The sequence below is a fragment of the Phytophthora sojae genome (genome assembly GCF_000149755.1).
Source record: "Phytophthora sojae unplaced genomic scaffold PHYSOscaffold_4, whole genome shotgun sequence".
NCBI classification, from domain to species: Eukaryota; Oomycota; class Peronosporomycetes; order Peronosporales; family Peronosporaceae; genus Phytophthora; species Phytophthora sojae.
Genome location: NW_009258118.1, coordinates 6389142 through 6444936, shown reverse-complemented (window position 1 = coordinate 6444936; position 55795 = coordinate 6389142). Strand labels below are relative to the sequence as shown.

General features: G+C 53.3%; 10 protein-coding genes and 1 pseudogene across 11 annotated transcripts; 4 read left to right on the top strand and 7 right to left on the bottom strand.

Moving 5' to 3' along the window:
* Nucleotides 1-5066: 5066 nt before the first annotated feature.
* Nucleotides 5067-5467, bottom strand: PHYSODRAFT_332399 (hypothetical protein; the record flags this gene model as incomplete). Its single annotated transcript, XM_009529416.1, has 2 exons — nucleotides 5067-5141; nucleotides 5222-5467. The coding sequence occupies 2 exons, from the start codon at nucleotides 5465-5467 to the stop codon at nucleotides 5067-5069; spliced, it is 321 nt and encodes a 106-aa protein (XP_009527711.1).
* Nucleotides 5468-10707: 5240 nt separating this feature from the next.
* PHYSODRAFT_419838 (hypothetical protein) lies at nucleotides 10708-10869 on the top strand (the record flags this gene model as incomplete). The annotated part of the gene is made up of 1 exon (XM_009529415.1): nucleotides 10708-10869. A coding segment is annotated over one exon (162 nt), but the record flags the coding sequence as incomplete, so codon positions are not given.
* Nucleotides 10870-19371: 8502 nt separating this feature from the next.
* PHYSODRAFT_499162 (hypothetical protein) lies at nucleotides 19372-20067 on the bottom strand (the record flags this gene model as incomplete). Its single annotated transcript, XM_009529414.1, has 1 exon — nucleotides 19372-20067. One exon carries the CDS (start codon nucleotides 20065-20067, stop codon nucleotides 19372-19374), a length of 696 nt encoding a protein of 231 aa, XP_009527709.1.
* Nucleotides 20068-26669: 6602 nt separating this feature from the next.
* PHYSODRAFT_332394 (hypothetical protein) lies at nucleotides 26670-28074 on the bottom strand (the record flags this gene model as incomplete). Its single annotated transcript, XM_009529413.1, has 4 exons — nucleotides 26670-27329; nucleotides 27393-27528; nucleotides 27604-27887; nucleotides 28027-28074. The coding sequence occupies 4 exons, from the start codon at nucleotides 28072-28074 to the stop codon at nucleotides 26670-26672; spliced, it is 1128 nt and encodes a 375-aa protein (XP_009527708.1).
* Nucleotides 28075-29598: 1524 nt separating this feature from the next.
* On the top strand, nucleotides 29599-33808 carry PHYSODRAFT_360673 (hypothetical protein; the record flags this gene model as incomplete). The annotated part of the gene is made up of 4 exons (XM_009529412.1): nucleotides 29599-29670; nucleotides 29986-30104; nucleotides 30183-32427; nucleotides 32501-33808. The coding sequence occupies 4 exons, from the start codon at nucleotides 29599-29601 to the stop codon at nucleotides 33806-33808; spliced, it is 3744 nt and encodes a 1247-aa protein (XP_009527707.1).
* Nucleotides 33809-35804: 1996 nt separating this feature from the next.
* On the top strand, nucleotides 35805-36317 carry PHYSODRAFT_497920 (hypothetical protein; the record flags this gene model as incomplete). The annotated part of the gene is made up of 1 exon (XM_009529411.1): nucleotides 35805-36317. One exon carries the CDS (start codon nucleotides 35805-35807, stop codon nucleotides 36315-36317), a length of 513 nt encoding a protein of 170 aa, XP_009527706.1.
* Nucleotides 36318-37239: 922 nt separating this feature from the next.
* Nucleotides 37240-37926, top strand: PHYSODRAFT_497977 (hypothetical protein; the record flags this gene model as incomplete). The annotated part of the gene is made up of 1 exon (XM_009529410.1): nucleotides 37240-37926. The coding sequence occupies one exon, from the start codon at nucleotides 37240-37242 to the stop codon at nucleotides 37924-37926; it is 687 nt and encodes a 228-aa protein (XP_009527705.1).
* A 4331-nt stretch (nucleotides 37927-42257) lies between these two features.
* PHYSODRAFT_332390 (hypothetical protein) lies at nucleotides 42258-43073 on the bottom strand (the record flags this gene model as incomplete). The annotated part of the gene is made up of 1 exon (XM_009529409.1): nucleotides 42258-43073. The coding sequence occupies one exon, from the start codon at nucleotides 43071-43073 to the stop codon at nucleotides 42258-42260; it is 816 nt and encodes a 271-aa protein (XP_009527704.1).
* A 247-nt stretch (nucleotides 43074-43320) lies between these two features.
* Nucleotides 43321-43393, bottom strand: PHYSODRAFT_t801 (annotated as a pseudogene). The gene has a single exon. The product of its transcript is annotated as a tRNA-OTHER (tRNA).
* Nucleotides 43394-44181: 788 nt separating this feature from the next.
* Nucleotides 44182-44397, bottom strand: PHYSODRAFT_450177 (hypothetical protein; the record flags this gene model as incomplete). The annotated part of the gene is made up of 1 exon (XM_009529408.1): nucleotides 44182-44397. A coding segment is annotated over one exon (216 nt), but the record flags the coding sequence as incomplete, so codon positions are not given.
* Nucleotides 44398-44468: 71 nt separating this feature from the next.
* Nucleotides 44469-44771, bottom strand: PHYSODRAFT_332388 (hypothetical protein; the record flags this gene model as incomplete). Its single annotated transcript, XM_009529407.1, has 1 exon — nucleotides 44469-44771. The coding sequence occupies one exon, from the start codon at nucleotides 44769-44771 to the stop codon at nucleotides 44469-44471; it is 303 nt and encodes a 100-aa protein (XP_009527702.1).
* Between the last annotated feature and the right edge of the window lie 11024 nt (nucleotides 44772-55795).

The following is a 55795-nucleotide window of genomic DNA, read 5'->3' as shown; positions in this document are numbered from 1 at the left end:
AGTGATGATCAGTGTTCGCGAAGGTCTCGTGACACTTCCGGATGAAGAGGCGATCATGATGCGTGGATGGACTCCAGAGGATCGCCTGGGTGTCGACATGCCCGTGGAAACCACAGGTAGTTGGTACCTGGCCCCTGGGGAATCCAAGGTGGTGAAGATTTCGTATGGACCGAAGAACCCACAGCGTGAAGTTGTGTGGGCAGGACGAGGTGACCGCTGGGTAACGCACCTGATTTACGCTGCGAGATCCTGGCCGGTCGCTGTGAAGGTGGTCAACATATCGGACAAGGACGTCTGGATTCACAACAGAACGCCGGTCGCCCGAATCGTGGAGTATGGCTTCTTCCCACATGCCGGACGCTTTGTGCGCCCTGGTTCTTTTGCGTACCGGTAGTGGCAGACTCTTATTCTGGAGAATGTTCAGTCGCGTGAGGGCAGACTTCGGGCGGAACGCCTGGCTGCGCTGGAGCCATCCTGTGTCGAGACCCCAGAGTATCAGTGGCCTACGATGATTCTGCCGCGACCTGCAAAGAGCCCCGGCATGGCACTGCTTGCCTCGATTCTCAGGAAACCGAAGCCTCGTCGCGTGCGCTTCGCTGAAGACGCTGCAACTCAGACTGAAGGAGTGCCTCCTGAAGACCCTCCTGAACTCCGAGATGTTGCTGTTGATACGAGTGACTTGGGTGACGTTCTGAAGGAGGCGGTGACCGATGTTGCCTCGCAGACTGTCGGAACCCCAGAGGGCATGAGTCCTGAAGGTGATACGGCCGCTGAAACCCTGAGTTTACAAGTTGAAGTTGGCAGTGATTCTTAGGGTCAGTGGTGCGACGAAGGTGATTCTCTGGGATTCGATGTGGATGACGACGATTCTCAGGGTGCTGTTGAAGATTACTGGGATATCCTGATCTCAGAGATGCCGGGAACTCCGTTGGAGAAGCTGAAGCAGGAATATGAGCGCTGCATGCGGCTTTCGACAGAGGACCTCGACTACGAGCCTGCGGTCTATATACGTGAAGGAAGTGAGTTGCTCTCTCAGTTGCGTGACCAGTTGGTTATGCTTCCTGAGATGCGTGACTTGACCCCTGAGTGCAAGATCGAGGAGGCAGATGTTGGAGTCCCTGGGAAAACGGCGCCCGAGATGGAAGACCAAGTGAGGCGAATTCTGGAATATCATCGGAAGATCTTCTTGGGAGACGGCAATGCAGCTCCCCCACCTGCCCGTGGAGTGGTTTATGACCTGGATGTAGGCGACGCTAAACCTGTTGCCCAGCGTCCAAGGTCCATTGCACCACACCTGTGGACTAAGGTGTATGAACTTCTGAAGAAGCTTCTGGAGAACGGGCTGATCGAGACTTCTACGTCCCCCTGGGCATCTCCAATCGTGATCGTCCTCAAGAAGAATGGCGTCGACATCCGGATGTGCATCGACTATCGCGTGGTGAATGGCTTCATCAAGCTCTCACACTATCCGCTGCCGCTTATTGATGATCTTTTGATTGGCTTTGAGTCGGCGATGTGATTTATGAGCTTGGACATGGCGAGTGGTTTCTGGGCTATCAAGATGTCCGAGAGAGCCAAGTTGATCTCTGCGTTCGTCGGTCCCTATGGGCACTACCAGTGGGTCAGGATGCAGTTTGGCCTCAAGAACGCGCCGCTGATCTACCAGGCAGTTCTCAATAACTGTCTGTGGGGATTTCTGTGGCTTTCCCCTGAGGAAGAAGCTGATGTCGACCAAGATGTCTTGGACTTTTTGGGGTTGAACTCTGGGGAACCCAGAGTTTCAGGTGAAAATGCACCGCGACTTTCAGTGTTGACGGATGAGATGACTGTTTTCAGCGTAACATCCCGGCTCCCTCTCAGATGGGCCCTGTCCTGGGTCGAAGCTCGTATATCGACGACATCGCCCACGGTGCGCCTACTTGGGAGCAGCTGTGCCAGGATCTGAACGCGTTGCTCTTCCGACTACGTTACTGGAATATCTCTTTGAGTCTTCCCAAGAGCGAATTCGGGAAGTTGTCCATTCCGTACCTCTCTCACGAGATTAGTGCTGAGGGCATCCGAGTGACCCCTAAAATCGCGAAGGGGGTCCAAGACTTGCCGTTCCCGACGACACTGAAAGGCGTCCAGCGTTTCATGGGGAGTCTGAATTACTACAACAAGTTCATTGAAGATCTACCCCTGATCGCGGCCGTCCTGTACTAGCTGACTGAGGAACAAGTAAAATCCAGGAGAGACCTGTCGAGAGCCTAGGAAGCCTTTGAAATCCTGAAGCGCAAGATCGTATCGACTCCGTTGCTCAGACATCCAGATCGTTCAAGGCCCGTCGTGATTATTCCCCACGCGAACCCGTGGCAGCATCCGCTGTGTTGGGCCAGGAGTACGACGGGATTGTGCACCCGGTTCGATTCACAGGTCGCGTCTTGAATGACGCTGAGCTGCGGTATCACATTGCGGAAAAGGAGGTGATTGCTATCCTGAGAGTCCTGGAGGTGTTTCGCACTTTGGTTGAAGGCAGCCCTAAGATCGTCGTCTACACGCGATATTCTGTGTTGAAGTGGTTGCTAACCTCGCAGTCGGCAGACGGTCGAACGGTGAAGTGGGGTCTGAAGTTGTCCCACTGGAACCTGGAGATACGCAGAGTTCAACGGGATGAAGACGGCTTGGCTGCAATTCTGGTTGCGGGTATTACCCCCAGAGAACACTTGGATGAGATCGCTGAAAACCTGATCCCAGCTAAGGGGCGTGTTAAACCTCCAGTGCCTATCAGTATGGAAATGCTGGAAGCGGATGTATTCTGAGTTTCGATGGCGCCGCTAAGACTTCCACGCGACAAGGGAGCTGCGGCTGATGTCCCCGGGTGGGAAATCCTGGATGCCCAGGGATTCACCCTGGAGGACGTGACTGTGAACGACGCTGAGTATCATGGACTTCTGAAGGGCCTCACTCTGGCGATTGAGCGTGGAATTCAGGACATCGTTGTAGTTGGGGACTCCAGGATTGCCATCCAGCAAGCCCAGGGTCTCATCAACTGCAATCAGCCCAATCTCCAGAGGAAGCTGGCCGAGTATGAAGTGCTGAAGACGAAGTTCAAGTCTGTGCAGCTGGCGCATGTCAAGCGAGAGTTTAACCAGGCCGCAGACTACCTGACATCTAAGACCCTCGCGCTTGGTGAATCCTGGAAGGTGGAGGATGCTGACGAACGAACACATCTGCAGTTGGTGTACAAGATTCACGAGAAGTTGGTAAGACCGATGGTGTTATTGAACGTTGGAATTCAGGGGGGTGATTCTCAGGGTGTCGAAACTCTGGGTATCCCTGGACCTGAGCGCGCTCCGTTGCCTGTGGCGGCCAAAGTGTTTGCAGTAATGACTCGGGCGCGAACTCAGGAGATCGAAGCCCAAAGCGAACCCATGGGACCTCTGGAGTACCAGGCGGAACGCAGGCGACGCATCAAAGTGCACCAGGACAAAGATGATCACCTGCTGCAACTCAAGGATTTCCTGAAAGGAGACACGACGAAGCTGTTGCACGCTCAAACCAGGAAACTCGCGAAGGTCGCTGATGATTTCGTGTTGGATTCCAAAGAAGTCCTGTACCGCTTGAGTCGGTCTACCAGAGATCAACCCCGAGACATGGTTGACGAACTCAGACTCGTGGTGCCGAAAGCCCTGCGACCGGATATCCTGCATTACGCTCACAAAGATTTTCAGGGTGGGCACCAGGGCATCACGAGGACGTACGAGAAGCTGCGCTCTGAGTTCTACTGGTACGGCATGTACGCTGATGTGGAGTTTTCGTCAAAGAGTGTGTGGATTGCGCCAGCGGCAAGGGGCGCCCTCATAATCCAGCGCCTTCCCCTGGGAACATTGAACCGAGGCGCCCTTTTGAAGTTGTGTCTATGGATTTCGCGACACACTTGCCTAAGTCGGACCGTGGGAACACGTTCCTGCTGCTTTTTCAGGATGCGTTCTCAGGATTCGTCATGTAGTTCCACCACGGCGCAAGATGTCGCTGAAGTGTACGAAGAGCAGGTCTTCAGGAGATTCGGCGCGAGCTCGATGCTGAGGCACGACCAAGACCCAAGGTTCATGAGTGAGGTGTTCACGCGCTTCCGTAAACTTTTGGGTATCAAGCAGCGAGCCACTCTAGCGTATCGCCCCCAGGTGAACGGACAACAGGAGCGGTCGGTGCAGACTGTCGTGCGCAGCATTCGAGCGTACATTGCTGAGGCGGACCAGAGTGACTGGGACGACCATGCTGAGCGCCTGATGTTTGCCCTGAATACATCGTTCGATGCCACTCGCCTGGACACTCCGTTTCTTCTGGTGCACGGCTGGGACGCACACGGCACGGTGTCTGCAATGTTAGGACCCAGGCCCTCGAGTATCCAGGAGCGCACTGTGTACGAGTGGCGCTGGAAGCTACAGCGTGACTATAGTTATGCACAAGCCTGCGCTGAGGATCTTCAGAAGAAGGCCAAGCGCGCGCGCTCTGCCGAACAAACCAGGAAGTGGAGAGAGCTGTCCGAACGACTGAAGGCAGGATTCGCAGCCGGTGATGCTATGTGGCTCTATATACCCAAAGTGCCGCCCGGGCTGAGCCGCAAACTGGCTCACATATGGCATGGCCCCTTCAGAATTCAGGAAATCCATGACAACTTCCGCGTGAAACTCAGGGTCGAGAACACAGGATATCGCGTGAATCCCTGGGTAGACGTGAGCCGTTTGAAACCCAGAGCACTATTCCCGAAGCGGCCCACTGTGGAGATCGACGGGGACGAGGATGATGACTTTGATGCGGCGCTGTTGCCTGAAGACAGTTGGGAGCCGGACGCTGCGAACGATGAGTACGAAGTTGAGCGAATCCTGGATTTTGCGATAGACTAAACGGACTCGGACAGCGAGACGAATTCGTGAGTACCTTGTGAAGTGGAAGGGGTATGATGAGACCGAGTGGCTGCCTGTGTCGAAGCTCAACTGTGGTGCCCTGCTCTACGAATTCAATCAAGGCGCAAGAGCGCGGGCCCGTTTCCAGGCCATGCAGGCTGGAGATGATCACCCAGGAGTCTAGCACTCTGGGGTGACAATGACCCAGAGTGACACGTGATATTCAGGGGAAACTCTGGGTGACACTGTGAATCTCTGGGGGAAATCGACGGAATGTGTGAATATTGGAGACGGAAAACGTGAATGTGATTTGATTTGATTATGGAGAAGGAGACGCGCGTGGTCGCGCCCGTCTTGGTGCTGTCCGTCGAAGTGTCGCCGGACGCTGAGTTACCCGCCTGGCCGCTGCCGCCGCCTGCTGGTGCGGTGCTTGCAGGGGCGTCGCCGGTGCGCTGCTGTGTCGGAGGTGGCGTGCTGCCGGGGGGCGCCGTGCCTTGAGCTGGCGCCGTCTCTTGCTTGCCGTCCAAAGTCGCGCTCTCCGCCATCTTGACGATCTGCGAAATGGCGATGTGACCGCGCATTGCCCGTTGGAGTTTTTGCGTTTGAGAGGAGAACCTTGAAGATAGGTCCTGACCAACCGTTGGGGAGACAGGGTGTCGCCAAAGTGAGTGAAACCCTGGGGAGTTGGCAGAGTGCAACGGCCGTATCGAAGTCGACGGTGGATGGACCTGTGTGTTTTTGTAGCCTGGCCATGGTTCACCAGTTCGGAGCGATTTTCTCTTTGATGGACCCGGACCAGGAGGGGCGGTTGACATGAGGCGGTCCCCAGAAAATGCCGACGATGTGCCGTCACCTCTGTGACCTGGAGTTTGTATCGGATGCTGATTGGTGGATGACTGGGATACGGCGCGGCTGTACCCGTGTGACATGGATGGCGACTGTGGGAGAGAAGTGATTTCTCGGGATGAATCCAGCGTCTGACCGCAGATGGGCCCAACTGGCTGGAAGTGTGAATCCTGGGAGTGCACGCCCAGAATTTCAGAGAACACTCAGTCCAGCCGCGGACTTTCCCTTACGATGAGTGCCTAAAGTCTGGCGGAAAGTGTCTCTGGAGAATGAGTACGCCTCATCTTGCTGTGGCTCAGAGTGCCCCAGAGGATCAAATTACCCTGAGAATCAACCCACTACTACCATGATCATGAGCAGGAGGCCGCTAAACCCACTAAAAGTGTGGCTTTGAGGAGATACACACGAGTCTGCACTGCAGCAGATTTGTTACCTAGAGTGCCGCACGGAAACCTAGAATGCCGCACGATGACCCAGAGTTCACCTCCCTGAGTGCAGGTGACCCAGAGTTCCAAAGATGATTCTCTGGGTTTGGACCATAAATCCAGACTCTCTATACTGAACTTAAGTGTTTCCCGAGCCAACACCCAAGAATCCCCACAGTTCCCCAAGATTCCTCAGAATTCCCAGGATTTCAGAAGATGACCCTGAGTGTCACCTGGTTTTCAGGGACTCGAGTCAGTTCGAAGCCAGTCTGCAATCAAAGTGATGCGTGACCTTGAAGAACCGTTGTGGATGCACAGACTGGATACTTTCGAGGAGTCGAGAGGGAGTCCTGCACCATACTAAACCAAGTCGAAGGACCCACAATTGGCACTTTCGACGCCGTGCGACAATGGATTCGCAAGCCGATCGCAAGTTTGGACCGCTGATCCCAAGGTATACTCAAGACAATACATTTTGACCCCAAGCATAGTGAACAGAAGATATTTGCCCGAAGAAGAGAGAGAGAGAGAGAGAGAGAGAGAGAGAGAGAGAGAGAGAGAGAGAGAGAGAGAGAGAGAGAGAGAGAGAGAAGTTGCTGATAAAAACCAAACAGAGTTCCTTTTACCCTGTACTGCGCAAGTGACTTCGGCCAAGCCTGCCGACGGAAATCCGGAGGACCCGAGACTACGACCGCGGGACGCTAAGGGCACATCAACGGCGAAGGACAGCCGTCTGTGTGGGCTCCATCAAACTCAAGTCCAGTTAGGTGGTGACCAGCGACGGCCTTGAGCTTCGTGGGGTGATCCATCTATTCCATATCCTGGTTGGGCCACTTGCTGTGCTCGTGGTAGCCCATTTCATATTATTCCAGAGGGTATTCTGGGGTGCTAGGTAGTCACCTCCAGGATTTTGTATTGACTGCTTGTGTGAAGGGAAGGTAACTGATAGTGATTGTATTTTCCTCCTTTATTGGAGGTGGTGCGCGTTTGTGTGAGTCTCAGGGGAGCTAGGCCCCTGAATTTCAGACTCGAGTGAGCCTAGTGTGTGTGTGACCCACCGTCCAAGGGTCCAAAACAATAAGTGACGGCTAGTTGTAGTGTTTGTATACTCTGTATTTGTTGGTTTTATCGAGTTAGGAGGGCATTTGGGTAAGGTGTCTTCTGAGTTCCAAGTCCCAGAGTTGACTGAAAACCTGGACCCTGAATTCGTGATATTCTGGGTTTCAGGGGATCTGATTCTCTGGGTTTGCCTTTTGGTGTGGAGGTGCGTTCTGAAGTAGACGTGCGCTCCCGCACTTCTTCGAGGCTACATTTTCAACCGGTGGAGTGCCGTTCTGTCGAAGACAAACGAGCCGACAGGGATTACACAAGGTACCCACGCCAACCAAGAGGAGTGAGTTTCAGGGTTTAAAGTTTTGCGGCTGCGAATCTTTGGGTCTATCTTCTTGCTGTTGACTCTCAAGTCGATTCTCTGGGTCTACCCCTGGGGAACAGTCTTGGGCTGCGCTATACGAACCCCCCTGGGCGACAAAGGTTTCATTGGCCTCGCCTCACGACCTTCGACAACGGGTCGACGATGCGTCGAGCCGCAATGGCAGTGTCGAGTTCGACAAGCCAACCGAGGAGAGGTTCCCCTCCCTTTCAACGTAATTGCTCACACTGAGCTTCAGCGATTGCGCGCGTGGTGTCGTCCCCGACGACACCGTGGTAGACGAAGCAGCATCTCGCTGCTCCCTCATGATGAATCCCTGAGCAACACCATGTTGCTCTGTCGGCGATAGCGTACGCAGCATCGTAGCTACAGCCGCCTCACCAATGACTGTTGACAGTCGTTGGAGAGCTTCCCACTCCGGGTCCGACAGGTGGGGACAGTCAGCGCGTGCAACGTGAGTTGCAGGCGTAGTGGAGCTTTCCATGGACACCTCCGTATCCATGGGAAGGTTCTCAGCTCCGCGTTCGTGCGGTGACGAACGAACTCAGGTAGTCGGTCGTTGGACGGACTACAAAGTGCTACCAGGTGTAATGGGCCTACTTTGGCTCACTACTTTAGCTTACACGTGTCCGCGTGTATGTGAGGAAGCGTAGCTTAGTTTAACTTAAGAGTTAATTATACTCGGGCCTCCGAGTATAGATTAATCTAAATAAACGATCCAAATAATGTTTTTGGATTAAAATGAAAACTGCTATTTTGTTTTATGTTTCTGACTTCCTCTAAATGTAATATTCTAAGATTCTAAGATAGGAATCTGCCAACGGCTGGTTGGCAGAATTCCAATGCTATGCATGTCGCTCATTGGCTAAGAGATGCTGTTCTCAGCCAATAGGAATCCTAAGTCTCTATGGACCACCCGTCATGGTGGTCGTAAATGTATGTAGCATTTGGTGTGTCTACACCAAGGTCGAGAAAGTCTTTCGAACCTCTAACAGACGTCGTATCTATTAGAGTTACAAGTGACTGTAGCCACTTGTGCGTGTAACCCTGTTACACTAACCATAATCCATATAACCGGTCCTACAAACCGACCTGCATTTGCAGGACAATTTGTCTGGTGTAGGACGTATTGTGCTTTGCAACCAGTTTGCCCTCCTAATTTGTGCACTAGTTAGTGTTCGTACTTAGTTGGGGACGAAGTCTCCACTTACATTGAGTTGGTCCCTCAGGGGTAGGGGAGGCATCTGTACTGAGGACTCGCTTTAAAACGAACTCAAATTTTACTTGGGTTTAAGAGACATTTGTCATACTATACCAAGGGGTTCAATTTATACAATCCACAAGTTGCTATAGGTTGTCCTACTGTAGTCAGTAAAGTGGAGGTACAAAATTTTACATCAGTACCGGTTAAATACTGATTACCTTGAAATTACCGGTATGTCCAAATCAAGGTGCGGAGCTGCAAGCGCTCATTCAGCAAGATGTGGGGCAATGCAATGCAATGATTTACGTGTTCGCGTAGCCAAATTACACCTGCGCTAGTCTCAGTTTAAAGATGTGGGGTATGAACAGTTATTAATAAGTATAGTAGAGAATAACCAAGGAGCGACTGGTGTGCCGCATGTGCGGCGCGCCTAAGTCGCTTCCGGAAACAGTCTTCTACTACGCTTGAATTCAGATTGACTCCGGGTCATGGGGACGTCGTACCGTAGTGGTTGATCTAACCACTACGGCGCGTCGCCCCTATTAGCAGCTGTACAGATGCTCAGCTACAGTAAGAAGTGTAATTAGTGTGGGCCACGGTATTTGCGCCTTCACCATTCTCAAGACGTGTAATTAAATAGTGTGGGCCACGGTAATTATGCACCCACGGTATATTTGCGGTCACAGTATTTGCGCGCCACTGAGCGTATCAGCTCATTACATATGAACAATGAATAAGGCAACGTTCACCAACACCTCTATGCATCTCTATTCATCATAAAGGCACTACAGTTGTATCTCTTCTATCACTTGGTCGGAGCTCTCTCCATCATCCTGGTGTACCTCCGCCACATCCGTCTGTGTAGCTGGCTTGCCGTCGAACTCGTCACGATATTTGTCCATGATGACTTGAAGGTGCTGGGAGAGTTGAGACTCTTCCCATTTGCCGTTGAGCCCAAGCGATAACCCACACATCATCATAGCTTTTCGTGGGTAAAGAATCCCGTCATCGTCTTTTTTTAAGCTGACAGCCCGAACACAACGAGCCGCTAGCTCAAGAAAAAATGCTTGCCAGGATTTTTCACTTTTCCGGAAGCATCCGAAAAACTCCCCTCTGCTGCCAAACGTCTTTTTTCCTTGTCCCATTCATCAGTCCAAATGTCCTTGATGGCTTTAATGATAAAATAATCAGCTGGCTGGCATAAGTGTGTCGTATTTGCCGGCAAGAATTCAACTTCCATTTTCTTGGCCTCGAGAATACCTTCACATTCATCTACTTTGTGACCGCTTGCATTATCCATACAGACAACTTGTTTCTGATCGTGAGGATGGCGGCGGTTGCAGCCGTTGTTTTGCAGACACACACGGAACAAGCGCTGGTCCATCCAGCCTTTAGGTCCACACGCTCGGTACATCGTCCGGGACTTTTTGAATCGGATAGCTGCAGTTCTGATTCTGAAAGATCAGCATTGGCGGCTCAATCCGCGCACTTTTCCCCCACGGATCTTAACCCCTCCAGCCCGGAGTGTTGCATAATGCAGCATAATCTTTTTTGTTAAGCTGCATTATGCTACATAACGGCGGTTTTGACTTCAAATTTGTATAGGCTGTATTTTCCCTTGTCAATATGCATACAAACTTTAAGATAGACAATCTATGGAAATTGTGTGGTTTCTGTTACAAACCCAAACCTGATCAGTAAAATAGTCCGTCAATAACAAATAATGGTTCCTGATTTGCTGGGTGCTTAGCAGCTTTGGCAGGGAACGACCGTCCGCCAACCGCTGACGGGTCCGAATCCCCCTCATTCGAGATTTCGCGCGCCAAGGGCTCAAGCTGACACTGGACGATGGTGAAACCGCGAGGAAAGCTAGTGTGTGACTGCGACGTCACCTCCCGAGACCTATCATTAGGGTCCGTCTGGAGAGAATTGAAGGGGCGAGGATGGCCAAGCAAGCGACCTCCACGACGAAGCCTGGATGGCCGCTATCTCTACGTCCGGCCTGGTGGAGATCCGAACGGCACTGCTGGTGTGGACTTCTTTCTAAGCGAGGGCACCGTTCTGGAGTATTACGCCAACAGTAAGTTTTGACTGGTATTTTATTTATCGATTACACGCTAACACGATCTGTGTATTGACGCAGTACTGCAAACGCGCGCGCGAACGCCTCGTCCGTCGGACCCGGGGATGCTCAGCTGGAGCGGGCTGCCCGAGTCGTAGAGGAAACATACGGCCATCTCATCGAAGGCAGCCCAGCTCGTGGCCAAGCTGCTGCAGGTGCTAACCCAAGGGACCCTCCTCTTTCGGTGACACCTGCGCGCCAGGCTTCTTCCCTTCAACCTGCCAGTGGTCAAGTGCCACCAGGTGTACGAGCGCAAGGCCCACCTCATCCTGCTCGTGCCCGCGGACCAGCTGCGACTGGCGTTGCTCAAGCCCCACCTGCCGCTCTCCGTTCCCAATGGCGATCTGGTGCTGCGCATGCCCAGCTACCTTCAGCTGCGGATGGCCACGGCCCACCTCCTGCTGCACATGCCCAAGCCCAAACTCGTGTTGCACGTGTCCAAGTGCCGGCTATGACTCCGTGTGGCCAAGGCTTACCTCCTACTGTTTGTGCCCAAGAATCGTCTTCTACAGCGCGTGCAGGACTGAACCGTGAGCGTCGTGCATCACATCCTACGCGGTGCATGCTTGCTTGTACGGAGAGTCCCATGACAACGCCTCCGCGCCGTATCTCAACGTCTACCGCGCTCTGTACTACTTCTCCGCATGTTCGCGATGAGTCCGCCGACTCCAGTGACGATGCCACTGCGTCTGATGGAACACTGCAGCTCGACGGCGCATCGGTTCATTCTGCTGAAGCCGCAAGTGGTTCAGATATCGGTAAGCTGCATCCTAAGCTGCATCTTGTGCTGCATCTTATGTTGCATCTTATGCTGCATAGTACACTGCATCTTATGCGGTATCATTTAGGTTGCAAGCTATCGATAAACATACTAATGCATACGTGGTTACTACGGCATACTTTTGCGGCGAGTGCAGTCAACAGGGACCCATATTCCTGTGTATGAAGCCGCGCTGCATGATGCGCGGTGTCGCGATGACTTGCTGGGATGTTTGGCACGTGAGTGGATGCATGGCAAGCTCATTCCCGTAGACACAGGGAGAAGCATCCGGATGCGCCGACCCGCCGACGCAGTGGCTGAACCATCAACACCAGGGACGCCTGTTACGCCGCTAACACCTATCGGACCAGCTAGCAGCAGCAAGAGGCGTAAAACATACAGGTAGACCGTAAGTAGCTACGACGAGTGCAGCGGGGCTGCCGTAGCTTTGCGTCAGAGGAAGCTTAACAGACTCACAGAGGCTCAGCTTAAGATAGCCCGTTCTAATACCAGAACGTACGAGTCCGTACACCTAACGGACTCCAAGAGTCAACCCTTAACTCTTAACTGTGTGAATCTCAAACTGAATGTATTTCCCTTTATTGCGGCAAAGCCGCCTACGGTGTAATTGTATCAGGTTCACTATCTAGCATAGTGAACCCTAGTCATATGCATAATCAGTGGCTCCGAAGCCATGTACTGATTCTCCTACGGATTTAGGTTAGACAGTGTGTACCCACTTCGTAATCCGTCGGGTAACTCTCGTGTAACCCCGTTACACCCTCCCCCACCAAACCGTGGACACGGGTGTTCACGCTTAACGGTCAACCACCGGGTCTTGTTCCGTCAAGCCTCCTTCTCGAACGAGTCAATCCACATCGCGTGGACTTCTCTGAGAACTTCTCGGCGCAACGCCTAAAGCGCAGCTCGCAGCGCGCAAGCCCCAGCTCTCCTCGAGCACCAACCCGTCAGATCGTGGATCCTAGGGAACTCTTTGGTGAAGAGGGCGAGGTGGACGAGTCCATAGAGGGTTCTCCGAACCGAGGAGATGCGTCCCCGCTCCCCGAGTCGCGGCGACGCTTCGCCCACACCGTCGACACGCCGTGACGAAGGCTCGCCGGCCCCAGTTGGCTCTCCGAGCCGTCGCGATCAAGAGCGCCCCGCGCACACGTCTACTGTGCGCTCGCCGAGCCGTCCACCTGCAGAGCGCGCTGCGCCGTCGAGGGAGGAGCCGCGGTCACCGCTGCGAACTCCAAACCCGTTCCCTGAACGCTCTTCCGGCCTCTACGAGCTGCGCGCGCTCACTGAGCCACGGTATTCGCCACCTCGTGGTGAGGGCGTGCCCCTGGGCCCCGTCATTTCCAACCCTTTGGACGAAGCTCAGTCCGAGCAGGTTGCGGCGCAGATGGCTCCCACGCGCTCCCAGCGCCCCGAGCTGCGGCCTCTGCTGAACCCCAGCACTGTCGACTACAGCTTCCGGCCTCGCGACCCCGCCAAGGCTTGTCGCCAGGCGTTCCAGCAGTCTCTCGCGCTGCACACCATTGGGCCCAGGGCCCGTACTCCGGAGGAGCTCGCACTACGTACGTCTCTGCGAGAACGGCTCCTCACTCCACAGTCTACGACTGTCGCGGAGGATCGCGAGAGGCTGCGGCTGCAAGCCCAGCAGAAGTCCGTGCCCGCCATGCGGACGTACCCGGTGGTACTTAGCCCGTGGGAAGACTCAATTGAGTACGAAGCTCAGTTCGAGGCTTGGGCCGAGCACAGCCGAAAGCTCAGCTCCATGGACGCTCTCCGAGCCAGCTTCAGTGAAGTGGATGTTCGCATTGAACGCAAGCTCCGCTTCGATTTCGCGAAGGTCCGAGCCAAGCGCAGCCTCTCGGCACTCGCCCAGCCGCAGACCCAGTTTAGCGCTGCGCGCTTCGCTCCTTCAAGCACTCCAACCGCTCCTTCCCGCGAGGGAGTGAGCGCTGTTGCTCAGGGTCAGCCTCGGAGCAATGTGGCTGACCCAGCAGCTCCCCAGCTTATTGCCGGGAAGCGCGGGAAGGCCGGCGTGCCGGCCTTGAGCCCTCGGGGCGCTGGTGATCAAGCTGATCAAAAGCGTCCACGACGTCTGGGCAGTCTTGGCGGAGGGGCACCTCAAACTCCCATGAGTTCTCGGAGTGAGGGTACCCTCGCCATTTCACCAGATACTGGTTTTGACCCCGGCACCGCCGCTTCGCCAGGAGGCGCTCCACATGGTAATGTAGATTCCCATGCTCATCGAGCAGAGCCGGTGGAGGCCGCTGTGGGGCCCTTTGCGACTCAAAGTGAGCTCTTGGAGGTGCGGCAGCAGGCGGTCGCCTTCGGGATCATATCCATGACGTTGATTCGCGTATGGGTCGGACTGCCACCGAACTCGACGAGCTCGCCGAGCGGACGCGATGGATCGAGGTGCCTCGAGCGGTCTGGGACCGCCTTGGGGCCCTGGAGGACTGGGTGCGATACTATCGGGATCGCGATGAGCAGCGTGGCCGGGAGCTCGAGGAGCTACAGCGTCAGTAGGCTGTGCTTCAGGGTCAGCTCGACCTCCTGGCCCGCGTGCAGGCTCCGATTGCTGCGTCTCCTGCGCCTGCGGCTCTCGCTGTGCCCGCGGCACCTCCGGCGCCGATTCTTCCGCCTGTGCCTGCGGTGCCCACGTGGATGGCCGCGTCGACGCCTGCGACTGCGTCCTCGACGACCGCGGCTTCCGCGCCTGTGACCTCGTCACTCTCGGTGCCTCCATCTGTATCTGCATCGGGTCCTGGTACGGCTTGAGCAAGCCCACGTAGAAGACGGGGTGCGTCCGCATCTTCTTCGGAAGATTGAGCGTGTACGCAAGGCCCTTCTTGGCCACAACCTTGAAAGGTCCGATGAAGCGCGGGCGTAACTTCGTCTTGAAGACGGCTGACACTGCATGTGTAGGTAGGTTCTTAGCATTAAGCAACACCAGGTTCCCGACCTCATAACTTTCAACATTGCCTCTGCCCCTGGCATCTGCATGTTCCTTTTGCTTGTCTTGGCTCTCAGCCATTGCGTCACGCACATGTCGTAAGACACTCAGACGCGTCGACAACAAAACGTCAACCTGTTTACGAACAGTAGCCGGGCTGACATCGGCTAGCCGATCAGCTAAATCGGCTTCTCCTCCCCCACCAAGCCCGAGGCCACCACGTGGCGGCGTCAGCGGGACGCGGGGATGAGACAAGCTGTTCACGTAGAACGGCGTGTAGCCTGTCGAGGCGTGCACCGCGTTGTTCAACGCAAACTCAACGAGTGGCAGCATGGCGCTCCAGCGCTTCGGCGTCTCAGCGCAAATGCTGCGGAGCACGTCCTCGACGACGCGATTCACGCGCTCTGTCTGACCATCGGCCTGCGGATGGTCCGCCGTGGACATGTCCAGCTTGGTGCCAAGCACCGCAAAGACCGCGCTCCAGAAGTGGCCCGTGAAGCGGGGGTCTCGGTCCGAGACAATCGACTCAGGGAGTCCGTGTTGTCGAAACACTCGGTCCAAGAACAGCGTTGCTGTACCTTTACCATCGATGCTTGCAGCAGGGCACAGCCGATGGGAAAGTCCGAGGCGTCACAGACGACACTAAACGGACGAGCGGGGTCTGGCAAAGCCAGAATAGGCGCATGAAGGAGACTGTCCTTAATTGCCGCAAACGCATCTTGATGTTCGGTGTCCCAACACCACTTCGCATCCTTCTTCAGGAGATTGGAGAGTGGCCGAGCCATCTCAGCGTAGTTCTCGCTGTACTTGTGCAAGTAATTGGCCAAGCCAAGCCACTGCGAAGATTCTTCTGGTTCTTGGGAACCGGCCAGTCAACAATGGCCTTGACCTTGACCGGGTCGGCCCTCAGGCCACGCTTCCCGATGAAGCACCCGAAGAAGGGGATCTCTTCTGCTCCGAAGATGCATTTGTCAATGTTGGTGTACAACTTGTTTTGACGCATGCATTCGAGCACAGCACGCAGGTGCTCCACATGGTTCTCCATATCAGTCTTTCCGTGCTCCGCACGACTGTGGACAAAGATGTCATCGAAGTACGTTTGCGCGTACGCCCGATGGGGCCTGAAGAGCTGCGTCACAAGACGATTAAACGTCGCTGGCGTGTTCGAAATCCCTTGGGGCATCACCAACCACTCCCAGAGCATGCCGCTCGGAGTACTCACCGCAGTGAGAGGAATGTCGCTCGTCCTCATGAGCAATTAGTAATATCCATCGACCAAGTCGAGCGCACTGTACATCGTACATCCTGTCATGTTGTTCTGAAGGACATCCTTCCGAGGAATCGGCGTCTGCGCCGGAATGGTAGCGGCATTTAGCTTGTTGAAAGCATGCACGATACGCCACTTGCCATTCGGCTTTCTGACACAGAACGTCGGCGTAGAGTGTGGAGCCTTACTCTCACGCACCATGCCCGCCTCGTGCTTCGCACGGAAGAACGCGTCAATGACGTCACACTGCTCCTTCGGCAAGGGCCACTGCCTCGTCACGCAGTACTTCGTTCCCGAAACGAGATCGATTTCGTGTCGAACACCTCGATCCGGAGGTAGCCCCGAGGGCGGCTCCATCGAGACCACGTCCTGGTAATCCTTTACCACTTGATACAAGGGATCCGACGGGTCCTTCAGGATCGCCGATCGGCTCCGCGCATTCAGCGCCATCTTGGTGTCTTCCAGGACAGCTTCATCCAGAAGCGAGGACGAATTCAACTCTTCTTCGGGTCGTATGACCACTACCTCAGCCAAGTCTCCAGCCTTCAAGGCTTCGCCGAACTCGGCCAAGGACATCTCGTCCAGCTCCAGGAGAGCAGACAGTGAGGGCAAGTCGTCGAGGTTGATACCTCTGTCGACGTCGCCCGTCACTCCATTTACGAGTGTATAGAGCTGCTCGCTCTCGCGTGGAGCCTCACCGCTCAACACGCCCTTCTCGACTCGTGAGATCGCAGACGCCTTGCGTCTCGCAGCCAGCGCTTTGCGGCGCTGCCTCCTCTTCATGGACACCGTCCGCCCTGAAGAGCTCCGTGATTTCGCGTGCGTCTTGACGCCAGGTGTCACCACCTCGTTCAGCTCCGGGGGAACTCCAGTGTCTTTACCGACACTCAGCGAAGAGCTGCACGATCCGCAGCCTCCACTCAGTGGATTACGTGCCACTCCACGATCTTCATCCGGGCAAAGCCCCTTATTCTTCGGCATCATACCGACCGCGCCGTCGCTGGCACGCAGCAGGGCGTCGCCCTCAGACGCACACCCGCTCAGCGGAATTCGTGCCGCTCCACCTGCCGTCCGCGAGCCACGCTCGGAACGCTACACACAGTGTCCACCAACTCGGAAACTCCGATGTCCAGCACATTGACCGACTCGGTCCAGTGCTCGCGCCAGAAAGCTTCTGCTTCCTAGCAGAGGTGGGTTCATGACTAGCCAATGCTCCGCAAGGAGAGAAGTGCGTGGCAGCAAGGGTCTTCGACCTCCAATCGATCCAAGGCTCGTGGCGTTCCAGCCACGCCATACCAAGGATGAGATCATATCTCGAATCGAGGTCTAAGACCGGACAGCGTTTCACGCTATCAAAATCCAAAAACTTCACGCCCAGGTCCACAGGGACCTTAGGCCCGTCGCGAGACGAACAGTGACGATGTCACTCCCGCGCGCTACCAGCGCCTCAGCATAAAGCTGACTTCCGTCCATCGTAGAACGCCGGGCGTAGTTACCCGACGCTCCCGAATCGATCAAAATCGTCCATGGCTTGGTGAAGCCCTTCACCCAAGCTTGGACAACTAGCAAGCCCGGCTTGCATACACGTTCCGTGTTAGAGAGTACGGCTCTCTTCGGGGCTAAGTCCTGTCGACCTCCACCTCGCCGAGGCTCAATAGAACTTAGTTCTTCCCCAGTAGGCCGCCCCGCGCCTACTGGGAGTTCTCGTTTCCCCGAGACGAACCAGATCCCTGGCTCGAACTAGAGGAGCGGTTTGACGAAGCCTGGCGCTGATGGCGCAGCGGGCACCCAGCACGAAGGTGACGGGTGTCACCACAGATGAAGCATCTGCGGATACCGCGCCGCTGCTCAGCAGCACGAAGCTCGGTTTCTTCGTCTTCAGCGTAGCTGAGGTCCATGGGTTCCGGACCATTCGACGAGCTAGCGTAAGACGCATTCCACCCAAGTCTCGACGACTTAAAGTTGTGCTCCGCATTCAATGCGACGCTCACAACCTCTTCAAAAGAGCTCGGGTGGGTTCGGAACACCTCCGTCCTGGCAACGCCAGTGCGGAGGCCCTCCGTGAACACCGTGACGGTGACTGCCTCCGGCAACGGGTCAGCAGACATTCCTGCAATGAGAGTTCTCAGTTCTTGGACATAGTCCACCAACTCCTTCTTGCGCCGCCGAGCAGACAGGAAGCGTGAGCGCACGCCATACGCCTCGTTAGGCGGAGCGAACACTCGAGACAATTGCTGTTTCAGCTGGTCCCACGTCGGGAAGGCCACCTCGACCGACGTAGTGCCCACTCTCTCGCTCGCCCACCGAGCTTCGAGATAGCTAGTGCCACGCACTGCGACTCCGTCCGGAGTAGAGCTGAGCTCATAGCCATCTCAACCTCACGGGTCCAAAGCATCAAGCTTTCACCCTCTTTGCCTTCGAAGGTCGTCACGCTCAACATGAGCGGCTTGGGTCTTGTTCCCGCGTCGAATGACGAAGCGGGCGCTTGGGGCGCCGCGGCCGTCGCCATCCTCTGCTGGAGGTGCTCTAGGACAGCATTCTCGTAGCTTGAAAACGCCTCGAGACGCGCGTTCACCGCGTCGGGGCCTTGCTGCGCAAGTTGCGTCACGCCCTCCGGACCCAGCAAGGACATAAGCTTTTTAAGCGCATCCTGCTGGTTCGGGGGTAAGTGAGCGAACTGCTCCATTCTCCACAGAGGGTCAGTCTATACAGACTCAGGTGTCGGATTGACTACAAGTGCTACCAAGTGCAGCGGGGCTGCCGTAGCTTTGCGTCAGAGGAAGCTTAACAGACTCACAGAGGCTCAGCTTAAGATAGCCCGTTCAAATACCAGAACGTACGAGTCCGTACTCCAAGAGTCAACCCTTAACTCTTAACTGTGTGAATCTCAAACTGAATGTATTTCCCTTTATTGCGGCAAAGCCGCCTACGGTGTAATTGTATCAGGTTCACTATCTAGCATAGTGAACCCTAGTCATACGCATAATCAGTGGCTCTGAAGCCATGTACTGATTCTCCTACTGATTTAGGTTAGACAGTGTGTACCCACTTCGTAACCCGTGGGGTAACTCTCGTGTAACCCCGTTACAACGTGGGAGCAAATTCAATTGATTGCGATAGTAACTGGGGGTGACACCCCTACTTACTCTATAGATTTTTGTATGAGAGTTTTTTTGTGAGGATGGGGCTTTAGTGAGAGCCGACCTTGTCTCGTATCTGTACCGGGGTCTGTTTTTCTCACGTCAGACCACGCTGCATTATGCAGGTGTAGCCTGAATATTCAAGTTCGGATATGCAGCTTAGTGTATGTTTAGACTTGTCCATACACATTCTCGACCGGCTTTACCCAGCTGCTTTCATTTCCCACATCCCTTTGTATACAAACCTCAAGTAAAATAAAGTTGCATATGCAGCTTAAAAAAATTGAAAATGCTTCGGGCTGGAGGGGTTTAGTACAAGCGTCATGCCCTCCCCCCACTGACCATATCGTGGTACCGAATTGTTTTATCTCCACGGAACCCGAGGGTCTTTTTGTTATCCATGTTGATCACGAAGTGAGCTTCATCCATATTAAATATGGTATCTTCATTCAGTTCCCCATTATCAAATGCCCGCTTCAGCTTTCCGAGATGGGCCGCAACACTTCGCTCAATCGCCACTTCTTTCTCGGGGCTGCATTCCAATTTGCCACATTGTTTCCGAGATAAAATATCGAAACAAGAACAGAAATGCTGAATCCATCGAGAACATACACGATCTTTCAGCATTTCTCCCTTTTCACCAATCGTCGTAGCCCGAAATTGTCCTGAAGAAGTACTTAATATATGAATCGCAATTTGATGCAGCAGCCCCCTTGACAACTTCACTCCTGTCTTTCGAAGACGGCAAAACTCGCCCAGCATTTCGCTGTACAACCACTCCACCCACGGCGCCCGTTTGCGCCCTCTGCCAGACGCTGCCTTCAGTCTCATTCGTTTCTTGACGCCACACTGCACTTTGACCACTGACTTACGTTTCTTCGCAGTGTGCTGGGCCCGCTCCTTCCACCATCGGCTAGCCTTCTGTAGGTTTGCTTTCTGATTGCCGGGAACAATGCCAGGAAACTGAGCCACGGCTTTGGAGGGTAGTCTAGTTTGCCCTTTACCATGAAGTTTCATCATGAACATCACAACCCGAGTTTTGTCGGTGAGAGTTGCAACTGATTGCGGCGCCCGATGTCCTTGATAATGCTCTCTAGCATCGTCATTATTTCTGGTTCCGCTGGTAGACTCGGCTGCAGTGTCCGCGTCAGCGCGAGGGTCGAGCGTGTCGCTGGATTGGGGTGCGTTGCGGTTTGACACGGCTTCGGTCGTTCCGCCCTCCCGGACAGCTTGACGTACATCGTTAGGTTTGGCCTGGCGCTGGAGAGGTGGCTGTAGGAAAGCTGCGAGTTTGCACTGTTTTAGCCCTTTTGTCGCTTGTGCCAGTACTGGTCCACGCTTCAGCGGAGCAGCGGAGCCTGGGCACGCTTGGCACCGGATGTGGCCTCCTTGCTTCTCCTCCACAGGCACACCACAGAATGGGCGGTTTCTGTTTCCGCACAGGTCGCAAGTATGGGAAACACTGGTAGTGTCCCCTCCGCAGCCGCTGCATGTACTCGCCATTCGTACTTGTCCTTATGTCCTCTTTGTTCGGTTCCACAATGAGTGGACTGGCTCCTTTACAGAACGCGTACAATTAGTGTGGGTTGGTGGCGCCTCACGAGGGAGGCAAAAATAGTGTGGCCCATACTAATTACGCACTCACACTATTAGCGGACCCACACTAATTACACTTCTTACTGTAGTGGTAAATCATAGTAGCTTTGAATGCGACTTGCTCAAGTCGTGTTTCGAAGCAGTTTGGCTCGGAAATGGCACTTTCGGAAAGTGCCAAAAGGATGCTAATCCATGCTGGATGTGCTAAATCATGCAGGAGATGACATATGCGCACTACTTATTGTGCTTTGCAATGATTTTGCCGGCCATTTTAGACGCTAAATATGGCAAAGCCTGCTCCTAAATATGTGTGAAAGAAGATACACGACCTCCATAAATCCACCTCCTCATATATATATCGACTTGGGAGGGCCTGCCAGCAGCCATGCATTGGCCCAGTACACCACCGTCCATGATCCTCAGCACATCCAACCTCTTATGCATAATTGCCGTGTGACTAGGTTTTGTGGATGAAAGCCGACAGAATTGCAGCTGCACAGCCACAATTGCACTTTCAAAAGTGCAATTGTGGCGCTTTTAGCGTAATTCTAGGCCTCCACCCATTTATGCACCTCGATTTATCGTATATCTAGCACGTGGTCGCTATAAATACAGCAAATCTCGCCCCATATTGCCAAAATCATTGCAAAACACAATACCGTAGTGCAATAGGTAGTTCTGATTGACCATCCACGACTTACAGCAATTCGTACTCGAGTACGATTTATAGATAAGTCGTGCTCAATAAGTCGTACGAGTTACAGTCTGAAGTGCCAAAAAGTCTGCAAAGCACCATATTTTCTGACTGCATTCATTCCCCCCCCCCCGTGTTTTTTTCGTTGGGTCTTTTTTCCGGTGTCAGTAGCAAGAGCCGAACTCGGTCAAGTATCTGTATGTCAGTGGTCGAGTCAACGATGAGTGGGTTCAAGACAAGGCAGCGTAAGGTGGCTATACCTCCATGTTATAGGACACATAACATCCGCAAGGTATGACAGAGCGCTGGACTTTGCGTAAAAGCCCCGGTTCTCTTCGATTCGACTGCTGCATGAGAACGTTAATATTTCTGATCAGGCCATCATTGCAGCCAGATGCGAATGCGACTTTGTCTTTCATGCGCGCGGCATTGAGGAGCAAGTTAAAATCGTGAAGCTTTTTAGCAGCAGGGAAAGGTTAGCTCGAGCTCGTCCAACGCGTCTACGCGATGATAGCCGAACTTGGGGAAGTCGTGTAGTATTTACGGGATGATGATCGCATTTCTTCCGGTACTGTTAACGACGCGTTTGTAAATGCTGGTGGCGGTTCGAGTACCACAATCACAGCGGCGCGAATTCCGCGGAGAACATTTCCCCAGAAACAGTCTTGATAGTATTCAAGGAAGCCTACAATGGGGGAATATTAAGGAACTTGTCAAGCTCCTCTCCATAAGCCCCCTTCATAAAAAAAACACAAGACCCTCATCCGTTCAGCTAACCACGCACGACAGGATGTAGTCGAGCTTGTGCAAACTCGACAAGCTTATGAAGCTACCTGATGCATAAGGATCACGGTGGTAAAATCGAGATATTGCTACGGCAATATCCAGCCTGCTACTTAAGTATTAGACTATTGCGCATCAGTATCGGAGTCGTTTAATAGCTTCACGTGCATTTTATCCTATATGAAGCGATGCAACAAGCCGATCCGTTAAGTATTTTATGATAAGCAGCAATTGATGAACCCTGCACCAAGCACTAACTACGATCCTAAGCGTTGTAATTTGATTTAGACAATCAGTCTAATAGGGCATCGCTTCGTGATTAGTTAGTTTTCAGATAATTTTCTGGATGTAATTTTCATGTTCTCGTTCGGTTTGTGAAATTAGGTTAATTAATGAACCCCGCATTTGTCAAAGGAGATCCAACGATTAGTATCGGTGTTAGTTGATGCACACGAACATCTTGCCATCCATGCATGTAGTCGGCATGGGTAAATGATTCTGTCATGCCGTTCGTTTGTAAGCGTGGGGGTCCGTAATATTCGAGAGCGAGCGGACTTGAGATTATGCGGGCGAGGCTTGGTAGTCGAGTGTTGGTTAGGAAGGAAATCCGAAAGTGAATAAAAATGAGTTAGGCCAAACTAACTATCATATCCTAGTCTCCGATGCTTAAACATGAATCGTACCAACGCATACCTCCTACTTCGTCGTAGGAGAGGCGGGGGAGCAAAAAGTAAATGTTGCAGATCGTATCCAGAAAGGCAACTTCAACTTGCCTTTCTCTCAGCCAATCAGAAGTGTCAAATCTTGGGGCTCAGCCAATCAGATACCAGTATTCCACCACGTCTACCACAGTTGTCTACCATCGGCAACAACTTCACAGCAAGCACGTGCCTCGATACGGAGACACACAACTAGACTGCGAAGTGTACAATCGCAACTCCCCCACTCAATTCGCAGTCTACCCGAGCATCTCAGTGATCTTACTGCGCTCCAGCAGATAGCAAAGAGTCTGCGTTGAGAGTCCTTTGGTCAGGAAATCAGCGAGTTGGTTCTTGGACTCAACGTAGTCGAGCTCCACAACACCACTCGTGATCTTCTCGCGGATGAAGTGATAGCGGATGTCGATGTGCTTGGTGCGAGCCTGGTAGCCGACATTATTCGCCAACGCCATGGCACCGTGGTTGTCGTCGTAGATCACCGTAGGTCCATCTTGCTCCGCACCCAAATCCTTGAGTAGTAGTCGCATCCACACCACCTCCTCCACACATTCGCTGAGTGCAATGTACTTCGCCTCAGTCGAGCTCAGCGCGACCGTCTTCTGAAAAGTCGATCGCCAAACCACGGGAGCATCACACATCATCAGCATCATTCCGCTGACAGAGCGTCTGCCGTCGCGGTTACCAGCCCAGTCGGCGTCCGAATACGCGACGAGCTCCGTGCCAAGCAATTCATCGTAGACGATTCCGAGATTCTTGGTCTTCAACAGGTACCGTACCACACGGATACCAGCATCCCAGTGCTTCTCACCGGGGTTCTCCAGATAACGACTCAGCTTGGCCACTGCAGCTGAAATGTCCGGTCGAGTTCCACACGCCAGGTACATCAGACTTCCCACGAGAGAGCGGTACGGCTTCGACTTCATCTTGGCCTTGTCCTCCTCGTTTTGGGGTTCGTCCACCTTGGTCAACTGCACACTTGGGTCAAGTGGAGTCAGGCACGGCTTCGCATTCCGCTGGCCGAACTTCTTGATGATCGACGCGGTGTACGCCCACTGGCAGATGTCCATCGTCTTGGCCCCCATGTCGTAGTCGATCTCGATGCCAAGGATGAATCGAGCGCGTCCGAGGTCCCTGATGCGAAACTTGTCCGCGATGCCTGCCTTCACCGAGCCAATGATAGTCCGCTGGCGAGATGCAATCAGCATGTCGTCGACGTAGAGACACACAATGCACTCGTCGTCACCAGCACCTCTCGCGTAGACACACGGGTCGGCATCAGCAGCTCGAAATCCCATGTCCTTGAGATGCGCGTCGATCGTCCCGTTCCATACGCGAGACGCTTGCTTGAGTCCATACAAACTCTGCAGTAGCAGGCAGACGACGTCATCTTCACCTTGAGCTTCAGCCAAATTCAGCAGTTCTCGAAGTCCTTCAGGCAACACCATGTAGATCTCCTCTTCGAGCTTTCCATACAAAAACGCAGTGTCGATGTCACACTGGTCAATTTCCATTCCGTCGGCGCAGCACTTCGCGAGTTTCGCACGAATGGAGTTCAGGTACACCACCGGCGAGTAGGTCTCCTCGTAGTCGATTCCATGGCGCTGCAAGTACCCCTTGGCCACAAGACGAGCCTTGTACCGAACGACTCTCCCCGTCTCATCGCGCTTCAACGCGAACACCCAGCGGCAGCCAATCGCGCGCTGGTGTTTGGGCTTGGGCATCAACTTCCATGTCTTGTTCATCATCAGCGACTTGAGCTCACTTGCGACCGCTGCCTTCCATTGGGCACGATCCTCACTCGTAATCGCCTCTTGATACGACCTTGGCACCTCCTCCGTTGCAGCCATCAGCATCCCACCGTGGATAGTGAGTTGGTTCTCGTCCGAGTTGGCGCGACCTTGGTCCACCTTCTGACGCTTCGTCCTGATCTCGGACGGCGCAACGACTTGGTTCTTGCGAGCTCCGGGTTCCTCAGGATCGTTGGTCTCTTCAATGTGACGAGCACGCGACCGAGTAATCATCGGATGGGTAGTGTACGGAACGATTGCTCCACCTGTCGTCACGTCATTCGGCAACATAGTCGGGCCGCCAACTTCAACTTCAGTCGAAACATCGCGAACAGGCACCAGTGCAGATACGCCGCCCGAGCTTGGTGCCGCTGGAGTCGAATCTTCATCGTCGTCAATCTCCAGGCGCGTCATCAGGTGATCGGGTTCCGTCGTCTCCATGAACTTCACAGTGCGCACGATTTGCACCTTTCCCGTCGCCACGTTGAGAACGCGGTATCCCTTCACACCATCCTCGTAGCCCAGGAATCGACACTTGAACGCCTTCGCATCCAGCTTCCGACGATTTTCATCGGCGATGTGGGCGTAGCCGAGTGCACCAAACACCTTCATGTTCTTGAGTTGAGGCTTGGCTCGGTGCACGATCTCGTGGGGTGTCTTGACGGTCACCGAATTCGGGATCCGGTTCATGATCCAGGCCGCCGTGTTGACAGATTCTGCCCACCACTTCTTGTCAATTCCTTCATGGTAGAACATGCAGCGCGCCATCTCCACCAAACTTCTGTTCATGCGCTCAGCCAATCCATTCTGCTGAGGCGTGTACGGAACTGTCTTCTCATGTTTGATGCCGCTGCGGTCGAGGTAGGCCTTGAACAGCTTGCCCGTGTACTCGCCGCCATTGTCCGAACGCAGGCGCTTGATCGTCTTGCCCGTTGCGTTCTCCATTGCTGCCTTGAAGATCTTGAACTTCGACAGCACCTCCGATTTCGCCTTCATGAAGTACACCGTCACGTGTCTCGAGTAGTCGTCGATGAAGGTCACTGCGTATGTGCAGCCTCCAGGTGTCTTGGTCTGTATCGGACCCATGACGTCCGTGTGCACCAACGTCATGTTCGGCGTGTTCTCGATTACGGTGCTGATCATCCGGTACTCGTCCATCAATCTGCCCAGCAGCAGCACGAGTTGGCGAGTCTCGTCCAGAGCTTCACCAATCGTCTCCATCTGCAGCACCAGCTCCTTGAGCCGGTCCACATGTGCCGCGAACCGCGTCCCGGGCTCCATCTTGAAGTTGTGCAACTTCTTAGTCACGACGAGCCGATTCTTGAGAGTGTTCCGGTTGAACTGCTCCTCAAGCAGGCGCCACGATTCAGCAGCGGTTGTCGCTCCACGGATGTAGACTTGGTATGTGAGACTCACGTCCCCAGCGATCACACCAAGGGCCTTCAGATCGTCAGTCTTCCATTGTACCGTGGAGCGGTCACTCAGCTGGTCGAACTCTGGCTTGACGATGTGGGCCGCAGTCCCTTGCGCGACAGCTTCACTCGCATGTTGAACTCCCAGTGGAAGTAGTTGTCTTCCACGAGCTTCACGGTGTCTGCGTAGCTTGGGCTCATAACCACTTGAGATTATGCGGGCGAGGCTTGGTAGTCGAGTGTTGGTTAGGAAGGAAATCCGAAAGTGAATAAAAATGAGTTAGGCCAAACTAACTATCATATCCTAGTCTCCGATGCTTAAACATGAATCGTACCAACGCATACCTCCTACTTCGTCGTAGGAGAGGCGGGGGAGCAAAAAGTAAATGTTGCAGATCGTATCCAGAAAGGCAACTTCAACTTGCCTTTCTCTCAGCCAATCAGAAGTGTCAAATCTTGGGGCTCAGCCAATCAGATACCAGTATTCCACCACGTCTACCACAGTTGTCTACCATCGGCAACAACTTCACAGCAAGCACGTGCCTCGATACGGAGACACACAACTAGACTGCGAAGTGTACAATCGCAACAAGCGGCCGCCACGCTTGAAGTTTTCCGTCGGTAGAACTCAAGACGCAGTGTCAGAACCACTCAATGCAATCTCCCAGCCACACTGCTTCTTCGTCTTGAGTAAACAGCGCAGACAGAACTGGAATGAGCAGTGCTGGACGGACCCAGTGTCCGACACGTCCATGACCATCTTTTTCAGCACACTGCACTTGGAGCACACTACCCGCCGGCAAATGGAACACGCCGTGCCCGACCCGGAATGAGTAAGCGAAAACTTGGAGAAGCTCTTCTCGCACGCCTCACAGTGCGTAGATTGCGTCGCATGACCACCAGATCGCCCGTGGCCGCTGTGCTTCATCAGCCACGTCAGCTTCTTGATGTACGCATATTGGATCAAATTCACACAGCAGAGAGCGGCATCCGCAGCGATCGCGACTGAAAGGCGGCCTGGCATCTCACCACGGGAATCAAAGAAGCCGCGAGTGTAGATGTCGACCTTGCCAGGTTTTCCCTGGCGAAAAACGTAGCAGAAGCTCATCAGTCCGCGAACGATGTTCAAGTGCGAGAGCTCGGGGATTTCTCGCAGTGCCACCGAGTGCATCAGGAAGTAGCCGACCTTCTCGCCGTTGCAGTCGCGCATGAACCCCAAGGACTCGAGGATGAGGAAATCTCGCTGCTGCACGATACCCGTGAGCACCGCTGGGTGTTCCTTGGCGAACTACTTGATGGCGAGGAAGCGGTAGGGGTCCTCCTCTGTTGGGCCCCTGATAGACGCCACGACTCGGGAGTCATCGATCCCATCGTTGATGTAAGAACTGCGCAGCTTCCACTCTTCGTTATTGGGGATAAAGCACCCGAACATGCAGTCGTCCAGTGTGCCATCCGTAGTGCCGTGAAGGGCCATGAGAGAAACTAAACTGACCTCTCAATGATGCTGTCGTCGGCAATCTCGGATGAAGAAGTCAGCGACGGCGACGAATCGCCATTCGTACCATGGCTCCTCCTGGCTGCTAATCTCCGGGCGATATCGTGAGAGTGTTTGGCTGGATGACCACGACGGACTCTCGATCACAGGAGCGGACGACTCCTTCCCTCGCTGCTTGATCGCCTTTCTGCGTTGGCGATACACATGCATACCCTCTTTCGTGCGAATCAGACGCCACTGCGGATCTCGGAGAACGCCTCCATCCGCGATGAAGGCGTCGTTCGCTGCCACAATCTCCTTCACGACGGTGTCGGCCTCTTCGATCAGCGCTTTTTGTTGGTCCTCGGACAACTCCACGAGGGGAAAGGCGTTCCTCGCAGCGTGAATTTCATTTATCTTGTGCCTTGTCAATTTCAAAAGTGCAGAAGTATGTGTGGTCCTCACTTTGCGATGAGGTTGGTTGGTACGGTAGCCACCCAACCATAGCTACCTCGATCCAACGCTGCTTGTGTGGCGGCTCTCTCCGAGAGGCGTTCATGGATGCGGTAATCGTAGAATAAACATGCTGTAGACCCCATTCACCTTATTCTTACTACAAAGTACTTCGAAGCAGTACAGTATATGAGCCATTTTACGGCTTCTGTACAAACATTTCGGGGATTAACATGTAAACCCACGACAATGGTATCCGATAGCCTTTAGATCGAGTTTTATTGTGCAACACCAGTGTAAGATTGAACGCCTACGTACATACAGTATGTACGCCTAAAACATCCAGAAAGTTTCACCGTACCGCTGTAAAACATGTACTTGAAAGGTGTGGTTACATTTTAAACGGTTCTTGTGCGGGTCTGGTAAGGTAGTTGGTCTGGTACGTATATTTGGCTGGTCAGTATGACCGTCAGCCTGATCCGTAAAATACCTGTAAGATACCGTGAACGTGGTGAAGGTCATGTGTATCATGTTTTAAGGGGGCGGACACTCGCCCGTTGGCTCTCGTCTGCGGACTTCAAGACGGGGGGGGGGCGCCCCTCTCTCGCTTCGCTTGGGGGGTGCCGCTGTGCGGCCTGCCCCACCCCCTTACTCGAAGTCCTCGACTCGGCCAGGCGCGGTGTCTAGAAAAAAAAATCGGGTTGCAGCGCTCCCCCGCGTGATCGGCGGGTGTTGGTGGTCAGTGAACGCACTGAGTGAGCCTCGCGCTCGCATTCGCTCGCCCTCGTCCATGAATTGATACCAGTACTTGCGTAGGCTACACGGCCTCGCCTATACTACCAGTTTATCTACAGCTAGATCGATATGTATTAGTAAGTCACCTAGGTCGCCAAGTGGTATTTCTCAGGTATGGATATGGGTCGGGCATGAAAACAATTTTATTTTTCCTGTAAAATATCCATAGGTCTGGAGAGGGTCTTACTGACCCGAAGCCTTACCAGACCCGCAAAAGACCCGTTTAATAATCTTCCAAAAGTGTGTACTAGTAGCATGATACAGATACTACTTCAAACCTGCGATCCATCCTGGATTACCTGTACAGTACGCGCTATTCCACCGACTTGAAGATAACCAGCGCAACGTGAGCATTTTCTACCAGAAATTACCGCACAACCAGATTCTCCGTACGAAGTCCATGCTAATTCTACTAACTTACTGGAAGAGATACCTTACACTGCGATGCCACGAAAGTGGCTGCACAGTCTCCGTCCTTACCCTAAAAGCTGCGGGTGCACTGTGGCATCGACATTGCAAAGTTAGCTTTGCCGCATATATACGTCTTATCTGCATGAACTGATCGTGCGCGGCTGCCTCGATGCGGCTGTATGGATACCTCACTGCCGGATCCAAAACAATTTAAATTACTTTTTTCTTGTACCGGTGGTGTTGGCCAAGAACATTTCCACTTCGATACAGGCATCGATTTTGGCGTCTGACGAGGAGATTGTGAGCTGCTTGGCTGCAGAACAAGCCCCATGAAGCAAACCGCTGTCATCTCCCTGGGCCAGCCAGAGATTAATGGTGAGGGCGCAGTTAAATGTTTGTATGCCAGTGGCCCATCCGCGCTAAGATGGCCCGAAAAGCTTTCGCTTATGCAGAGCATTGTGGCATCAATGTCATGGCGCTTCTGCTTGATACAGGGGTATTACAATAGAGCTTCTGATAGAGCTTTGGATGTCTAGCATCACAAATTTAGTGCTCCTCCTGCAGCTGTATATCATTTGAATCTACGAACCGTACTTTATTTTGTTGACCATATTAGCAATATACTATCATTTTCCTTCTCTGATGTACATGTTACGCCTGCTGTGCCGTTGCGGGCGTATATCATGGTTTTTCATCATAGGATGATGGGTGTTCGTCGCATCCAGAATCAGCAGCTCATTTATGCTGTCTCCTTAGCACCTAATTTTATCTGTCCTTGCGATTGACCACATTGTTGAAGTGCGTCGGGTAGTCTGGAGAGGCGCTGGATCCACCTCTTGTGGAGCTACTGAGACCTGAAAGCGTCATGAGCTCTGTGTGGGAAGAAGCCTACGATGAGGCCTCTGGACGCGCCTACTACTTCAACCGCCTGTACGCTCACCTCGCTCTGCCAAAACTGCACCAAACCAACGCCATGCTCTAATCCACTCACTGGTCTCTTTCGTGCAGCACGGGAGAAACCTCGTGGACACTGCCCGGTGAACCAACGTCGGAGGCTGCGGCTTCCGCTACCGAGAGCGCGTGGCAGCAGAGCTTCGACGAAGCCTCGCAGACCGCCTACTACTACAACATTTATACGGGCGAGACATCATGGACACTACCGGAAGAGGCTGGGCAAGAGACAGAAGATGTCGACCTCTCCTATCTCGTCTTCGCCGTGGTGCGTCTGCAGTCCATGTTCCGTGGATTCAGAGACCGCAAGCGAGTGCGCCGCCTCGTGAAGGCTCAGTACCAGTGCAGCACGGACCCCGACACTGGGAAGACGCTGTACACCCACTTGAAGACGAACGCTTCATCGTGGACGAAACCTGCTCTGTTCGGGCTACTTCATATCCCCGATGACGGAGGTGCCCAGGAAGAAGACGATGAGGACGACGATGCAGACGACGACGATGACGACGACTTTGAAAGTTTCCAGCAGGATGCTGCGCGTGACGCTGAGGAGGAAGGAGAGATCACCGCGGCACTCACTCAGAACGACGGTGGGGACGTCGAACTGGACGAAGCGACCAAGAGGAAGCAGCAGCGTAAATACCCCCGCTCCAAAGCCCAGCTGATCGTCGACGCTGCGGAAGATGCTGGGTCAAACGCCCAGCTCCTGGATATGAGCGGCCTGGACGCGTGGAAGCTCTCCTCTCGCATCTGGAACCTGCAGTTCCTCAAGAAATTGGTCTTGTCGCACAACTGCTTGACGCGCATCCCGTCCGGAATCCAGGACTTGATCCACCTCGAGGAGCTCGACGTGAGCCACAACCAGCTCACGCGTCTCCCGTCCTGCCTGCAGACAACGACGACGCTCACAGAGATCCGAGCGTCGCACAACTTCATCCAAGCATTCTCCCCCAAGCTCTGGAAACTTCGCGAGATCCGCTACCTCGACCTCTCGCACAATCGACTCAAGGAGCTGCCGTACGTGGAAGGAGACTTGAAGCTGCTCCGAGAAACGAGGGAGTGGCAGGTCGGCGTGGGCTTGTTGGCGAGGCTTGAAGTGCTGCTTCTGAATGACAATCGGCTCGTGGAAGTGCCCAAGTCCATCGAAAAGTGCAGCGAGCTCACGCTCTTGGACTTGTCCAACAATCAACTCACCGCATTAAGAGACGAGATCCCAGCACTCGCCTCGCTGAAACGACTGGTGCTGCATCACAATGCTCTGCGCTCGTTACCAGAAGCCATTGGCAACCTCTCCTGCTTGGAGGAGTTTGATCTCGCTCATAACCGACTGCTAACTCTCCCAGAAAGCATCGGGGCCCTGCACAAGCTCGAAATGCTTCTCCTCTTCTCCAACCAGCTGAGACTGCTGCCCAAAGAGTTCGGCGCGCTGAGCCAACTGCGCCACCTCAACCTCGACAACAACCCGAAGCTCATCAACCTCAAGGACTTTTTCGGGCACTTGTCGAGCGTCTCGTTCTTTTCTGCGTCGTCGTGCGGCATCGTCACGTTCGAGTCGTTGGACTTCCTCAAAGACTCGCCCGTTCGGACGCTCCGACTGCGACAGAACGCGCTGCTCGAGTTCCCGCTGCTCATCGGCCACGCAGCGATGCAAGACACGCTTCAAGAGCTCGTGCTGGCTGGCAACCACCTCTCACAAGTGCCACTGGCTGTGTTACTGTACTGCAGCCACCTGCAGCACTTGGACCTCTCGAACAACTCGCTGCGCGTTCTCCCCACTGAAATCGCCCACCTGCGCAGGCTTAAGGTCTTGTACCTCAGCACGAACGAGTTGCAGGAGCTGCCTGACGAACTGACGCAGCTTCCTCGCCTGCGAGAGCTCACGTGCGACCACAACCAGTTGGAGAAGCTGCCTCTGCGCGTCGGGAACCTATCGCAGTTGATAAAGTTGAATGTGTCCTTCAACCAGCTCCGCTCCTTGCCAACGTCCGTGATGGAGCTGACGCACTTGCAGTCGCTGTATGCCAGCGACAACTTGCTGTCTGGTCTCCCGCCCGCAATTTCCCGTGTGAATTGCTTCTGCGAGTTTTCCAACAACCCGTTCACTGCTCTGCAGCATCAGCATCAGCAGGACCGCCGAAGTCGCCTCGCTCGTGCCTCTAAACTGATTGACGCTGGGGACTTTGACAAAGCAGAAGAGCTCTTGTCAACGCTGATAGACGAAGTGAAGGCCCTTCCTCATGTTGACCAAAACCACGAGAGCTCTCAACTCCACTACAGACGTGGAGTGTGCCGCTTCATGCTTGTAAGCATCCACTTGACTTGCGTGCGTGCATTGTGGATTCTGATGGACTTGTGGTGTGTGTTGTATGCCACAGCTCAAGCGAGCGAGACAAGCGATCGACGAAGTCTCTACTGTGATTAGCGCTTGCGAGCAGGAAATGCACGGGGCTGAGCTCCTTCGCGCTCGTCAACTGCGACTGAAGTCGAAGCAGAAGAAAGCGCACGACCAGCAACCGGAATCGCCAAAGCTCCACTCGGACAACAGCAACGAGTTCCAGCCTGAAGATTCGGTCAAAGAAACTTACACGAAGGCTGCGAACAAGCGCTTGCAAGCCAGACAAGACCACGAACGTCTCGGCAGTGGAGCATCGAAAGACTTCCAAGTGGCGATAGAGTTCGAGTGCCCAGAGCTCGCAACCACTTATTACCTCAAAGGGCTCGTCCACATGGTGCTCCATCAATATCCTGATGCCGTCGATAGCTTGACAAGGGCGCTCAAGTGTGTCCATGCTCCACTTCCAACCCTCGAACCCACAGACAACCAGCAGGAAGCCATCGCCGAAGATGAAGCAGCCCACTTACCAACCATCCCCGAAGCAAGCGTGCAGCTCTTCTTGCGTCGAGCTGAAGCATATCGCGGCCTTGGACAACTACCGTCGGCGATTGCAGACTTGCGCCACGTTGTGTCCCACTACCCGATCCAACGCGACGTCACTGCTGTTACGACGCTCGAGAGTGAGTATCTTCAGGCCTGGGAGGCTGAACAAGCCGCCTGCGCCGTTGACGACGCCGCGTTGCTTCGTGCCTTCAATATCGAGGCTGCATCCGGTCTTGCTCGACGGCCTGAAGTCTTGGACATTCACGCTGAAGCTCTCGCCGCCGCTACAGCAAAAAAGAAAGCCGGTAGTAACAAGAGCTCAGCCACCACTACTAAGCGTTTGCCACCGGCCGAACGTTTTCGACTCGACTGCGAGGCACACATCGAGGCGCTTCAAGTGGAGCGGAAACAAGGTCGCGCCCCATTCGAAGAGATCAGCGCCCGAAGTCGCGCGTTCCTGGCCCGAGCTCGCGACTTCAAACGCGAGATCCGCGCGAACCTGCAGATGGAAATGGAGGAGACCCAGCAACGCCACATCGAGCGAGAAATCGCGCGCGAAGCCGAGAGGAGGCGCCTGGAGCACCAGCGCGAGGTCGACGAGCGGATGTCCATGAAGTACGAGGACGAGTGGATGCGCTGGTTCGTGAGCGAGGAGCTCCGCCTTGAAGACGAGCGACGGCGTTGCGCGGAAGAAGCTCAACGTCGCGCGGACGCCAAAGTCGCGTACGCTGCCAGACTCGCTAAACGCGGGGGCAAGCGGCAGGCGGCTGTGGGTCAACGCGGCAAAGGCAACTCGAGGCGCTGAACACAGAGCCCACTAAATCACCAAAACATCAACAGTTAGGTAGAAACAACAGCAAGAAGACCCTTGAGCACTAACAAGGTCAAGTGTCTAACTTGGAGGCCCTTTATTGCATCAGTCAGCTGGCTGATATTCTGCAGCCACAGGTCAGAGCCACAGCGTTTTAGCTTCAGCAAAGTCCGAGACCCACCACCTGCCCAACCCACCTCAGGACTTGTCGAGTGGGCGGTTGAAGCCGCCGCGGCGGTTCATGTACTGGCGGTACTCGCGCTTGTTCTCGCGCCTTGCGGTGCCCACGGCCGCGCTCTTGAGGTTCTCCTCCACCACTTTGCCCTTGGTGGAGTCGAAGCCCCCGAAGCCGAGCAGCAGCTGCATCTGCTCTTCCTCACTCAGGTGGGACATCGTGTTCACCTCCTCCTCCTCCTTCTGCTCGGGCTTGGGCTGCTGCACGTTCTCCTTCGGCCTGCATAGCACAAAGCAGGTAGAACACGTTAATGTTACTTTTCCCACTCTGCCATTTTTGGGCAAATATTGTAGAATCGTTCTACCTTTCGGCATCATTCGTCCTTCGAGACGTAGAGCGGGAGGTAGAACGCCGCCCGCGCGACCTGCTGCGGCTCCTACTGCGGCTGTAGGAGCGACGGCGGCGGCGCCGTTCTACGCTGCGACTGCGGCTGCGTCGGCGACTCCTACTGCGACTGCGGCGGTCCCGGCGGCGGCTGCGCGACGGAGAGCGAGAGCGAGAACGCGAAGGAGAGCGCGACGCAGACACGGAGCGGCGGCGTCTGCGGCTGCTGGAGGGCGCGTCACGGCGCCGGCGCCGGCCCAAGCTGTCGAGGGAGCCGCTGCGGCTGCGACTCCGCGGCATTTTCAAATGTTGAATATTGCGATTTTGAAGTTTGAAGTTATACGGAATTGTTATTGTCATAAATTAATATTCTGAGACGTATCGCTATATTTCAGAATGTGTATTGCTATATTTCATAATTCGCGCTCAAAACATGTAAACTAGTATGCACGCTCGTGGTTACCGTATTGTTGAAGTACCGCAAAAACCGGATAAATGCAGCACCATTTTACTATAAGACAATGTATGGTGCTGCATTTTTCCGATAGGTGCAGTAAATTCAAGTAGAACCAGATGTGATCAAAACACGGTACCAAGTTTAGATTACGGATCACTTTACGGTTGAACTTGAGAGCAGGCGATGCTCGACAGCCGTCACTGCTGGACGCGTGGCATTTCAGAATCAACCAACTCTCGAAGCCACTTCACCCCACGCGACCTCCACAATGCCCAGGGAACGAATTCCTCTGTCCTACACCAACGCTTTCAAGCTGCAACTCGTGCTCGACTACATCGCCGCCGCCAAGGACGGCATGACCAGAAAAGCGTTTTGCACGCTACGCGATGTCAAACGCTCAACGCTGCAAACATGGCAGCGGAAGCTCGATAAGCTGATCGCTGTGTCGGAGCGCCGAGGAACAGCCCACCCGTCTCGCGCAAACAGGCTGACACTTGGAGGCAGCGGCCGAGTCTCACCGTCCGCGCCTGTCGAAGACGCCGTTGTGACCTTCATCAAGGACGCGAGGCGGGAGGAACAAGTGGTGACGCGCGACATGATAATCGCAAAGGCAACGGAGCTGGCGCCGGCGTTCATGGAGAGCAAAAGCGTCGACGCGCAGCTGCAGTGGTGCGCGCGCTTCATGCGTCGCAACGGCCTAACGATTCGCCGCATCACCCACTCTGGACGAAAGACAAGAAGCGATCTAGAAGAAGCAAGGCTCTCGTTTGTCTCGGAGGTGCTGAAAGTCGCCCAGGAGCGACCCCCGCCTGGGCCTCGCGCCTAAACGAACCATTTTCAATATGGACCAAACGTCCATTTACAGTACATGGCCTCACGAACTACGGTGGAGGTGGTTGGGGCTACGCGCGTGCCAACGCTGACGGAAGGAAGCGACAGCTACCGCTGCACCATGGCCGTGACTGTTGCGGCCGATGGGCGCAAGTTCCCCCCGCATTTTGTGTTCCAAGGGTGACGTCGAGAGGGAGGTCAGAAGTTACTGCGAGGAGGAAGTCGCCACGTTTTCGGTCCAGGCAAAGGCGTGGTTCGATCTTCGAGTCATGCTCGACTGGATCGAAAACGCTTGGAAGCCTATCGTGACGGAGCCATCGCTACTGACCTTAGATAGTTTGAAGGTTCACAAGATGGCGGAAGAGCTCGATGCACTGGCGTGCACTGGGACGGCCGTGCAGTTCGTGCCCGGTGGCTGCACGGGGGTGACCCAGCCGCTGGATGTTGGCGTCATGGCGCCGTTGAAACAGCACATTCGCAAGGGCTACTCGAACCGTCCAGCTGGAAGACCCCGCAAGATAACACCGGGTGAGCGTCGATACGGCATGTACTGCCGCGGGATATCGGGCTGGGAGAGGATCACCGAAGACACAGTGCGCAACTCGTTTCACAAGGCGGGGCCATTCGTCCAGTACGGCCCTCCACTTCACGGTTGAGATCTCGTGCAAACGTACTTAATCAAACTAGTACGGTAACTCTTTGAATACAAATTTCAAGTCTATCCACTTTTGACGATTCGTTCAAAACGAGATGAGGTGATGGGACAGGTAACTCTCCGTTAACGCTGATTGGCTACTGTTTTCTATACAACCGATACGGAGTGCTGCAATTTTGCGAGTGCTGCATCTATCCGGTTTTTGCGGTAGCCTCTTTAACCTCTGGTACACTGTACCTCAAAGCTGATAGCCAGTGATCTCAGACCCTCTTATAGCTGTTATTTTCGTATTTAGTATGGTATACAGATATACACAGTAATATGCTCTGCACCAGCCATCTACTGCGCTCTGGCTGATGCTCTCCTCGCTAATACACTTACTTCGTCTTTTGACGCCTCCTACACACTTGTATCTTCTTCTCTACGCTCCCTACGCTCTCTACCTTCGCATTCAGAGGTTATGAGCCCAAGCCAAGCCTCAAGCGACGACTTCCCGCGCCTCATCGGCGCCGAAAACTTCGATGTGTGGAAGACTCGCGTGTGCGTGGCCCTCAACGGCAAGCATCTACTCGGCTACGTACAGAAACCCGACTACGATGGCGTGGGAGGAAGGAAACGATAAGAGCGAGAGCGACATGTCCGACTCCGACGATGCAACGAAGACCAAGCCGTCGGAGAGAGTCGACGTCGACTCGGACGCGATGGACTACGACGAGGAGAGCGAAGATGACAAGCAACGGTCCGACTCTGATGAAGACTCCGGAGACAACTCGGACTCCTCCTCCAAGCGCAAGAAGCTGCTGGTAATTCGACCATTCAGCCGCAGCCAAGGCAAGCGCGGTGCCAAAGAGAAGTCTCAGCCTCTGAACCCGCGTGAGCGACGTCAGCAAGAAGCCAAGACCAAAGCGTTCTTGATGAAAACCATGGACAACACCCATGTCCGACTGGTGAAGAACCTCACGACATCCTACGAGATCTCCCAGTTCATTTGCCATAAGTATGAGGGTGCTGTATTCCACGGCGACCCCTACTTCATCCAGCACTACTTGATGGAAATCAGGTATGAGGAGGGCTCAGACCTGACTAAATTCTTCTTGAAGCTGGAGAACGCGATGAAAGCCGCGCAAGAAGCCACCGACACGGTGATGGCAGAGTCGCAGAAGTCGACCTACCTGTTTCACTCCATGCCCAAGTCAAGGAAGAATGACCTCCGCATCTGGAAAGGCCAACGGAAGTATATCCCGTACGAAGACTTGAACCAGAGCATCGAGGGCAAGGTCCGTGACATCCAGACTCAAGAGCGGTATACGCTGTCTAAGGGAATACCTGAGACCAGCGACACCAAGAACGAGCGTGCCCTAGATCGCAACGGGAACTGCAATTGCTCTTACTGTGACCGTCCATGCCATAACATTCGTCAATGCCGCGGACTACAAAAGGACCTGCGAGACGGACGAGTGAGGCACGGTACTGCCTGCGAACTTCGCTTTCAAGGGCAACTCGAAGCGCGACCATCCGTATCGCAATTCCAAGAGCTGGAGCCAGCACCAAGGACGCAGCAACAACAGCAACAACAACGGGAACGGTCGCAGAGACAAGCACCACGGTAGCCGCAAGCACAAGCATGATGGCAACGGTGGCAAGAATCGCAATACTGACCAAGGCAAGAACCGTCCTCTCGACTCCGACTCGGATGACGATGGCGATGATGGTGCCAAGCGCAAGGTGTTCCACAAACAGCGCCGCGATACCGGTTTGATTGCAGTTGCTACGACGGTCAACCCTCCCATCAGCCTGGCCGCCCAAGCCAACGTTCAACTTGACCCTACCTGGACTATTGACTCTGGATGCACGCGCCACGTGACGCACGGATCCCAGTGGTTTGCCGACATCGCAACGAGTGGTGGCTTCATCACAGTTGGCGGCAATAACCAGATTCCAATCGAAGGAATTGGACAAGTTGAGCTGGAAGTCGTTGACTCCAAAGGCAACTCGAAGACGCTCACCCTTCATGGTGTCCTGTACGCACCGCAGTTGCACTTCAACCTGCTATCGGTCCCAGCCGCAGTGAAGCACGACTACCGCTTCAACTTTGACCACAAACACTGTGCTGTGCAGACCGACCAGCGCTTTAAGCTCAAGGCGCTCATGGCGACCAACACGGACCTGTACCAGTTCCAGGCTCAGCCAAAGGCCAATGCTACGGCCCTCATGGCCAAAAGTAAGCAAAGATTCCTACTGCTTATGCACAAACGCCTTGGACATCCTAACGTTCGCATTTTGCATGACCTATCTAGGAGCCAAGCCATTGATGGACTCGATGATTCTGTGGTTGTAGATCCTACGGATCAGTTCTTCTGTGTAGCCTGCACGTTAGCAAAGTCACACCGCGCCCCATTCTATTCTAATAGAGTTGTTTACCGTGCTACATCTCCTTTGGAAAAGGTGCACTCAGATATCTGTGGTCCATTACCTGTGCCTAGTCTTACTGACTGTCGCTATTTTTTATCTTTATCGATGACTTTTCTCGATTCATGTATCACGAACCGTAGTGAGCTGAATGAGTGCTACGAGGACTTTCGGAGAAAAACCCTGAATATCTTCAGGCGGGACATCCATGTCCTGCAACACACTCGGACTCTTATAGAAGATCATGATATTCAACGGCTCCAAGCAGGTAATGCGAAAGAGTATGAAAAGTTTGGCCGTCGGATCTTCAAGAAGTACGGTACTCATGCACAGTTTACCAACGCATACACACCTCAGCAAAATGGTGTTGCGGAACGCCGCATGCGCACAATCATGGAGCGAGTGCGTGCACTACTGCTTGACGGGAAGCTTCCAAAACAGTTTGTGGGCTGAATGTGTGTGTCATGTTACTACACTGAATAATATGACGCCCAGCTCCAAAACGGATGGCCGGACCCCGTATGAGCTTTGGTACCGTCGTATCCCATCCATGACCTACATGAAGGTATTCGGATGTAGTGCATACGTGCATATCACGGAGCAGTATCGTGACAAGCTTGACCCTCGAGCACGACTGTGCATGTACCTTGGCATACCGGACCACAAGAAAGGGTATCGCCTGATGGATATCAACACACACGCTATTGTCTATAGTCGTGATGTCGTATTTAAGGAGGATGAGTTCCCCCCTCTGGCGGACTTGACGCTCAACCCTGAGCACAGTCCAGCTTTGTAAAAGGACCAACGTGCCACCATACCGGGTCCCGCACCTGCAATGACTACTCCTGCAAACCTGTACCTGCAACGACTCCTACTGCAGATCCGGCACCCGCTCCTGCTGGCCCTGATACACCTACTGCTGCCATTCCTCACACCCTACAATCGCGCAGGGGGGGGGGCTCTTAATCGGGATGAAATATATTACTCCTTACGAACAGAGACCAAGTCCGAATCTTCCTTACCACCGGCGCGTAAGCGGTCCCGTCTCAGAAAAGACCACGAGGAAGCCAACCTCAACTCTGAGGAAGATCAGCAGGATCAGGAAAGGCGTAGACAACTACTGTACACATTACTAGCTATTCGGTATGTGACAGAGCCGCCTACGTATCGAGTGGCAATGCAGACCGCTCATGCTAAGCGATAGCGCAAAGCAGCCAAATCAGAATATAAATCCCTAATGGAGAACAACACTTGGGTGCTAGTACCCCGCCCGAAAGGACGGAAGATTCTCACAAGCCGATGGGTCTTTGTTGTATAGTATATCTCCGCACGTGGGAGCCGCGCGCTAAGCTGGCTGAGGATGACTTCGTGGATGAAATGGCCATCGTCGATCGCTGGAAAGCATCCGACGTCGAGGATTTCGAAGCGTTCTGGAAGATGGATGATGTCGGCAAATACTTGCTGGGTGCGGACACGGAAGGTCTCTGCATCTTCAACGCGCTCAAGCGACCAGCGGAGCTAGTAGGCCGTCCGGATGTCGTCACGCAACAAGACATTGACCAGCTTGTCCACGACGAGCTGGTGCTCTACCAGCGTGACCTGTCCAAAGGTACAAAGTGGAAGATCGTCCTCCGTTTTCTTCGTCGACTTCGAGATGCAGGCCGCGACTTCATCTACAACGCGATCGCGAATTACAACTACGTTGTTCCAGGACGTCGCGGGGCACGCATGTTGGCGGAAATCGAGCTCACCGACGGGATCTACATCAGCGCAGCCTACAACCACAGCTTCGTCGGCCATGGACTCGTGCTGACCGTTTAAGGCAAGACCCGTCCTTTCGTCATCATCAACTAGAAGATGACGATCGGAGTCGGTAGGATTTCCGCGGGTTTGCCTCAATGACAATGGACTTTCCCAGCAAAAATAAAATAAAAAATGTTTCTGTGCATGGACTCTAATGTATTAAATCGTGCGCCTAGGTAATTCGGTACTTGACCAGGAAAACCTCAACGAGGGAAAACCTTGTGCGAACAAATGATAAAACCCAGTGAAAAAAAAACTAAAGGAACGCAATAGATAGGCACGCTTCATGCAATTATATTATCGTTGTCTTACTATACTGACTAGCCGGATAAAGCTTCCATGGAGTGTAACCTGAGGTTGGCCCTTAGTTCTCTGAACTGGTGCTTGTCTAAAGCTTTTGTAAAGATGTCAGCCACCATCTTTTTCGTTTTACAATAAGTGACGGTGAACTCGTGTCGCTCAGCTTTCTCTTGCACAAAACAGAATCATATGTATATGTGCTTTGATATTCCGTGAATGTCGGGGTTGTATCAGATTTTAGTATAGCTCTGATTGTCCTCATGGATAACGTTGCCTTGTGTTGTATCAAAGCCAAGTTCTTGAAGGGGGAGTTTGAGGAATATCATCTCTTGCATGCAGTGGCATAAGGCAATGTCCGCAGCCTCCGTTGTGGACAATACTACTGTGTGGTGCTTGCGCGAGAGCCATGAGATTGGACTGCCGGCTAGCATAGTAACATAACTACCCACAGAACGTCTCGTATCAGGGCAGTTTGCATAGTCAGAGTCACTGAATGCTGTTAAGTTGTCGGCTAGGTTCTCCGGTGTCATATCGAGTGACCCTCCAAGGAGAAGGCCATAGTCTTTTGTACCGGATAGGTACTTGAAACCTCTGACGATAGCTTTCCAGTGCCCCATTCCCGGATTGGCTAGGAACTGGCTGACTTCGCGCATGTAGAATGCCATATCAGGTCGAGTGTCTACCATGAGATTGGTGATACTACCAACGGCTTCGCGATACGGAATATCTTTCATCGTACCTTTTTCAGCTTCACTGCTAGGCTGGCTGATAATAGAGAGTTTAGTGTTCCGTTTTGCTGGAGTTGCAATAGGATACGGAATGTAGTCGCTGAATCTGTCAAGGACCTTCGTAGCGTACTTATGCTGGTGGATGAATATCGTTCGGTTCTTACGGTCACGTTGAATAGACCAGCCGATTTGGTACTTCACCACCCCTAAATCTGTCATGGAGAATCGCTTTTTCAGGGCGGATTTCAGTTCGTCCACGAGTAGGTGCAATAATCAAAAGGTCGTCCACATAGACTGCGATGTGGCAAGTCACACCGTTAACTGTGCGTTTAAATACACAGCTGTCCTTAATGAGTTTGTGGGACCCCAGACTCTCTAGGAAGGCAGATAATGTTTTGTACCAGACACGGGGAGCTTGTTTCAACCCGTACAGACTCTCCAGGAGTTTACACACGAGGTGCTCCTTGCCCGGGATCTGAAAACCTTCCGGTTGAGCCATGTAGATTTCCTCCTCGAGAAAGCCGTTGATGAATGCCGTTTTTACGTCCATCTGGTGGATTTCAAGATCTAGCAGGGCTGCAATGGTGAGGAGGAGTCTGAGTACTTCCATTCTGATAACAGGAGAGAATATCTCGTTATAGTCAATGCCATGTTCCTGTAGGAAGCCTTTGATAACAAGACGCGCTTTGAAGCGGTCAATTTCACCTGTGCCGGTTGAGCTTTCTGCAACTACGATCAGGATGCACCCAGAGTACATGGTACTGCAGCCCTAGAGGCGTCTGCCGCCGATCATTGATGTAAGCCACTTGCCACTTCTCAGTGGTAGTTGCATACTCCGCATCCACAGTGAGATCACTCTCCTTGTAGTACTCGTCATAGATGGGATGGAACATTTGGTCGATGGGAGTAGACTTGCGGACTGTGCGAGTAGCCTTTTGGACTGTGGCAGCTGTTGTACGGTTTGTGTCAGTAGCCCCGCTGACTGTGGCAACAGTCATGTGGTCGGTGTCATCAGCCAGTTGCGCCACTGACATCGCGTCCCAAACAGTTTCTGGGTCTTCATCGTCGACTACAGCAGCTGGTCTGCCACACTTGCCGTTTGTGCAGTATGCTGAAGCCTCGCCGTTCATGAAGGTGCAGATCAAGCACAGCCAGTCCACATTCGGCTCCTGCTCTGACAGGTCTGTGCCAGGATCAGTCTGGTTGGTGGCAGCAGTCTGATCGGTGTCACTAACGACGGCACTCACTTCTGTGACACCACGTGCCGGCTGCAGCGGCTCAATGGCCTGCTGCACCTCCACCTCGGCGGCCCCCGCGGCTGTACCCTTAGACCTTCCTTGAGATGACAGGACAGCCGTCGCATCAGCCGCAGCGCGGCGCGCCGCCCTGGCCTTCTTCATGTTGCGCGACTTGGCTGCAGGTCGATTCTTGCGTTTCTTCATGATCTTGTCGAACGCTTGAGCTGCCGGCCTGCCCTGTAGCACAGTACGCTTGTTAATACCAGTCACCCTCACCATGGCGTGCCCAGCGTGACGTTACTTCACAGGCAGCAGAACTGCAAGCACTAAGTCACGTCAGCAGACGCGGGCGTCCTTAGGTATTGGTGACTGTTGCCAGGCTTGCGCGAGGCTGATAGATACCGTATCGCCCCTGTCCTAAGCGAACGTCAATGTGCGTTCTAAATGTTAGGGTTAATTTCTTGACTCACGAATTAGTGCCCAAAAAGGTACGAATTATTTTCGTATTTAATTGAGGCAAAAAATATGGACACGCCGGGAATTGAACCCGCGTCCATCCGCTCAAATCGCGGTGCTCTTGCCAATTGAGCTACAAGTCCAAGCTCGCTTGATTACCTTCGCAATTGCATCAAGGGCAAAAACATCGATGTATTAAGTCAGGTTAAAACTCGTCGTCTGAACTATCACTGCTGGCGTATTAGTCGTCCGATCTGACTGCCTTTCCTGTAACGCCGAGCAAGCTCAATTGGTCCAGCATATCAGTGATGGTCTCGATACCGTTTGTCTCGTCTTCGGCTTGACAGGTGCGCGTATCACCAAGGAGACCAGCCTTAGCAAACCCTCCGACGATTGTCTGAGAGCTAAGCTCGTCCCAGCTCTCTGCAATCCACGACGTGATGACAGTCCGCTTGGACGCAACCATTTCGAAGGCAGAGCTAGGCATCTGATCCTGAATGCTTGCGATCTGCTCCCTCGCCACCTCTTGCATCTCTTCCCTGGCTATCGCTGCCACTTGCTCGGATAATCTTCGCCGCTCCAGTGTCTGGCTACGCTCTTGTGCATGGTGCTCAGCGATCTGGGCGCGAAGACAATCCTCCCAGCGCCCTCGAAGTCGGCTTTTGAAAGGATGGTTCCAGGCAATGTCGGCTGGCTGACATACGTACGTGTAGCGCGGCGGCACTTTCATGAGGACTACATTGATAGACTTCGCGTAGTCAACCACCTGGGTCCATTGACCCGAGAATTCATCCCAGAGCAGAAGCAGCTTCTCGTCCATGTTCTCTCGATATCCAAAATGGTAACGAAGAAACTCGAGCGAGATATGGGAGTTCCACCACGCTGTAGCATTGCCGTAGATACAGCAGCCGTGTCGGGCTTGTAGCACAAAGACCTCCTTCCGCAAACGCACACCAAATCCATGACGCGCGGCATCATTGACGGCTTGCACGTGATCATGACGTGAGACCCCATTCTTGAATGCGATAAACGGGGCGTATTTATTCCCGTGCCAGTCTCCTAGCAGCATTGCGGTAGCTCGCTCCTCGTCCTTCCCGCTGCACTTAACCCACACCGTTTTCTCTCCGCGCTTAGTGATCGTTTTGCGAGGGGGATACTAAAAAACTACAGCTACAGCACGCATAAACGCTAAGAGTTAGATGCGGACAGAATAACACCTTAGGACAGCTCCTCACCTGTCTGGTCCACGTTGTACACGGTTGTGATCCCGTGTTCGATTATAGCCGCCCGGACGTCGGCAATGAACTTGGCCTTGGCAGCTTCAGCATCTTCGGGTGTCGTTTGCCCCTGTCGCGTTCGGGTACGGATCGAGCGTTTATGCCGTCGCATGAAGCGCCGACGCCGTGAATGCGACGCTTTGAACTTTTCCGGAGCGAGTCCTTCGTCGGCAGCAACCTCGAGTGCCTTGCACCGCAGCATCTGAGAGGTGACCGGGCAGCCTTCTTTGCGCATCGTGCTCATCCAGAGAACAATGGCGTCCTCAGCTTCACTAGACAGCACCGTTGCTTGACCGCTGCTACGCAAGTTCTTACGATGCCCTTTGCCGTCATTGCATATCGAGGCGATGTGAGCCTCTTGTTGTTTCCATTTAGAGATCTGCTTTTGCTTACGTGTTCTGTCATCAGCACTGCAAGGCGGATAAAAGTGATCAATTACCTCGTTTACTTTGTTCCCAGCAGCTAGAAAGTCGAGAGGACGAGGCGCTTGTGGGCGTAGTCGACAGCAATACGAGAGTATCTCTTCGGTCTTTTCCCAGTCCCAGTGGTGCGAGGCCTTCCCATCGCGCTTTCGATAATGCGCTCTAGTAGCTACCGACATACTGTACTCTCACCCTTAGCCAGTTATCTGAACCACGACGTGATTAATGGTCTATAATTAGCGAGCTTGATTCGGTATTTTAGCCCCGATCATCTGCTGAAAATCGGACACTCCTATTGGCTAAAATAAAAGTTCGCTTAGGAGAAAACTTCGCTTAGGACAGGGGCGATGCGGTACCCGAAATCCGGCACGACCACGCGTACAGTATACAATCATGCGTGAATAGGGTTACTAAACTGAATATACCTGTATCAGCACCTTGGCGAGGATAAGTACTGGAATACGTATTGTAGGGGTGTAAAGAAATAATGGATGTTTTATTGAAAATTGTGAGGTTACCTACGCTGTAGCCACTAGCATGATCTCTTCTTCGACTCGAGCGACTTCGACTGCTTCGCCATCGCCTTGTCCATCGGCGGTAAGCGAAAGCCCTGTGGCCGCGCTATAGGTTTTGTGTCCTTTGTCGTTCCAAACAACCCACCTTCTTCTTCTGAAGACGACGAGTCGAACGATTCCGACCGTCGTCGCTTGCTACTATTCCGGCGCTTTGGGGTACGGGCGCCACCGTCGAACAGCTGTTGAAAGGGTGCCGCTTGGATTCGCCGACCTCGTCAGTGGCGAATACGCGCGGATTTTCGTGCGCGAAATGTTCAGATAAGAGTGGCATTTTGAAAGGTTGAATTTTCGGGTTTTGAATTTTAAAGTTACAAGGCAAGTTATTGTCGTGAATCGATACACCGAGCTGTATTGCTATATTTCAGTGTGATGAATGGTATCTTAATGCAATGGCCACTCAATTGAACTGGTAATACGCCTATAATAGATGTACGAACTGGATCGGCCTCCTCTTCATATGTAGAGCATTGCAATTTACGGTGCCATTTATCACACTTAGAGGAATCACCGCTGCCATTGCCACGTTTGACGCCAGAGTTTACTAGAATGTCTTACGTTTTGAATTCTTGTACACACCTATCACTGTGGGCGGCTGTAGTGGATGGTGTAACCTAGCTTCTCGAGACTACCGTACGCTGCGGCGGTATTAATGCGCAGTTATTACGAAAGGAAGGAAGACAAGTCGATTATAGTTGCGCAAGTATCATAAGGAGAAACAATTTGGGTGCAGCGAGAACAGCGGTCAGACACATACTCCGATCTGTGGGTCTGGTTCATACATGCTCATATACCGCTATGTAGCGTGTTCTGCATGTATTGTTATGACTGCATCAATAGCAACAAAATTACTGGGGGGCGTGTTTTGGGTGGACAATGGGTGCGAGTTCACATTACCGTCAGAAGCCTCATGCTGTGCTTGGAGGCAGCATTGTCTCCACGTCGTCCAGTGGAGGACCGAAGCTGACTAGGAACGTTCACGAGACTGGCGATGCGAACGCATGACAGCGTTTTGGCGCGCACTGTAACATATAATAACCTACCTGCTTCACGATAGGTAGATGCGACACCCACAGGTATGTGGCTCGGTGTTACCGCAGCGGCGAGCAGATGTTATTGGCCAGCCTGTTGTCCCAGCAGCAACAGCCTCCGCATGCGTCATGCACGGGCAGAAGTGCTGCGCAGTAGCACAGACAACGGACAGCTTGCGGGCAGTCGGTGTTGGCAAGGGTAATGCAGGAGTAACACGGAGAGACAATGGGCAACGCGAAGCAAACGTATTGACACCGCTATGTAGCATTTTACTGTTAAAATGGCTCCACCCGTGGACCCCGCGGTGATTCCTCGCCGGAAATCCGTTTTTAGCGGCTTTCCTCGATTGTCGTACTTTTTGCAACATTCCTCGATGAACATCCATGGACCCTCGAAAATAAGCCCGATCCCACAGCAAACAAGCAACTATGACCGCCTGCCGTTTAGCCACTTCCGAGTACTGTACAGGTAAAGATGCAAACGATTGCAAAACCATTATTGGCTTTTTGTCGAGGATGTTGCGTAAGTATATTTTTAGTGTTATCCAGTAACTAAAGCGACTACAACGGCTACAATGTTTGCGCATTAAGTTACACAAAGCACCTCAATTTATTATTGGTCATTAGCACGACCTACATTAAAGTGGCGATCGGCAGCGGCTATTTCCTGTGCGACCCCGACTTGGTTCATTACGAAGCGACACGCAACAGCGAGCAATAAGACTCAATGTGCGGGGTACAAGCTCGGCAAGTGTTGACGGCTATGCTCAGCCAAAGCGACCTGTTCCTGCCTCCCATGGTGTTCGAGCAGCTCATGAGCAGCGACCTGCGCAGCCGGCAGACTTAACCAACCGCGTACGCTGTGCCAAGACTGCCACCAGGACGTGCCATGATGGACTCGTCCAAGTAACTTAAAAAACCAATTAAGTGCGCGATTTTGGGTCATTTCGGAATTTGCCTACGACAGCACAAGGATGGTTGAGAGGAAGCTATTCGGGTCATGGCGTATTACAGAATAAGGAACAATACCAGGAGCATATTCCTAACTGTAAGATAAACCGTCCTTGCAAAGCTATAAGTGCAAGTGTAGCGGCACAAGGAGCAATAAAAGCCAGTGATCATTTTAGTGCACAATTCATAATTAATTTTGGTTTCAGTATGGGCATGTACTTGTTGATAGCACAGGTGCCTGTTAAGACATGTATGTCTTTCTCGCCGCTTTGTGATTGTGATAAAGCACACGGACACCCTCCAGAGTCATTGCTGAATACTTACCGCCAAACTTTTAGAGGCCCTTGTTGGAAGCTGTTCCATACTAAAACTGTCGCGCACAAATTTGATTATCGGCTTTTAGGCCAATCAAAATATCACAATGTCGAATAGATCGATTGCATTGGTTAATAATGCATATCGTGCAATAAATTGAAACCGTGCATTCAATTGGTGTTTTAAGTTGCATTCCCAACGGCAGCTGGGACACTGGCATGCCGGTGGTTGGCAGCATCTTAGACACGCTGTCGCTTGACAAACAGGTTAGCTTGCCTGCCTACGGCGCAGAGTGTAGCTCGCGCTCAGGTTCTCCAAGCAGCGCCAGCATGCCCGTGTGCGGACGGCGAGCACTTAGACGTGTCCGACTCCATATCACGCATACCTCTTTGTCATCATCACCTTGCTGGTCTCGTCCGTCTAGCTAGACGGGTTGCTGCTAAGCTCACTTCAACAGCATCGTGCACTACTACTAATACACATCGCACCAAATAACCGAAACCAACACCGTCAGAGATAAGCGATTTACTCTAAGCAAGTCCCCTCTGTTGCGGAGCCATAACAAGTGCTACCTTGTAGATAAAATGAAGACTGAATTAGCTTTTGGTGTTAGCAGCCCCCACCTCGAGTACTAACGGGTTCAAGCCCGTTCTCATACTACGACCTGGTCTCTCCTGCATCTCAGCTCTCTTCTCAACCTCCGTTGAACCAGGTCCTCAACTTGAATATGCATTCCAACACGCCCCCATCGAAGATCGCTCTTCCACATCGAAGTTCGCTCTTCAACTACTTGGCACCTGCAATGCCCATGAGCAGCAGCAAATCCTTCAGACGCTTCTTGTCCAGCGCCTTTGTAAAGGCAGATGCCTTTTCTGCAGGATTATCTTCGCCCGTCACTTTGTGCAGCTCGATGCCCCCCTTTTGCACCTGCTCCCGAACAAAGTGCCAGCGGAGCTCAATATGACGCGTGCGGCGACTGTATGTTGGATTTGTAGCCATCACATGTGCAGCTTGGTTGTCGATTCCGATCCGCAGCTTGACAGCGCAACTGGGCAAGATCTCCTGCAGAACGTTGCTTGCCGCCACTGCTTCCATAGTCGCCTCGCACGCAGCTACATATTCCGCTTCAGCAGTCGTCAAAGCGATTATCGATTGTGGACGAGACATCCACGTAACAGCGCCTCCAGCAAGTGGGAACACAAAGCCGGTCGTGCTCTTCCACTGCTCAGGGTCGTTCGCCCAGTCGCTGTTGCTGAATCCCTCGAGCTCCACTTCATGCACACTGCTCTGCTGTCTTGCGTAGGTAATCCCGTAGTCCTGCGTGCCAGCAAGATAACGGAGCACTCGTTTCAGTGCAACCACGTGCTTCACCGCCGAGTTTGCGACGAATCGGATTAGCTGCCCCAACACAAAGGCCAAATCTTGTCTCGTGCTGGTCGCTAGATACATTAGCATCCCGAGTGCGTCACGATACGGGAAGCTTGAGTCCGTTGCCTCGTTTTCGTCCAGCGGGGCCAGTCTCACGTTTACCTCCTTAGGGTTTCATACAGCGTGTGCCTCCAGGTACCCGAATTTCTCCAGAATTTCTCCGCGTAATTGCCCTGTGAAATAGTGATACTCTCGTGTGTCTGCTGCACCTCCACTCCTACATATTGTGACAGCAGTCCTTGGCCTTTCAGCCCGTATGCGTCGTTCAGGTCTTCGAAACAGCTTGGACTTGAACTGCTCATGATTAGTCGCAACTAAAATGTCGTCAACATAGACGAGCACGTACGCAATGGTCTCTCCTTCAAAGCGGTAGTACAGGCACGGCTCCGTGAGCGATCGCCGGTATCGATCGAGGAACCACTGGTTGAGCTCGGAATTCCACTCACGACCCGACTGATGCAATCCGTACAGCGCCTTGAGCACCACGTACATGTGACCATTCACCTTGCACGGGTATCCGTCGATGGAGCGCAGGTACTGCCGTATAGCCAGCCACGCGTTCAAATACGCCGTATTGATATCTCCACCGTACATTACTAGCCTCAGCTTTGCAGCAATCGTCATTAGCAGTCTGAGAGAGGACATCCTCACCACTGGTGCAAAGGTCTCGCGATAATCGATACCAGGGCGCTGGTAATTCCCCAGAGCTACAATGCGCGCCTTGAATCGAACCACGTAGCCAAAAGGGTCCGATTTCAGAGCGTACACCCACATGGTGTTCATAGGCTGAGCGTCCGCAGGAACTTCATCTCCAGGAATCTTCATAATGACACCTTTGGCTTTGAGTGCAGTTATCTCCTCCATTTCTCCCATCAGGAAGATATCCCGCTACTTCGAGCGCATCATCTCTCTGCGATTGCGAGGGATTTTGACTTCACTGGCCAGCCGTTCTTGTCCAGCACACGAGCGTTGTTCGGCGTGAGATTCGGCACGTAGTCGTCCAGATATCGAGGTAGCCGGCGCTCCTGGCACTCGTGAAGCCCCGTGCGAGTCTTTTTCACTTCAGGCTTTGCGGCGCCATGCTCGACGCGTTCGTCCTCGGACGGAGTCTCGTCATGATGCGTGCACTTCCGTGTCTGGGCTGGAGCCGGTGAGAACATCATACTTGCATCGCTACTTCCTCTTGGCCGCTTCCACCTTCGCTCACGCGGCGCAAGCCCGTAGAATCTGCCATCTTGAGCTCACCATTATCCTCCTCCAGCCCGGAAGTGCTAGACACATTTGCGTCTACCTCATTTTCGTCTGAGGCAAAAACACTCGCCAGAGTAATCTCCTCCTCATCAGAATCAGCTTCAATCTCAGCGTCTTCGAGCTCGTCTTCTACCACTGACGAACCGCACGTCGCCGCCTCCATTGCCTCGTAAACAAACTCGCCGCCCTTATCCGTGAGAACCGGCTTCACCGTGTGCGTGAGCACCTTCTTCACGAGTCGTCCAGCTTGCCGCTCCGCCCAGAACACGTACTCTTTGAGATGCTTGTTCACGACCTCGCTTGCATTGCTTTTCAGCAGATGCACCGTGACAAAAGGTGAGTACCCGTCCATTATCACCAGGATGGCCTCGTACCGAGTCCCATTCGCCTTGCTTGGGAAGCGTAAGTCTGCATAGATCACCTGATTCGACTCTTTGGTCGCTCGATCCAATTTTGTTGGGGTGCTTCTTCTTCTTCTGCTTGCCCAAGTGGCACGCGTCACACGTGTCCTGCTGCCGCGCACCAGCTCCTTGATGACCATCGTCTTGAGATACTGTGGGCAAGTATGGCACAGTCACTCGTGCCAGAGCTGCAGAGTGCCGACCCGTTCCGCCACCGTGTAGTTGCACAACGGGTGATTCTCAGGCCCTACGAAGTCGCCGCGAGACGGGTGAGTGACCTGGAACCCCCAAGTCGCTTCTTGGGGTGTCGCCACGGCCACACGTCGCCCTTCTCTGAAAATCATGAAGTTCCGAGTCGCTGGATCAAAACCAAACTCGAAGCCTTCAAGCCTGGCGAGGATAGACCATACTCAGCATCTGGTACGTAGAAGATGTCGTCCACATACATGACAACTTGCTCGCCGTCGACCTCATTTACTAGCGCGATTGTGCCCACTCCAGCCATACGCGCGACAATGCTTGGCGACAAGCCTCAAACACCAGGTGTCCTCTGTGAACGAAACGAAGTAAGAACGTCTCCCAGTCACATGTGAGTTTAGGGCAGTTTCAAAGTACCACCACGCGCTGCCGGCGTCGGCATGTCCTTGGTTTTCGCCCTGCAGACTCGCACCAGCCGATTCCGCTGCACGTTCATCATCCAGCGCATGTGGCGAGGCCGATGAAACCTTTATCGCCCAGGGGGGTTCGTATAGCGCAGCCCAAGACTGTTCCTCAAGGTGTAGACCCAGCGAATCGACTTCAGAGTCAACAGCAAGAAGTTAGACCCAGAGATTCGCAGTCGCGAAGCTTTAAACCCTGAAAATCACTCCTCTTGGTTGGCGTGGGTACCTTGTGTAATCCCTGCCGGCTCGTTTGTGTTCGACGGAACGGCACTCCACCGGTTGTAAATGTAGCCTCGAAGAAGTGCGGGAGTGCACATCTAATCCAGAACGCACCTCCACACCAAAGGCAAGCCCAGAGAATCAGATCCCCTGAAATCCAGAATACCACGAATTCAGAGTCCAGGATTTCAGTCCACTCTGGGACGTGGAACTCTACCCAAATGCCCTTCAAGCTCGATAAAAACAACAAATACAGAATATACAAACTCTACAACTAGCCGTCACTTATTCTTTTGGACCCATGGACGATGGGTCAAACTCACACTAGGCTCATTCGAGTCTGAAATTCAGGGGCCTAGCTCCCCTGAGACTCACACAAACGCACACCACCTCCAATAAAGGAGGAAAATACAATCACTATCAGTTACCTTCCCTTCACACAAGCAGTCAATACAAAATCCTGGAGGTGACTACCTAGCACCCCAGAATACCCTCTGGAATAATATGAAATGGGCTACCACGAGCACAGCAAGTGGCCCAACCAGGATATGGAATAGATGGATCACCCCACGAAGCTCAAGGCCGTCGCTGGTCACCACCTAACTGGACTTGAGTTGATGGAGTCCACACAGACGGCTGTCCTTCGCCGTTGATGTGCCCTTAGCGTCCCGCGGTCGTAGTCTCGGGTCCTCCGGATTTCCGTCGGCATGCTTGGCCGAAGTCACTTGCGCAGTACAGGGAAAATTGAACTCTGTTTGTCTTTTATCAGCTACTTTTCTCTCTCTTACTTCTTTCTCTTCTGCATTCTTCTTCGACCAAATACCTTCTGTTCACTATGATTGGGGTCACATGGCTTGTCTTGGGTATACCTTGGGTTCAGCGCTCCAAACTTGCGATCGGCTTGCGATTCCATTGTCGCACGGCGTCGATAGTGCCAAATGCGGGGCCTTGGACATTGAACACGTCCTTCGACGCTACCCGTCTCGACATTCCGTTTTATCTGGTTCACGGCTGGGACCCTCGAAGTACAGTCTCCGCCATGCTTGGACCTCAGCCTGTCGGCCTCGACCAAAATACCGTTTATGAGTGGTGTCGCAGCGTTCAACGGCAGTACGAGTATGCTCAGGGTTGGGCCAAGGACCTTCAAGCTCAGGCTAAGTCGAAACGTTCGGAAGCTCAGACCAAGGCGTGGCAAGATCTGTCCGAGAGGCCCAAGACGGGTTTCCAAGTCGGGGACGCGGTATGGCTGTACCTGGCGAGAGTCCAAGCTGGGTTGACGAAGAAGTTCGCTGATCTTTGGCATGGACCATTCCGTATCATGTAGGTTTCAGATGATTTCCGGTGCAAGTTGAAAAGCGAGGGAACGGGCTACAAATTGCACGCTTGGGTCCACATCAGTAGACTCAAACCGCGTGCCCTGTTCCCAGACCGACCAACTGAAGATGTAGAAGTCGCCGAAGAAGATGATTTCGATGCTGCGTTATTACCAGAAGATTTGGATGGCCCAGATGAGGCTCAGAACGAGTATGAGGTCGAGACCATCCGTGATGTTCGCGGGGTCAAACGGACTCGGACTTCCAAAAGAGTCCGGGAGTACCGAGGGATACTGGTGTATTTCCGAGTGTAGCGGGGAAATTATGTTTTCCGATGGAAGGATAAAGCCACGTTGAAGAAGGACGAGGTGGCCGTGGACGGCGAGCCGCACGCGGACACCAAGACACACGTGGACACCAAGATGCACACGCACACCAAGCCGCGCGCGGTCACCAGTAGGTTTAGTATGCCGTTCAAGCGGGCGGTTTTCTTGGACCGGGCAACCGGTACATGTTTTGTCCCCAGCCGAACGTGGCAGTAGTGTAGTTTGAGCAGTTCGTTGTGGGCCAGTCAAGAGTTTGCACCGTCGGGCGCAGGGCCCCAGCAGCCCCGACACGCCACCACGGCACGCTCGACCGCACGCCCGGCGGCACACACCCGACTCTTCGACACCCACCACAACCACTCCCTAAGGGGGCAGCCCCAACTCGCATTCACTCCGTGAGCTTGATGGGGCTCGCCTTCAATAATCCAGAACGACTGCTGACCCCCCAACGTGCTTTAGTATGCCCAAAGGAAACCGAGCTTGAAACTGCCTGTGTCCCAGCTGAATCGCGGAACACTTCTGTATGAGTTCAACAAGGCTGCCAAGGCGCAAGCACATTTCAAAGCGCTGCCGGTGTCTGAAGACCCGTAGCTGTGGCTAAGTTGGGAATCGTGTATGTGTGGCGTCTCTGTGTGAATGCTCAAGTTTGTTTTGTTTTACGATTTCTACAAGTGGAAATGGATTGTCAAACGCTGGTGAGTGGTGACCGCGGGACTATGCAGTGATTGCGACCTGGGAAAGGGTTGGAGTAGTGAGTGGGAAGGCGCCGTCGCAGGCATTCTCAGGTTGTGAGCATCGAGTCCAACTCGCAAGAAAGCTCTTTGATCTCAACACCCACACGAGACGGTTGTGGCGAAGTCCGCTCAGATTTTGGCGAACCTCGTCGGTCGCCTGACTTTGACATGCTTGGTCTAGAAAGCCGTAACCCAGTCTCAGCCATGGTGCACCCGGACAACGTCGGTGATAGAAAACCTGGTGGAGCCCTTAAGGTATGGAGCTTGTGCCCAACAGCAACTTCGAAGTCGAGCGTGTGGGATACGGATACGACAGAAGCTGAACTGCGGAGGCTGTTGGTCGACGATCGCCAAGCTCAGATGTCAAGTGCAGAAGTTGTCGAGGCTCAGATAAACGGCTACTGAAGTCGACCGAAGTCATGGGATGTTAGCGCTGTGCTTGCGGAATGTTGCCAAGTCCAGACGTCATGCGCTGATCACTGGTGCCAGCAAGGAGCGAGGCTGACTACGTGCGTACTCGGAGTGTGTGAAGTACCACTTGGATGCGCTTGCTGCATTGCTAAGTCCAGCCGAAGTGTCCTGAGGCCGAGAAGCCCGTGCTGCATCATTGTCGAAATTCCGAAGGTCCAGATGTGCGTCGGCTAAGCCTCTGACGGCTCAGTGAGGACGGTTTCCCTGGACTCCGAGAAGGTTCAGCCTGAGCTTGCTGGACTTTGCTGAACATGGCTGGATTTGGCGGACGTCGGTGGACACTTCGAGTTCGAGGTCCAGCTGAGCTTTGAAGGCTCATAGTGCTCTTGAAGTCGTGCTCGCGTCGGGTTGCTGTGGAGGGTCGCCGTGTCAGGTCACGCCATCCCGTGATTGCAGACATGTAACGGGGTTACACACACAAGTGGCTACAGCCACTTGTATCTCTAACAGACGTCGTGTCTGTTAGAGGTTCGAAAGGCTTTCTCGACCTTGGTGTAAGGTACACCAATGGTTCAGACATTTGGGACCACCACGACGGGTGGTTCATACATATTTAGGATTCCTATTGGATGAAAGCAGCATCTTTTAGCCAATGAGCGACTTGAATGTTAGAAGAATCCTGCCAACCAGCCGTTGGCAGATTCCTAGTTTAAAATATTTCATTTAGGGGAAGTCAAAGCATAAATCACAATAACAGTTCTCATCTTTACCAAAAGCGGCTACTTAGAGTCATTATCTTGTTTAAAGTATACTCGTGGATCTCGAGTATACTTAAGTCAATTAAAAGAAACCTACGCTTCCTCATACACGTGCGCATACGTGTGAGTCGTAGTAGTGAGCCAAAGTAGGCCCATTACACCTGGTAGCACTTTGTAGTCCGTCCAACGACCGACTACCTGAACGTTCGTACGGAGCTGTACGAACGAGGAGCCGATAAACTTTTCATGAGCACGGAGGAGCCCATTGAAAGCTCCACTACGCCTGCAACTCATGTTGTACGCGATAATTGCCTCCACCTGTCGGATCCAGAGTGGGAGGCACTCTAAGACTGTCAACAGTCATTGGGGAGGCGGCAGTAGCTGCGATGCTACGTACGTTATCGCCGACAAAGCAACATGGTGTTGCTCTGGGGTTCATCATGAAGGAGCAGCGTGATGCTTCTTCCTCTACCA